This window comes from Desmodus rotundus, chromosome 7, assembly GCF_022682495.2.
Source record: "Desmodus rotundus isolate HL8 chromosome 7, HLdesRot8A.1, whole genome shotgun sequence".
Taxonomy (NCBI): Eukaryota; Metazoa; Chordata; class Mammalia; order Chiroptera; family Phyllostomidae; genus Desmodus; species Desmodus rotundus.
The window spans coordinates 134,773,889-134,845,426 of NC_071393.1; the positions used below are offsets into that span (position 1 = coordinate 134,773,889).

Genomic DNA, 71,538 nt, shown 5'->3' on the forward strand with positions numbered 1-71,538 from the left:
GATCAAATTATTCTGTGAGTAAGTAAGTGAGAGAAACACAAGGGAGTCGAACAGGTGTTAATCAGGGTAAATCTTGGCCTAATCCTTCAGGGCACACTCAGCGGCTTGTGAATACAGGCCTTTGGAGAAGATGAACGAGGCTGTGAACTCTGGGGTTGGAGTAAGTACACGAAGGGCACTAGTGCTAGCTGTGCTGCTTATCACTCTCGTGTGAGGTGGCACATCCGACAGTGTTACCACATTCACCATGTTAATGAAAAATTACACGGGAAGTACGTCAGCACGGAAAAAGCAGAGTCATTCTTGAGTCGATAATGAGATCGTGATAGGAGCAGCACCGACAGTTTGTCTAGAACCTCATGACTCCGGTTCACGGGGAAAAAGTTACGTCCGTGCTGTTTCATTCTTTGTGAAGCGTGCATTTTACTTTACAGAATGCAAGCACTGTGGCTGATTTAATCATTCGGGGCTGGTGGGCAGTGTGCACGCGGGTCCATCATGTGGTCCCAGGCAGGAGGTGCGGTGCAGCTGCCATGTCTGAAAGCTTGAGCAGGGGGGGGGGTCCGCCGCCCGGCCAGTGGGTGGGAGGCCCCGGCTTCACGGCCTCCTCTCAGGGCCAGGTGCCCGAGTGCAGCCACCAGCTACCCACAGCAGGACGGGAGGAGGGTGATAATTGATGGGTGTGATGCTGAGATCCACTGCGGAAAAGATGTAGTTTCTTAATTTTAAGGAAAACAAGCCTATAGGTGCAGCTTAGAAATATTCCAGGTTTTTGCTTTTAGGTTTTCTGATTCATGTATATTGACTTTGTTATTACCAGTGGCATAAGGAGGGAATCAACAAACACGGGTATGAACGAATAAAGACAATGTGCCGCGTTCAGAAAAGGATGAACATTCTGGGGTGTCTGAATCAATAATTTTGATTAAATCCTATAACTCTGAGGTCAGAGACCTAGTGAAGACTATGGCAAACAAGCTTGTAGCAGAAGTGAGTAATATGTAGGATTTCATTCTTTGGCTATTAGGGTTTTATAGGTTCAGACTGTATTACCCTTAAGTGAACTGATAAATGATTAAATAAATACGTAAATAAAGAGGATATCCATAGGTGGCCTAATGACGAGAGTGTGTAATGTATTAATTATTATGAGTACATTTCTTGAGCACTCAGTTCCATCACGAGTTGATTACCTCTGATACCCCTCGGCTAAGGAGCGTACAGAAGGCAGCCCGGAACCTCAATGCCTGCGTCGCCCATCGTTTGGGAGGGGCTGACGCTTCCGGGAGAGACGAACTTGGGCTCTGGCCGGTTAGCTCTGAGAGTAATGACCACATTAACAGCTGTTACTACCATTCAGATTTCTGATTCACTTCGTTGTATGTTGGCCGATGTCGATGCGATTTTGAGTGAATGTATAAATACATTAATCTCTCCAGCAATGATTTTGAAAAGGGTAAGGCAGGGTTTCTCAGCCTCACACTGTTGGCATTTGAGGTTGGAGAATTCATGGGGATGGGCGGCTGCCCTGTGCCTTGTGGGCTGCTGAGTGACCAGATGCAGTTCCAGACCGCCCCTCTCGCAGTGCTAACAATCAAAGAATGTCTCCAGCCGGCCTATGGGGCAGCATGGTCCCTGCTGAGAGCCACTGTGGTTAAAGCAGGGACCCCTGAGGAGCGGGTATTAGAAACAGTGTGAATTATCTGTCCTTTTGTACCTTACTGATACTCAGTTAAAGAAAAAAACAAACTTGTCTCTTCCCACTTGGGGTCAGATTCACTTAAATTGTTTTAAAAGTATAATTGGCATTACACTTTTTAAAGTATGGTTGGTATACAGTATTATATTAATTTCAGGTGGACAAGATAGTGATTTGACATTTTTATACCTTACAAGGCAATCACCTCATTAATTCCACTAATCATCTGTCAAAGTTATGTTTTTAATTTTTTACTGTTTTCCATAGTGGCTGTACCAATTTGCATTCCCACCAACACTGCACAAGGGTCCCCTTTTCTCCACATCCTCACCAGCACTTGTTGATTTATTGATGGTAGCCATTCTTACAGGTGCGAGTGAGGTGATGTCTCAGTGTGGTTTTAATTTGAATCTCTGGTGATTAGTGACATTGAGCATCTTTTCATATGTCCATGGGCCATCTGTGTGTCCTATTTGAAGAAGTGTCTACTCGGATCCTCTGTCCATTTTTAATTGCATTATTTGGGGGTTTTTTGATGGTGAGTTCTATGAGTTTTTTAAAATAAGTTTCGGATATTAACCAAAATTTGTCATTGGATGTATCATTGGTGAATATTTCTCCCATTCACTAGGTTGTCACTCATTTTGTTGCTGGTTTCCTTTGCTGTGCAAAAGCTTTTTAATTTGATGCAGTCCCATTTCGTGTTTTTTAATTTGTTTTATTTTTCCTTGTGTGAGGAGATGTATCAGAAAAAAATATTACCGAGAGAAATATCACAGAGTTTACTGCCTGTGCTTTCTTCTCGGAGTTTCAACATTCTGGGCCTTACATTTAGGCCTTGAATCAATTCTGAGTTTAGTTTTACATGGCGTGAGAAGGTGGCCGGGTGTCGTGTTTTTGCACGTGTCTGTCCCATCCTCCCAACACCACTTATTGAGAAGGCGGTCTTTACTCCACTGCATGTTCTGCCTCCCTTGTCAAATACTAATTGACCGTATAGTGTCAGTTTATTTCTGGGCTGTCTATTCTGTCCCCTTGTTCTACGTGTCTGTTTTTATGCCGGTGCCATGCTGTTTTGATTACTGTAGCCTTGCAGTATAGTTTGATGCCAGGTAGTGTGCTACCTCCTGCTTTGTTCTTCTTTCTCAAGACTGCTATGGCTTGCAGTTTGGGTTGTTGATGGGTTGATCACGTGCTTTCTCAGAAAAAGTAAACGGATGTTTAAATTATTCACGAGTACAACAATAAATGAATAAATAAAACAATGAATGAACAAACACATACGTGTAGTAGGATCCAGCATGGACTGTTGGTGAAATTGTGCCATGAAAAAAGAATTTAAATTTATCCAGTCCTGCCTAAGTGACTTCCACTATTAGGGAAAATGTTCTATATTCTTACTAGGTAGGCGGAGAGCACCAAGGACCCTTGTGATAGTGATTTCATCTTGTTGTGCTGGGTGTCAGATACGTCAGCAAACGATATGCCCAGCCAGCGATTAACATGTGGTAGGAGTCAAGGTCATACAGGCTTACTGGTAGTCTTCGAAAAATTGAAGTGTAGACCCTTATACTCGTTTTAAATCTGCTCATATGCCACACAGTGGCTACATCATGCCTGACGTAATTATTCTCCATTGGTGAAAATCTTGGCCGTCGTTTCTGTGTGTTAAAAACTGTTGAGACAGATTTAAGTAATAGTGGAAGTTCAAAGTTCACGTTCTTGAGGTAGGGGGTGTTTATGGGTTTTAATACTTTCATAGAAAAATAAGTGGGTACATACTTAAAGAAAACAGGAAGCAACATTCAGTAACTGATTCGAGGACTGTATTATGAACAAAAACTAAGATTATTCCAATTCAACGGAAGCGAGCCTGCTAAGGAAAACGACATGGAGGGCATTTCCATCACTTTCCTAAGATTCCTGTTCCCTGTTGTTTGTGACCACATCGCTGCAGGGACCGAGGCTGTTGACACCGGGAGGGGCGCACATAAGAAGGTTGACAGTGTCAGGGGTCTTGTTCTGGCATAAGATGGCGGTTCATCGTCATTGTTGTACCACATGTAAAGGGGAAAAATTAAACCAGGATCGAGCATTGATCAGCAATGAGTACAGGATTTCTAAGAAGCAAGGACGTCAAGTATGTGTTGTGTGCCATGGTCTCCTATGGATCCTAGCGATTTCAAGGTTCTCACTGGGATATGAGGGATATCTATGTGTTATTGCTAGGGAATCAATTGTAGTGGTTATTCAGGGTCTTTTGGTTCCATACAGATTTTTGGATCATTTGTTCTAGGTCTGTAAAATACATCTTTGGTATTTTGATAAGAATTGCATTGCATCTATAGATTGCTTTGGGTAGCATGAACATTTTAACAATGTTGATTTTTTCTGTCCATGAGCATGGTGTATGCTTTTATTTATTTGTATCTTCTTCAGTTCCTTCTTCAGTGTCTTATAATCTTTCAAGTACAGGTCTTTTAACACCTCCTTGGTTAAATTTATTTCTAGGTATTTTTTGATGCAATTGTTAATGGGATTGTTTTCTTAGTTTCCCTTTCTGATAGTTCATTATTGGTAAATAAAAATAAAACCAATTTCTAGATATTTACTTTGTATCCTGGTACTTTGCTGAATTTATTGATTAATTCTGGTAGTCTCTTTATGAAATCTTTGGGGTTCTCTATATTCAGTATCATGTCACCTGGAAATAATGTTAGCTTCATTTATTCCTTTCTAATTTGGATGTCTTTTCTTTCTTCTTGTCTGATTGCTGTGGCTAGGACTTCCATACCATGTGGAATAAGAACGATGAAAGTAGACAACCCTACCTTGTTCTTGACCTTCAGGGAAATGCTTTCAGTTTTCCCCATGTTAGCTGTGGGTTTGTCTTATATGGTCTTTGTTATTTTGAGATACATTCCCTCTTTGCTGAGAGTTCTGTTACATGGGTGCTGGATTGTGTCAAAAGCTGTTTCTACCCCTAGACATGTGACCATATGATTTTTAGCTTTCATTTGGTCTATGTGGTGTATCAGAGTAATTGCTTTGTGCATACTGTACCAACCTTGCTTTCCAGGGATAGATTCCACTTGATCATGATGAGTGATCTATTAACATATTGCTGGATTCAGTTTGCTAATATTTTGTTGATGATTTTTGGATCTGTGTTCATCACAGATAATTGGCTTATAATTTTCTTGCTTTGTAGTATCTTTATGTGGTTTTGGGATTAGGATAATGCTGGCCTCATAAAATGAGCTTGGGAGTCCTCCCTCCTCTTGAATTTTTTGGAATAGTTTGAGAAGGAAAGGTCTTACTTCTTCTTTGAATGTTGAGTAACATTCACCCATGAAGCCATTCAGTCCAGGACTTTTGTTTGATGAAAGGTTTTTGACTTCTGCTTCAATTTTATTAGTTGTGATCAGTTCGGATTTTCTGTTTCTTCTTGATTCTTTTTGGGAGATCATGTGTTTCAAATAACTTATCTGTTTCTTCCAGATTGTCCAAATTTCTTGGCATGTGGTTGTATTAATATTTTCTTACAGTCCTTTGTGTTTCTGTGGTGTCAGTTGTTACCTCTCCTCTTTTATTTCTGATTTTATTTATTTGGGTCCTCTCTTTTTTTTCTTAGTGAGTCTGGGTAAAGGTCGATCAATCTTGTTTATCTTTTCAAAGAACCCACTCTTGGTTTCATTGATCTTTTGTATTTTTTTTGGACTCTATTTTTTAAAATTTCTGTTCTGATCTTAATTTCCCTTCTTCTACTCACTTTGGGCTTAAATGTAGATTGTTTATTTGCAATTTTTCCTCTTTCTTGAGGTAGGCCTGTAATGCTATGAATTTCCCTCTTAGGACTGCTTTTGCTTTGCCCCATAGATTTTGGGGTGTTGCATTCTCATTTTCATTTGATTCAAGGTATCATTTGATTTCTTTGTTGTTTCACTGTTAACCCATTCATTGTTTAGTAACACATTATTTAGTCTCCGTGTGTTTGTGTGTTTTTAATTTTTTTACTATAGATTGATTTTTAGTTTCATATAATTATGGTTAGAGAAGATTCTGATATAGTTTTTATTATTTCTTTGATTATGCTTACTTGAGATACAATTTGTTCTCTTTCTAGTTCAGTAAAGTAGAGACTTAGATTACTGATTTTTAACTAAAAAATTCGATATATTTAAGGCATACATACAGTGTTTTGACACATATACACAAGTGCATAATTACTGTAATCACGCTAATTCACGTTTCTGTCTCCTCATATGGCTTCTTTTTCTTCTTTCTTGTTGTTGTGATGGGAGCACCAGTAACCTACTCTCTTCGCCAATTGCCCATCTACAGTGTGATGTTATAACCGTGGTCATCGTGCTGCACGTTCCTGGAGCTCCAGGATGTGTTCATTCCGTGCAGCAGCGACATCATACCCTGCCACACATCCCATTCCCTCCCTCTGCTCGCTCACGATGGCCGTTCTGCTGTCTGCTACAGCGGAGTCTCGAGTTTCCAGTTCCACGTGTAAGTGAGATCGTGCAGCATTTTACTTTCTGTGTCTGGTTTTATCTCACTTAGCATAATGTCCGCCAGGTTCCTCTGTGTTGTTCCAAGTGACAGGATCTCTTTTTAGTGGCTGAGTAATATTCCACTATGTGTGTATGGCACACTTTCTTCATCCATTCATCTGTCAACTGACCCTTAGTTCCTCTTTTCTAATGTATGCACTTAATGCTATAACTCCCCCTCCAAGCACTGCTGGCACTGCATCCACTTTGTAAACAAAAGAAACAGGAAACATTCACAGCAACGGGTATGTGATTGAGTGTATATCTCGATGAATGAGAAGCAGTGATGGACACGTGTTGACGACGTGACATACAGGAAGTGTTGGGGTGGGCCGGATTATGTTCACTACCCACCACTGCCCCCCAAAATCGACTCACTTGTCTCTGTGATGAACAAGTTCCTGTTCGGGATTCATTTCTAGAGCGTTCGCCTTCACAGATATTGAAGTATTGCTATAATGAATGAATGAAGTCCTGTCAATTCTTTAAAATAAGGGAAAGCACAGACTAATAAGTACCACATCTTTATGAAACAATGATGATTATTAACTTGGATTTTCACTATTGATGTTTATAGAAACAAAAATTCCTGGCCTGCTCTCATTTTGAAAAGGGGCATGTAAATCGTTGCATTTAATAGTATTTCCGTCCTGGGTTACTGTCTGGTTTACCAATGTGATGTTTTCTATATGATGAGCATATGGCTAAATCATTTCGTAAGTAGTTAACTAAATGGATAAGTGAACAAATAAATGAAAATATAAAATAGAATAAAAAATGAGTCATCGAGAATGTGAAATAAGGATTTAAATATAACCAATTCTGCAAAAGTAAGGTCCATTAAAATGATCTTCTATTCTGTTAAAATTGTTAAACTATAAAGATTTTTTGATAGATATTGTTCTTATTCTAATGTAGATTCAACAGTGGCTATTATATTCCTTAAAAGTAAAAGTAAAGTACTGGACTAAGTAGAAAGAACTAAAGTTCATTATTACTTAGTTCCGTGTAACTAATCTACAATAACATATGAGTTAATTCTGCTTTGTCCTCCACAGCGTGACCACATTCTCACTACACCCGGACAGCAGACTCACTCTTTTTCTAAGAAACGCGATGTTGGCAGTTAGCTCTGTGGATAAAGACCCTAGTGAGTAAAACTCCAAGTTCCCATCCTTGGTTGGAATATTTTGTTCACAAGTGTTCAGTGGATTTTCAAAAGAATTGATGTGTATAAAAGACATAAAAAGTCCCCACATATGGGCCAGTGACAGGAATATGTTCTGAATCAAAAATTAGATTTAATCTAATTTGGGACAACCGAGGGAATTAAAAAAAGTAGTGATCACTTCATTTGTTTTTCAGAACAACTTAATACTACATTCATTTCCTCCACTAATGGCTTAAACACTGGTGTGTTTGTAGAGCACTGGCTGATGCCCGTGCGCGTGGCGGCCCAGAGCCGAGGGGACATTGTGTCTGAGAAGGGATCAGCGGCGGTGGTTTCCCCACCTCTCACTGAAGCATCTTTCAAACATGGGCTAATTAAACCACAGAAAGCCGCCGAAGCACCGATGGCGAACGTGGGCTCGGTCCGGAGCGTGGGTTTGATTGATCATACAAGCTCTCTGGGGTCCGCCAGACAATCAGATCTAGTCTCTTTATTTATGGGGAAAGAATCAGTAATGAGAACATCTTGTTCCTGGCATTTTGTGATTTCATTGTGATTCATGGATCAATGAATAAATAAATAAATAAGGGAAAGCATAAAGAAAGAAAAACACGCCTGGACCAGTGATGAGTACCATGGGGTATCTGAAACAGGAGTTTTGATTAAACCCACACGCAACTCTGAGGTCCACATCATCCTCCCCTGTGTGGGAGATGAGCCCACGCTCTGTTGTTCTGGGCTTTTGTGATTCTTTGGAATGCATTTAATTTTTATTATCATACTGACCTCAAATTAAGTAAAATGTGTTCATAAATGAAAAAAAAAGAGGACAGGTCATTCACCTATTAATAAGGAATTTAATGGAACATGGATTATTACTAAAAGTTGGCCGAGGCTCGACTTCCACAAAATTAATAGCACAGGCCCTTCCTGCCGGGAAGAGGAGCCGGCCGTGTGTGCAGCAGCAGCCTGCGTCCTGCTCTCTGCCGGCGGCGGGCCGCTGCGTGTGTTGTTACGGCAATGGAGACGCGTGCACTCATCTGAGTAGCTGGTGAATTCACCATGGACGTGAACGTGAACGCCAAGCAGAGACCAGTGATGAGAAATGTTCTACACGACAGCCCTCACGCTGTCTTTCCTGCTGATTTTAATGAAAACGCTGAGCCAGGAGCAAGTCTGTTCCTCCACACGGCCATGTACCGTGTTTTTGTCTGGGAAATGAGGTCACAGGCCACAGAGACTGATGTCTCTGTTGAAGAGAGAGGAAGTATAATTTTATATCTCAGTCTACTGTGAAACACTCGGCAAACCACTGACCACTTAGGAACAGGCATTTTGATGGCAGGATGCTGGTTCATCTTGTTCCCCGGTAACACATATTCTAGGGAAAATGCTGGGCCCTTCTGTGCTTTGAAAGGTGCACCTGGGCCTTTCCAAGTTGTCATAATTTGATTCTGGGTTGGTGTTTAACCATTTTGGGTCTTCTTTAGGAAAATGAGGACATGGTATTTTTATTCCCTGATTAAGAAAATAAATCAGTGAATGAGCCAATAAATACGTAGACTGGAGGGTGGATGAGATTGTATTGTGAAACAAATTAAATGTGTTCAATTCTGTACAAATAAATCCAACTGAAATGTGATCTTGCTCCCTATGTACAGATTTCGTACTGAGCAATGGTGCTCATAGCACTTCATAGTAAAACTTAAGTGTGAATAAATAAAAGGATTCTTACGGCCATTCTTGGGAACATGATGAGCATGTTGAACGGGCAGGGTTTATGATGAATCTAGTCTTTCTGACAAATTTCAATTTAAAAAGTCTCTGTCATGAGTTTTAAATAGAGGCTACTTTTTCCTTTGTAGAATGAGCATCCGCCCCCACCCGATGTAATCGTTCTTGCGTCGTGAGGACCCTGCCTGCACTTCCGGGACAGAGGAGCACAGAGACCGCTGTGAGTCAATATCACTTCTACGCTTGGATGGGGGTTACGCATGGCTGCCCACAAAATTATTTCAGTAAAATAAACAGCTCAACAATATAGGGAATTAAGGAATAGCAATCATGAGCCCATGGTTCATTGTGTTATGACTAAAATTTAGAATTATTTTGATTCAGCGCAACTAAGGAGCCTCGGGGGAGTGCTGGGGGGTGCCACACGTTTCCAAAGCAGCTTAACTTCCCACTCAGTGTTCCTGTCCCCTTTGCCCAATGTATTCCTTCCCCGACACTGGTCTCAGCTGTTAACTCTGAGGCTACTGTCCCTTTGAAGATGGCAGATGCCAGTTTTGTCACTTGTGGGCTACGAGGACAGGTCTGTGGTTCCTGAGCACAGCGACTTTACTGTGCAGACAGACGTGGTGAGGGGAGAGAGGGGCAGTGTCCTGAGTAAGGGACCAGCAGGAAGGACGGTGCTGATTAACCCCAGTGCGTGAAGCCTGTTCGCTGTGCACAGTAACTGAGACTCTGTGAACAAGAGCCAGGAATGGGTCTGGGTTGCAGTTCAGGCTCTTGTCCTCAGTTTTTGGTGTGTCATTAGAGTTTTATTGATTACATAATTACTATCCATGAGTCCGTGAATGAATTGATCTGTTCCAAAAGGCATAAACGAGGGAAGCCATAGAAAGCCACGCCTGGATCGATGATGAGTATTGGTGGCGGTATCTGAACCCACACACGCCTCTGATTAAGCCCTCTGTGTGAGTCTTGAGGTCCATCACGGAGGGAGAGCTAGTCAATCTGCCCGCAGAAATCAGTGAAGAGGAGGAGTTAGGAAAATTCAATAAACTTGTTTCTGGGCTTTTGTGGCTCATGGGTATAGACTGTATTATTTCAGGTGAATCGATGCATGAGTGAATACAGAAATGTATACATGAAAGGCCACGAGGCTTGTTCTTGGAACAATTAGGAGAGGCCAATCAAACAACTATGAATGTGAATATAATTCTGAAGTAAAACGAACAGGTTTAGTCTGTAACCCTCCTTCATAGAGAGCGTATTAGCATCTGTAATTAAGAGGCAGTGTTTTGAGATTTTGGAGCTTGCTCGATAATTTTTTTATGTTAAGAAAAGAGAAAGTGTTTGTGTCAGTAATCCATTAAATACTGAAACCAACTTTTTAATAGATGTTCGTATAGGTGGAGATTTGTAGTCATTATAGATCTTTACCTTGGGCTAGTGGTGGGCTTTTTTATATTTTTAAAAGCTAAAAATCAATACTGGATGAATAAAAAAATTTCATTTGACCCAAAGTTTATTGTTATCTAGATTTGCCTGACAGCCTTTAAAAAAGTGTAAATCTAGTCTAAACCTGCTTTTCCCACCGCAGAGGGAACCGAGGACAGCTGAATCGTCATTGTGAGCAGGGAGCGTAAAGACTAATAATATAAGTCCCTTAGTTTACATTCTTTGTTTGGAGTGTTTGTTCGTGGATGTTATCCTCAGAATTCTAAAGTAATCATTCTGTGCTCCATACATTAAACACTCCAAGTGTGGGCCAGTGATGGGAATGTGTTCTAAACCAAAAATTATGTTTAATCTAAATCAGCACAGCTGACGCGATTTTAGAAGATGACAGAAGTCATTGAATTCATCGTCAGGGCAGTTCAATACAGCCGCAGCTGACGGAAGTGCTCTCCGCTGCCCGGAGTTGGCAGGAAACTCTTCGGGGGCGGTGACTGCAAAGGACAGTTCTATTATTTTTCACTGAAATGTCTTTGACATATGGACACACACTAAATAAAAGGAGGCCACACAGGAAGAACACGCAACGCAAGGGAGTGGCTGCGTCCACGCGTGCAGCTTGGGTGCCATCATGCAGTTTATTAGCGTGTGGGGCAGGAGCCTAAAATTCAAGCATCCTGTTTGGGAATTTTGCAATTGTATTATTATTTGTGAATCAGAAAATTAGTCAATCCAGTTAAAAAAATTCCCAGCATGGACCCCTGAGCAATGTCATGGGGTTTCTGAAGCAAGAATTTTGATTAAATGAACTTGAACTCTGGGGTCCATCCCAGTGAAACACCTCATGGTCCTCTAACGAGCCTACAGGACCTTACTCTTGGGCTCTGTGGCTTGGGGTATGAATTGCATCATTATAGTGAAATTATTCTGCAAATAAAGACATATGTCAATGAATGAAAAGTAAGAGAGATATGTGCACTTCTAAGGCTTTTAATGAAAATGGAAAATTATTAAGACAATGTTGAGAGTCTCAAACCCAATGAATTACTGGTCAAGGCTCTTATCACCTGAGGGAGGAGCATGCGGTCATGGGTTCAGGGTCAGTGTTTCGGTTCCGTGTTGGGGCAGCTTGCCAGCTGGTCATGTTGTGAAGGAGGGGGAAATACATTTACATAAATAGTTGGTTGCGTAAACTGTGTAAGTGAGTGGGAGAACATGGAGCGGTGATGAGACTGTTCTATACAAACACAGTCGTGATTAATGCCGTCGTTTAATGCGGTTTTGTGTAAGCAAACATACGTTAAGGGAACCAGTTTGCTGTTCTTTGGGCTGATGACATCAGGACCTATGTAAATATTATTCAAGGTACTTAGCCCGTGTGGGTGGGCTCGCATACATTGAGGTATAATTCTACGGGAACAAATATATACATTTATACTTCAGGCAGCTAGCAATACCTCAATGGGAGCACGCAGTCGGGCGTAAACAGCACGATTCATCGTGTTCTACGCGACTGCTGTCCACAGGAAGACAAGGAGTGTTAGGCTTTTCCAACGGTGCAGATAGGCATTGGCAAATAATGGTGTTTCAGGTTTGTTTTGATGGTTGTTTATAGTTTTTGGAATTCTTCTAAAAAATGAAGGGATGGTCTTTTTGCCCCAGAGTAATTAAGTAAAGAAGTGAATGAATAAGCGTATTAAGCACAGTTTGGCTTGGACTGTCGGTGAGAGTGTGCCGTGAACTGAATCTCCCGTGTTTCCCCCACAAAGCGCAGCGGGAAACAGGACCTTAGCAGACGCACCCGTGGGGGCGGCAGGTGCAGGCACACATCCCTGATGATCATAGTTATTTTTGTTCATTTCTCGATTCACTGGTGCTCATCGTTGTTTAAAATACAAAATCACACGTGTTCATGAATGGGAGGTAGTGCTCTGTCGTTCCAAATGCTGAGAGCTGGATGTACGGCTTATGGTTGCTTGATGATTGATTATGTAAAATAGCTACGTGAAGACCCACTCTTTTTAAAATTTGTTTTGTACTCCTCAGAATGAACACACTGTCAGATTTGATTATTGTCTCAAGGCGATGATCTTGCTTTGTACCTCTTTGGGGGCGTGGCCGTCCACTGAGTGTTCCGGAGCGAGGAATGGTTACACGCACGAGCAGATCAGGGGTGGTCACGCCCTGACCACTGATTGGAATGTGCTGTGAATTCAGAATGATGATGAACCCACTTCAGCATCGCTGAATTCATTGGAACACCAGGATGAAAGGCATCTCAGTCACTTTCAGAATATCTTAATATTCCCCTTTACTTTGGTACCACAGCGGACTGAAACTCTTCTCTATCACCCTGTGGTAGATGATAAACCTGTTGGGGGTGCGACCATGAAAAAATGGAAAATTTTTTACGTTTGTGTAAAATGCTAGTTCATTGTACCAACTTGCAAACACGGGTGTTTTTGAAAGAGGCCCAAGCAGGGACCAGTTGACTGACACAGGATGGGGGGCGCGGTGCGCTGAGGGCTAGCGTTTGGGTCTGTGGGAAGTTAAGTTTCATAGACACGCTCATGCCTTCAAGGGTCTTGGTTCTATTTTCCTAATTCGTGGACATTGGTTATATTATTATTATTAATGACCCAATGAATAAGTTGAGAGCAGTATATGCAAGGAAAGCACAGAATACCACGTCTGGACCAATGGTGAGTGTGCGTGGGGCACCCAACACAGTCCTTTGATCAGACCCGGTCTGTGACTCTGAGACCCACTGCATCAACGGGAAGTGGGCGGACAGAGGGGCGAGGCAAATGCAAGGGCGTGTTCTTGATCTTCTGTTGTTCGAACATGGATTCTATTATTATAAGTAAATCAGTGTGTGAATAAAGTATAAATAAAGAGGAGGGCTACACCTCATCTAGGAGCTGATGAACTAAGGGTCAGTGTTAACACATTTCTGAAATTCTGGGTTCAAATGGAGTAGACTGGAGGCTGCTCCTCCGTAGGGAGCCTGCAGATGGATTCGAATACCAATGTTGCTCTTCTGTGTTGTGGTGAGTTTCCTGGTGCTTGTCTCTTCTGTAAAAGGGACAAAAGGTAACAGGATTTCCTAATAATCAATAATACTATAATAAAATATAATAAACTCAATAACAACATAACAAATCATGATAAACACATTAGTATAAAACTTTTAGTATATAATCATTTAATAGAGTCAATAATAAAAATGAAATACAAATGATTAGATAGATACTAAAATGTAAAAATGGTCTAGTTATGAACACTGAAAATGTAAGTATAATGAAGAGTAATTACCAATGCTCTTATGTTCACTGATTTTTACTTAAAAAGAAAAATGTAAATGCATTTTATTGAGTTCTGTGAGTAATAAACAGATGGATAGATTTAGCTCCACTCAGTGTCCTTAGGGCTCACAAATATTGGTGCTATTATTAACAGTGAGTTAAAGAATAATTTCACATCTGAATCCATTATTTCAGAAAGCGTAAGCCACGGGGCAGTGAGAAGCATGTGTGATGTGTGCAGGGGCGTGGGCGATCCTGTCCCAACCTCTTGAAGCCGCTTCCGTGGAAAAGACGCAGGCCTCACTCTCTAAATGCAGCTTGCCATTAACATTTAAATTCAAATTAATTAAAAGTGAAAAGTCAGTTTCCCGTGAACACGAGCCACAGTTTGAGCCACAGTTTAGCGGTGTGGCGTGAGTGGCCACCACAGCGGGCAGTGCGCCTAAGGAGCGTTCTCGTCCCTGCAGGAAGTTCCGTCAGTGCAGGCAGTGCTGAGGCGGGAAGCTTAATGTAACACTGCTTAGTTTGGGGTAGCAAATGGCTCTACCGTTCTGTGTGTTCTTTAGGGAAAAAGTTATTAAAGAAATGCATAAATAAGTTAACCAATAAACAGGTGAAATTAAGCCCAGTGTGGCCCCTTGGTCAGGTCGTTGGGTGACACAGTCTCATTTTGTGAACTTTTTCCCCATTAAAAAGTGATGTGTTTTTGCTGCTTGGTGGGGGTGTGTAGGCAGGTATTGGCTGTAGACTGAAAGGTCTTCATTATGTTGTTTCCCACTAAGTATTAAGTCAGAGGGGAAAAGGAAACAGCTGTGGGATTGACAATGAACAGGTGACACAACCTGATGTTTAGGATTAATCTAGGAATGGACGACTGACTTCTATTTAAAAATCTGAACTTACGCTCTCCATTCTTTTACAAACCCGCCTTTGGACACACCGCGAATGAACATGCCGCGTTGGATTCAGTCCTCGTCCAGTGATGGAGGTCTTGGGCAAGGAGCCACGTAAGTGACAAAGTTTCTGTCCCTGGTGTGGTTTGGTCACGTGTGGTCACTGGCAATGCCACAAAGGCGATAGAAATGAAGGCCAAGAATACCAAGTATGGAACAAAGATAGGAATGTGGTATGTGGGTCTAGAAGCAGAATTGCTTTTCAGCACAACTCAAATCCATTCTTTTCAAACGATGGAGGGCGTTTAATTCATGTCCGCAACTGTTCGCTGCTCCCCATTGCTTCTGGCCCACATCGCTGCAAGCACTTCCGCGCTGGTAGAAGCCCAGGCTGTTAACCGTCAGAGGAAGCCCTTAGAATGGGGAACACGTCTGGGTCCTACCTGTGTGCCACCACTGTGGTTTTGGGTGGCCTGTGACGCTGGGTTTTAAATTGGCCAAATCACATGGCCATGGCCTGAACCATGGGCCACTTTGAGTGGTGGTCGAGTACGGAGCAAGGTTTGCACTGAGACCGGTCTCCACGCTCTGTGACAAGGCAGTTCGCAGTCACAGCAAGGGTCTCCTTGTCCTTGGGACTTTGTGAGCCACAGGGAAGTGAAGGTGTGAATGGATAAGAAACACAGGGCCAAGCCCGGACCAATGATGAGATTGGAGGGTGTCTGAATCAAAAGTATTGATTAAAGTCATCTGGAAGTCTGAGGTCCGTTGACTATGAAGTAGCCTCCTTTTTTCCTTCATGGAAATGAGCTCACAGCAGGAGTTGGGAGTATCCGGGTGTGTTGATGGTGGGCGCCCGCACTTTATGGGTAAAGGCTGAATTTTTCCGTGATCAATGTGAGCCTTGAGTCCACTGTGTGACTCACGTAGAGCCGTACAACCACCGTCGCTGCGCCAGTGCGGATGGGAGCGTTCGTTACTTTGAACACTGGCTTTTGTCTGACTCCGCAGATGGAAGGCCGTGGTCGGCGCGACCAGTCTGCTGGCGGAGGCCTTGGCTGCTGGGGTAAGACAACCAAAGACTAAAGTAGACTGTAGTCAAAAGATCTCGTCAGTTGGGGTGTGATTTTCCGTGTTCATTGTGTTATTTAAATGAACCCATGCACAGACCGGTAATACGAATGTGTTAGGAAGCAAAGATGGTGGTTAATCCAATTCAGTACAGTTCTGGTTAAAACTGAGGTGCAGGACATGTTGTTCATTTTCAAAGCTGATTAATAATTCTTGTTAGTTTGGCACTGCATTTGATTTAAACAGTTTATTCAGTAATAAAGTGGGGGGCTGCGCTGTGCAATGTGGTTGCACCTAGCCACATGGGGTTTTTCAATTTAAAATAAATCAAGTCAAGTGAATGTTAAATTTAGCTCCTCAGGTGAGGAGCTGCACTTCGAAGTCCTTACCTATAGGACATGTGGTTATTGGAGGCCGTGTTGGGGAGCCTGGTTACAGCAAATTCATATTATCACACCAAGCTCTGCTGGCCTGCTCCTCGCTGAGGGAGGAGTCCAGCGGCGATGCAAGGCAGCGGGAATAGGACGCGTGTGAAGCAGGATGGGAACTGACCCGTCCATGGCCTCACTGATGGCTGCTGTAGAAAGAGCCTAGTCTATTGAGAAAAGAGACAGTTTATGGGGAAAGAGCCTATAAATGGACCTTGGTCATATTCAAGGATCGTGTTCTTGGCTTTCATAACAAAAATTATGAATATTGATTTTATTACTGTTAGTGGATCAATGAATAGATCAAGAAACCAAGGTATAAATGAAGAAGAAGGTTGCTGAGCCTGGATCAATGATGAGTACCCTGGGGTGTCTGAAATCGAGGATTTTGATTAAACCCTTAACTCTGAGGTCCACTGCCAACAAATCCCTCTTTGTGAGCTATATGGCACGTACGCTTCTACCAGGAATTATGAATACGCAGGAGTTTGTTTTGTGTTTACACTAAATCAGTGAGTGAATAAATAAACATATGAATGAATAAAGACAACATGGGCTATTCCTGGTTCAAATATGGCGTATGTAATATAAAAATCACTGTTAGTACATTTCTGAAGCACTGAGTGCCGGTTAAAGAAATAAGTTGATTAAAGCTGACTCTTTTGAGTAAAGAGCATTTAGATAAATGCATGGAAGAGCCCATGTTATTTTTCTGGGTTGGGTTGTTGGGTTTTTTTTTTTTCAGAGAAGAGCAAAAATCAACTTAAATTAATTATTGATTAAATAAATGCACAATTGAGATAGGACTTACACTTGGACCTATGTTGAATGGGTCACATGATCAGTTGTGATTAATGGAATGATCTTCACTATTTTTTAATTTAAATAGAACAAGAAAAGATTATCTGATCATTTTTTCTGTGCCTAATGCACATATGGACGGGCATTAATATTGTCCTGTTTCTGTGGAGTCATAAATGTTAATATTATTAACGTATAAAAGAATAAGTTAATATTTTAATCAATTATTTGGAAGAAGACAAAGCATGGGCCTCCGAGGAGCATAAGCTCTGAAGCAGGGAGAGTGATTAATACGGCTGTACACAGTTGCTCTCCAGGCGAATACAGCAGACCTAAGCTCTCAGTTTTGCAGTGGTGGGTAGAGTTAGAGAGAATCTCTTTTTTTGACTTGTTGGGGTGATTTCTTTAAAGATGGAAGGTAAAGGCACACACACACACACAGAGGTCGCACTAGCATAGACCACCGCAGAGAAGATGCTCAAATCTAGAACTCAGATCAACCTCATTCGTTCCGGGCGAGATTCACTTAGAAAGAAGACAATAGTGCTTACCTTCCTGGGCAGAGGACGTAGAAATAGACACGTCTAATGCTCATGGTTCTTATTTTGTGGGTTGTTGTTTTCCAAGGTGTTCATTGTATCAGTTAAGTTTAATAGTTGAATCAATCAATAAGTCACTCAGAGGTTTAATATATAACAAGCACTGAGGTTTATTCGTAATCAGTTACTGTTGACTTAGGTCAGTTTTAAAAATCTGAATCTAGGCTGATCTCTCTAACATATTTTATATTTGCTTTGTCCTTTACAGAACGGACAGAATGATTCAGTGCAAGGACCATAGAAACTTAAGTAAGTAACAGCCAGAGGAATTGCTTCATGCGTGTTAACTCTTATCGAAAGGGCATAAATAGCTGCATCTACAAATAAAATGAGTGGAGGTCATGCGTGGGCCAGTTCAGCACATCTGTGGTCAGTTAAGGAGAAAAAAGCAAGACCATTCATTCATTTGTACAGTTTATTAGTCCATTAATTAATGTAAAATGTAAACGGATTCTATTATTATAAATGGGAAGAATAATACAAATATATAAATAAATAGGGTGAAACATTGTCTAATTATGAAAATATATGATGTGGCCTGAAATACTATTAATATATATTAAAAACACCAAAGTCCATTAAGAAATAAATGTCTTAAAGATATTCCCTCTTTAACTGAGGAATGGTGCACGCACTACAAATAATAGTCCGTATTCTTGTTGGTCAGCGCCGTCTTCAACGTTGTTATCTCAAGAAAAACATGCACAATTTAGTACACACTTAAATGGCTAACGAAGTGATAGGAGGAGTTCAGGATAAATGGAGAGGATATGCCAGTCTTTTCATTTGTCCTTTGTTCTGTCGTATTGTCTCTGAAGGAGCGCTCCCGGTGGACTGAAGCATCCTCTGTGGTCACGAGCTCTGTGTTATGCTCCGTGCGTGAGGGGCACGGAGACCAGGTGAGTGTGGTCGGTCTTTGCCTTGGCTCAGGTAGTTGTTAAAGGATATTCACTGTATTGTTAAAAGAATCCAAGAAGGCTACCCATGGCCCAGTGATTAATATGACATTGTCATTATGTCATATTAACATATGACATATGAACATTGTGTTGATTAGTCCATATTGTCAGAAATAGGAATGATTAATAAAAGATACAATCAAGGCAACAGATGATCACATAGCTAGCTATTGAGGCTACTTCAAGATCTTGCTTTTAAGTTTTTGAGATTCAGTCATTTAGTTATTAGTGAATTGATGAATTGATCAGTAAATTAATGGAGAAGAAGAGAGCCAGTCCTGGACCAATGATGACAACTGGTGGCGTAGGAGTCATGGATGATGAATGCTATGTGTCGGGAACGCTGAGGTCCAACACCGGAGAAATTTAGTCCGTACCCTCTGTTGGAAAGGGCCATAGTGACAGATGCTAGTAACGGGAGCAGGTTATGCTCTTGGTTGATGTGGTCCCGGATCAGGATTCGATTAGCGTAGATAGATCAGCGAGAGCTATAAACACACCTAAGTAAATAAGTACCAGTGAGTGTGAGCCATTGTAAATGAGGTAAATGCATGAACATTTAAGTGAGGAAATTGAACGCGTAAAGCGAAGTGAGTGCAGAGTCTGAGTTTTTTTTCTCCCGTGTTTTGAACTTCTCAGAAAGGAGGCACTGGAGCTGAGAAAAGGGGTTCTCCATGTTCACGAGATGTCTGCTTGTCTCCGTTCGGTGCATAGAAACAAATGTGAGTTTTACGGGTGTGTACTCTGCATTTGCAAAGTGTGACCAAAGAAAGCCGACTGTGGTCCACTGGCAAATGTGGACTCGACATGTAACGTTGTATTTATTAATCCCTATATGAAGCTTGGAGAGTGATTAATGACAGAGCTATTTTGGTGAAGGAAATGATTCTATAGGGAGATGTAGGACTATCTAAGGCTCATGGTCTAGCTTTTGTTGAGCTTTGTAGTTAATTTTATTATAATCAGATAAATTGATGAATTAATAAAGAAACATAAATGGGAGTGGATAAAAAAAATGCCGAGCTTGGACCAATGATGACTACTGGTGGCGTATGAGTCATTGATGATGAATACTCTGGAACTCTGAGGTCCAACCTACAAAGGATTCTAATTTATTATCCAAGTTAGCAGTAATTTTATAGATAGGTTTAGAATGTTATAAGGATCTAGTTTATGGATTGTTATTCTATGATAATAAATGAATAAAAATCAATTATAAATAAAGATGAAGAAGGTGAAGCATCATCCAATTATGATAAAAATGTAAGACAAGAGATAATAAATATTGAAAGACTAAGTCACTACAGAAATACATGGATCAAAGGCATCACCTTTAACTAAGGATGTTATCGATAATATAAAAGATGACTAATATTCTTGTTTGGTGTTAATGGAAAGTTTAATGTTTGTTAAGAGTAAATCAAATCTGTATTACCGCACATTACTATCTAACTTAATCACCAAATAATGAAATGTAGAGCAAGGACCACAACAGAGAATGTCTCAATCACGTTGTCATCTACTCTGCTTCCCACGTTTTAGAGCGGACACGCCCAAGCTGAGTTCCGCACTGCGCCTGGGTCAGCGGTCTCTGTGCCGACCTGCAGGAGCGTGGCATCCAGCGTAGCATCCAGTGTGAGTCATCGTCAGAGTCCTCACCTTTCCTGGTTTGTTTAGGGGATTAGATACATATTTAAAAAAAAATACTCAGCATAGGCAAAAACAACCACCATGTCCCAATGATGAAGTTTGAAATGCATGAAATATTGTGTAGACTAATCTATATATCTTTGGAATAAGGAGGACGATTAATAAACTTCAGTTAACCAACTGTTCTAAAGAACAATGGTAAAGATTCTAAGGCCCTGGTCCGTGAGCTTCTGTGACTCGCAGATAAGTGGTTAAGTGTCAGTAGGGGGTAGATGGTTAGTGTGTGAACTAGCGCAGCGGAGGACAAGGAAGAAGAGGCCCGAACCTGGACCAGTGATGATGACAGATGGCGCACGAGTCCTATACGGTGACTGCTCTGTGTCTGGAAGTCTGAGGTCCATGTGGAAGGAATCTAGTCTGTTTTCCCTAGTGCAAGTGATCCTGTTGTTCCTGTAATTTCGGATTTATGAATTTTTATATTATTAGTGTACATGAATCACTAATAGAACCATAAACAAACATATAACGAAATACACAAGGACGCAGCCTTATCACCTGTGAATATATGGGGTGAGGCATGAAATGCTATTACTATAAACTGCAGAAACGGATGTTTGGAAATAAATGGACCAAGGGCATCACCTCCTTCTCTAAGGAATCATATCATTATATTTATATTTATACTTATGCATATGTATAAGTTATGAAATACAGTAGTACCTTTATGGCTGAGTAAATGAAATAAGGGGAGGGGAAGGAGCAGTTGAGAGAAAGTCTCACTCTTGTTATCGCCCGGTCTGTTCTGCCTCCTCAGAACGCAGGTGCCGGAGCGGGCTGGCTCGTCGCCCGTGGTCGCGCACTCTGTGGGTGCCTCTTTGGGCGGTGAGCGTAGAGACCGATGTGAGTAAAACATTGAAAAAATTTCATGTCTTTTTTTCTCAAATATTCACTGCATCATTAAGAGTATGAAATAAAATATAATCCAAGATGCCAACTATCATGAATGATACGTATGGGATTGGTCTAAACTATTACCTGTATAAATTCATATATGAAACATTGATGATAATTAATTAAAGAGATATATCAATGTGGCAGATGATTTTATATGCAGATGTAGAATATTCATTGCTCTTATTCTTGTTTTTTATGAATCATACAGTTTTAAAAATTAATACTGGTGAACAAACGAATTAATTGAACTTATGCAGATGTGAATGATGGAAAAGATGAACATATATTGACAAATACCGGTTTATTAAGTTGTCTTAGATTGGGTCATTTGTTTAAACGTATTCATCAAATTATTAAAAAATATTAAACATAAAAAAGTTAACTGTGACCCAGTGATAAGTGACATGAAACACTATGTTGATTAGTCAGTAACATGAGGGAGAATCAGTTCGCACGGGAAATGATTCTATAGACCAACATGAGAGATGGTCAAGGATCTTGTCCTTGGTTTTTGTGAATCATGTGTTTGTTTCATTGGCATTTATGAATTAATGATTTATTTGACACAAATGTAGAAATGAATGATGAAAAGGAGACCCAAACCTGAACCAGTGGCAACACCTGGTGGCGTATGAGTGGCGGGCGTGTGTGTGGAAGAGCGTGTGTCTGGAATTCTGGGGTCCTACACAGAACAGAGGTAGCCAGATCCCTCCTTTGTAAACGGTGCTGTGGACAGGTGGTGGAAATATACAAAGACCACTTTCTTACCCTGAATTTATCAGTTTATATTTATTATTAGTAGATCAATGATAGAACATTTAAAGAAATACAGTAAACCTCCCAGCTTAGTCACAGTTTCTCCCCCCTTATCCATGGGTTTTCTTTTTGTGGTTTTGGTACCCACGGTTAACTATAGTCTACAAATACTACATTTCCTCAGTCATCAACGTCGTCTGCTCCTGACACCCAAACTCAGATATTGTCACAGCGCGATGACCCAGAATCCTCGGAGGCAGACGGTTCTCCTTCTGCCTGCTTCTCAGCAGGCCGGTAGTCGCCCAGCACTCTGTCACAGTGCCCGCACCGTTCCCCTCCCTGCACCTCACCTCGCAGGCACGTCCCCCTCCCCCCCAGCACTCCCGGAAGAGTGAGGACGGCACAGAAGGACATTTAGAGAGAGAGAGACGCCAGGTTCACATGACTCTCACGCCCAACGCAAAAAGTAGCACAGTCTGGTGCCTCTGCTTGAAATGACTCTATAGACTGATGTGTGGGACTCTGAAGGGTCCATCATCTCAGTGTTCATGGATTTTGGTCCTTTTATTACCAATGGGTCGATTTCAGACTCAGTGTAGAGTTAGGGACACGCAGATGAAGAGCACATAGCCTTCGTCTGTGCTGAGACCGTGAACACAGCCCAGAGGTATCGAAAGTACTGAATTCCCTGACGGAAAGCAAACGGCCTTGGCTCTGGGAGAGGCTCTCATTCCGGGTCCCAGGCGAGTCAGACCGTAGGTGCTACCCCTTGTCATTGCGTTCTAAGTGATCAACTCTGGCAGGGCGGAGGCGGCGTCTCAGTGCTGTTACCGTCTCTTTCACTTTGTGCTTCTCAGACGGAAGCGCCTGAAGGGATGGGAACCTCTGCTGGCCGCAGCAGCTCCACGCCGGAGCCCGGATCCCAAAACGCCAGTGTGAGTGATCATCCACGTTCTCATCTTGGTAGGGTGGCCCGTGCAGGGTGGCCGTAGTAACTCACAAAGCAGTAGGTAGAGGAAAAAAGACAACCCTGGTCCAGCGATTAAGTTGGAAATGCCTGAACCATCAGGTTGACTTGCCCTCCTTGGAGCGAGGAGGGTGGTCACTGAAAGAGGTGTCAACAGTGAAGCACGGGTCCCAAAGGAGTGTGACCATGCTCCCGAAGGCTCTTATCCTGTCACACGCCCGTGCTGATTGTCAGGGGTAGATGGGTGGATCAGCGTGTAAGCAAACCTGGGTGAGGACGAGGAAGAAGAGGCCTGAACCTGGACCGGTGATGACCACTGGTGGCGTACGAGTCCCATACGATGACTGCTCTGTGTCTGGAAGTCTGAGGTCCATGTGGAAGGAATCTGGTCTGTTTCCTCGTGCAAATGACCCTGGGGATCCATCTGAGGAATATGCAGGGAGACGGTTCTTGTAGTTTTGGGTTCACGGATTTAATAGAAATGAATTGATGATAGAACCCATAAACCAATGTGTAACTAAATAAGAAAAGGACAGAGCCTTATAAACTCTGCATATATGCAGTGAGGCAAGAAACACTATTGCTATTTCTATTACTATTACTAAACTGAAGAAACTGATGCTAAGAAATAAATGGACCAAGGGCGTTGCCTCTTTTTCTAATAAGTAACATTCAGTTTTATAAGCCTGTGTCAGTATTAAGCTGAGGATGTTAATTTTTTAATATAAATATATTATGAAAATTAAATAAGTGAATAAGTGAAAAATGAAATGAGAGGAAAATGGCTAATGGAGGAAAGGTTTCAGTTGTTAATCATCCACTCTGTCTTGTACTCCTCAGAATCAACACACTCAAGCTGATTTAAGGGTTTTCCATGGTAACGAGATTTGTGCTGTGCTCTGGGAAAGCTGGGACGCATGTGAGTAAAGGTTAAGTTCCTGTATTTGTTTGAGAAATTTTCTAAAAGGGTATTCACTCTATTGCTAAAAGTGTAAAATATAATCCAAAACACCAACCATGGAAAATGATAAACATGGGCCATTATGAAGCATTGTATTTACCAGTGCATAGTGCAATATTGGTGAGAGAGAGAGAGAGAGAGGTACCAATGTGGCAGATCATCCTATAGCAGATGGGGAATGTTCGTGGCTCTTCTTCCTTAGTTTTTGTGGAAGATAGGGTTTTAAAAATCAATAAATGAAGGACTTCATGACTGAGTCAATGCATAGGACAGTGAAGAAAGGGAGGCCCAAGGTGGACCCGGGATGACAGTCGGGTGCAGGATGAGTCACACAGAGATGGTGAGCACAGCGTGCCCGAAACCCTGAGGTCCGATCCAGAGAAGCAGAGTCGTTGCCTCTGTTTGAAGTGATCCTACGAACAGATGTTAGGGAAGGAGAAAGGACCATTTTCTTGGTTCATTTTCAGGAATTTTGATTTTATTACAAGAAATGGCTCAAAAAGGAATCAATTTACAGATATAAATTATTTAAGATGAAGAGGATGGACATTAAAAGTTATTAGCATTTATTGAAAATAACTGCAGTCCATTAAAACATGCAAATGGTTGAAGTGTCCCGCCTCTTCGGCTAAGGATGATGCGGGCAATCAATAGCTGTCAGAGTTCCTCTTCTTGGTCTGGGTCAAGTTTGCTATTGCCAGGAGAAAGTGAATGAATGCCCACTGTGTCCCTGAGGGACTGAGGGAATGAGAGGGGAAGTGCGTGCATCAGTATATCGTCCCTGAGCCCCACTAGCATCTGCTCTGCTTTGCACTCCTCAGGTGGACACGCTGGTGCTGCTTCAGACTTGGGCCACCAGCAGGGGCTCCACGGGTTGTCCCTGTGGGCAGGTACATGTGAGTAATAGTCAAATTCTTCTCTCAGTCTGGGTTGGTTTTTAGAGTATTTACTATAATGTTAAAAAATAGTATTAAATACAGTCAAAGAAAGCTAGTCGTGCCCCCAGCATAAATACGGAATTGACATGAAACCTTATGTCAACCAACAGGTATTTGAATCAATGAAACTGTTCAAGAAAAGAGGCTTATTCGTTGAGGCAAATGTTTCTATAGCGAGATGTTAGAGATATTAAGGATCTTGTCCCTGAGTATTTGTGATTCCCAGGTATTTATTTTATTACTATTATTATTCATGAATTGGTGAATTGCTCAGTAAACAGAAAGGATGAGGATGAAGAAGCCGAGGCCCAGCCTGTACCGAGGATGACACCTGGTGGCCTGCGAGTCGTGTGGGGTGAATATAGGTGTGTCAGGTACTCTGAGGTCCAGCAAAGAAATCTTGTTCCTTCTCTCTGTTGGAAGAGGTTGTACAGACAGATATCAGGAACATTCAGGAATATAGAAAGCTCTTGTTCTGGGTTTTGTGTTCATAAATTTTATAAAATATTACTATAGAAGTAAATGATAAAGTAAATGCAGAAGATGAAGAGGGTGAAGTATTGTTTATTGTTGAAATGTAAAGAAAAACAATACTAATGTATATTGGAGTCAATATTAAATGGATCAAGTGTATTACATCTTTGACTAAAAGTGATACTTAAAATGATAAGTAATAGTTACTACTCTGAGTAGTTACAACTCTGATGTGTAATTTACTAAGAGGAAAACAAATATTATCATTACTCAACAGATACCTAAAGGATGAAGTAATTGAAATATTGGAGGTCAAAGATCAGTGGAGATTAGTTTTCAATTTTATTACCATCTGCTGTGCTCCGTCCTCTCAGAATGGATGCACGTGAGCTGCATCCCAGCGTCTTCCACGGTCCCGAGCTCTGTGGTTGCCTCTATGTTGTAGGGGCGTGGAGACCATGGGAGTGATAATTGAAGTTCTTGTCTTATTTCCAGTGTTTAGTTTTAAATGGTACTCACTGTATCATTAAAGAGTCTGAAATATTATCCAGTAGGGCCAACTCTAGCCCACTGACAAATACGGGCTTTATTTTATGGATTGATAAAAATCGATTAGATTGATTCATGGATATAAGAAAAATAAGATGAGAGAGAGATTTATGTGAGAATGATTCCAGACACAGTTTAGGGATATAAAGGCTTTTTTGAGTTTTTGTGAATAATAGACTCTTAAAACTCTATTAATGAATGAATGAATGACTCAGTAGGCGATGTGGAAAAGCAGGAAGAACAGGAGCAACAAATATGGATCAACAATGACTCCTGGTGGCGCCTGAGTCATGTACAACATGTACAACGAACATGTGTCTGCCTGTGAGGCCCAGCATGAAGGAGTCTCTGGGCCGTGGCCTGTTTGAAGGGACCCTCTGGACAGGTGTCGGGAGTGCGCACGGGTCCTGTGTGTGATGTATATCCATGCATTTTCTCTCTGTTCCCGTCGGATCAATGAAACAGTCACCACCAACATATGAGTAAGTGATGATCACGAAGCATTGCCCAAATACAAAAATATCCAGAGAGACATTGGTTTACTTTGGAGGATTTACTTTATTTTTTATTTTTAAAGATTTTATTTATTTATTTTTAGGCAGAGGGGGAGGGAAAGAGAAAGAGAGAGAGAGAAACATCAGTGTGTAGTTGCCTCTTGGATGCCCCGCACTGGGGACCTGGCCTGCAACCCAGGCACGTGCCCTGACTGGGACTCAAACCAGAGACACTTTGGTTCACAGGCCGGCCCTCAATCCACTGAGCTATACCAGCCGGGGCTCTTTGGAGAATTTAAACATTTTCTCCAAATTGCTAGTTTCCTAAACGACTAATTAAAAGGTAACTGCAAGATCAATAGATAGTAGATCTCAACCTTTTTAAACCGTCTACTGTGCTCTGTCTCCTCAGAATGGACGCACTCGAGCAGATTTCAGGGCCCCTCCACGCTCTCGGGCTCTGCAGTGGTGCCCGGGCGCCCGACCACGTGAGTGATGTCAGTGTGCCGGCTCCGTTTGGGTGGTTTATTTAAGGGTAATCACTGTGTTACTAAAAAGTGTGAAATGTAATCAGTAAATGTCAACCAGGGCCCCAAAATGCAATTAATGTGAAGCATTATGTTGATTAATTCTTATTTGAAACATTGAAGTCGTTTAATGAAAGGGATGTGTTGCCGAGGGAAATAATTCTATAGACAGATGGGAGAGATTAGCCCGTGCCAGTCATGGATTAATGAGAAAGAGCCTCAAACGAAGCAAGTATTTTCACTACTACACATATTCAGCACTGAGAGTGATTAGCAAAACGGATCGGGACTATCTGCTCTTTGAAAAGAGATTTTATATCAGAAGTTCAGGGATATTAAAGTTTTTTTTAAAAAATCATGGGTATATGTTATTAGTGAATTAATGCTTTATGTCTTCACAGAATTATAAAGACCCAAGAACCAGAGGACTGGGACAGATGAGTCACGGGTGACTATGCCCACCAAGAACTCTGAGGTCTCACGCAGAACAGACTTTGTTGCTTATTACAAGTTAATAGAATAATAACTACACAAATGTATGAGTAAATGAAGGAAAACGATGGCCAGATGTGGAAGAACAATGGCATATAAAATGAAACAAACATTCCCAATCCACGGCCAAAGAACTGAACTCCATTAACAATGGGGAGAAGCTTTTGTATCTCAGCTTAAGGGGCCCGGGAGCGATGCGCGTAATTGTTGATGTCCATTTTTTGTGTTGTGTCTGGGGAGCAGGTGTGTTCTTTTAAATTAATAAGCAGGGAAAAATCATATAATTTAATCACCTAATTACATTAAAGAGAGCCCAGTATGAACCAGTGACAAAATTGAAGACTTACAAGTATATTTGTCAGTTATTCCTCAGTAACATTGGCACAGAGTGAGTAGTCCCTGATACAACAGTGAGCAAGTGGACGTAGTCAGTGCTAAACAGTGTCGTTGTCTGAGATTGTTCAGATAGGCTCTTCACCGTAGATTCATGATGGGTTAATAGTTTAATAAGCTCACAGGGGACAGGGCACGTGACAGTGATGCGTGTGTGTGTGTGTGTGTTGAGACATCATGTGTTGGGTGTACTCCTGGTGTGTCCCTCTCGAGAAAAATGTATTTTCTCATATCCGTTCGAGTAAGGCAAATTAGCTGGAGGCACGCAATAGCATTTCTCTCCTGGGTTTCTGGGAAGTTAAACAGCTTTCACTTTCTTAAAAGAAAATATCAGTAGTTTGTCCACGTTCTCATTAACTACAGAATGAATGAAGTTAAAGCTGTTCATGCCTAGCTATGTACCTGTATGAAACATGGGCCTTCGATGAAGACATGCTATGTGTCAGGTTTAGTACAGCTTTTCAGAAGTTTGAGGATTTCACATTCACTTTCAAAATGACTTACTATTCCCTGTTCGGGTTGTACCACAGTTTGTAAACGGTCCTCCGAGGGAGCGATCTGAGCTGGTAATTCAGTGAAGCGATTCCCAGGAAGACGCAGATATCGAAGGTGTTCGGACGGCAAGTGGACGGTGCGGTCACGGTGGTTCTTATCTCATCAAAGACCGTGTGAGTTGGAGGGGGAGAGCCATGCGCGGGCCCATGATGTGAGTGCAGTGCATTCTGGACATGTCTCCTGATGCATTCGTTTCTGCATTGCTGAAGCTCATCCCTCAGAAAGAGCGGGCCCATTACACTTGTGGGAGTAAGCTCCCAGCTGGATTTTAGTCATTTTTGAGAGTCTAACCATGGGGTTTCAGGGGGGACCCTGGGGGTTGATCGCATTATTCTAAGGGAATAAGTGGAAGAATTGGTAGCTGTGTTAGCTAGATAGATAGGTGATAGGCAGTTGGAAAAGGCGAAGATAGCTCAGTTAAGGAAGAACATGGTGAGGCAGAAGTTACTTTTCGTAAGATTGTGAAACAGGGCGGTGTGGTAAGAAACCCACAGTTCAAGGGTGTTACCTCTTTGGGTTAGGGTACCATAGGTCAGCGCTCCTCAACCCTGACTCTGAGGATCCCCCGGAGGGTGGGTTGAAATACAGCCTGTGGACATTTCCGATTCGGTGGGGTTGGCATGGGATCTGGGAATCTGTGTTTCCTAACATGTTCTCAAGCGCTGCGGAGGCTGCCTGGCGGGGGGCAGCATTTGGAGAGTCAGACAGACGCAATGATGAGTGATGCCCTTCCTCTGGGTCAGAGAGAGCTCCGCTTGGTGTGTTTTATCAGGAAAAACAGGGTGCTATCTAAAATTCTAAGTAAATGGAAGGGGTAAAGCGTAGTTCGGTGGAGAAAATGTCTCATTATTTTCACCTCTTTACACATCCCCATTGGGAGCCCTGGAGCCGACGGTGCGTTCTGAAGCACTGAGATCTCCAGGCGGCCTCTGCTCTAGGGGGAGAGACTGACAATGAGTAAGGGCTGCAAACGTGAATGCGGCCAAAGGACAGGCTTGTCCGGGTACAGTCTGGGGTTCATTTGATGTAGTGTTGTTCAGGATGGTTCTAACAGTAGTCGGGGCCGTGTCACTCATTTTAATAGCTCTTTGAATTTCTGTTGTAGGTTTTCCCTCAAGTCCCGTCGTTGATGGAGATGTGCCCTGTTTGCCTCGTGAGGGAAGAGCGCACAGCAGCTGTGAGTGCTGGTCCGTGTTCAGTGCTGACGCTGGGCTCGTTCTCTGTAGAGGACGGCCATACACATTGTGTGGACAAGGCCAGCCGTGGGCCAGTGATGTGAGTGGAATGCATTCTGAACTATACTTCATGATCAAAACATCTATGACCTTCTGAGGTCCATTACAAAGAGGGATTTAAGTGTTTAAATCAGTGGGAACAAGACTGTGATGGATAGATTCCAGGACTTCTTAAGGGTAATATCTCAGCCATCGGTGCTTCATGGATTTGATTTTATTATAAGTGAATAAACAAAAGAGTAAACACATCAGAGTAGACAGATGAAAAGGGTGGGACAGAGAAGCTATGAAATACATGGTCAGGCGAATATTATTACTGATATGACTCAGAACCACGGGAGCTCATGTAGCGTAAATGGGCCAAGCCGTTACGTTTTGGGGGTAAGAATGATAAAGCTGAGGACATATAGTATTCCGTATTCTTGTTTGGATTGGCAGTAAATGTGAGTGGGTCATCTAGAGAAAAAGAAATAATCACCCTACAAAGCTAAGTGCCGAAATGACTAAAAAGTGAAATGAGAAAAGCATGTTTTCATGGCAAGGGCGCCTCGGCGTTTTATCTCCGTGCTTACCCTCAGAGTGACCGCACCGCGCCGAGTTACCACTTCTGCCGTGGCCAAGAACCCTGTGTGAGGAGTGTGGGGACCAGTGGGAGTCCACGAGCTCGTGTCCCGGTGTGGGTGACTGGTTTAAGAACATGCTCTGTCCTGTTAAAGCATGGCCCACGGTGGGCTTCATGTGGACCACGTGACCCTTGGTGAGTCTGTGCCAACTACCGTTGTTAGTGGTGAGGGAGATGTCAGACGTGTTAGGGGGACCCAAGAGCCTTGTTCTTGGGTTATTGTGATGATGTAAGTTAATTTTGTTATTATTAGTCAATTGAAAAGTTAATAAATCAAGAAACAGACAGGACTGAGGGAAAAGAGGGCAAATCCTGACCAGCGATGGGCAGCTGGTGGCGCGTGGGTCGTGGGCAACGACGTGCTGGGACGCTGAGGGATGACACGGAAGAGATCCGATCTGTCGTCTCTGTTGGGAGCGATCCTCTAGGAGGATTAGGAATACACAGCGATCTTCCCATTGGGCTTCTGTGCTTCATTAATTTTTGTTGAATTGTTGTGAAAAAGCCAATAACTAGTCTGTCCAGTCACATAAATGAGTAAAGATGAAGACTGTGAAGCATCGTCCAATGATGAAAAGATAAGAGGACACAGAAATGCCATTATCATAACTGGGAAGTACTACTGTCCCTTAGGGAGTAGACAGCTCGAGCATGGGTGGCCTCTTTGGCCAGCTGTCACGTACAGAGAGAGCGGCAGTGGGATTGCTGGGGAGCAGGGGTGAGTCCCCCGTTGTTCTTCTTTTTCGGAGAAGAGACATGATTTTTCGCATCGATGAGTAAACATTTCTATGACTTAAGAAAACGAGAGGTGGAAAGTGGCGACCCACAGAGAGACGGTCTCCGCCTTTTACTGTCTGCTCTGCTTCACACTCCTCAGGGCGGGTGGGTGCTCGATGCCCTGCAAGGCCCTGCCGCGGTCCCCAAGTCGTACGGTGGCCTCTGCGTGGGGACCGCTGTGAGTCACAGTGCCATTTCTTGTTGAGCTCTGGGTGGCTGGCCCAAGGGCACTCACTGTTTAAAGACCTGTGAGATACAATCCCCAAAACCAACCGTAGCCTCGTGATGCAGCTGGTGTCGATAGAGAGCGTGACGGTGGCTGATGGGTATGTTAAACTTCAAGGACACGTGCAGGAAGACATGTAGTCTCTGTAGGAAATAATTCTATAGACAGATGTTTGGGAGTTTCAGGAAACTTCTTGGGTTTTTGTGATTAGTGAATTTATTTTGTGATTATTGGTAAATTATTGAATTAGCCTAAAAAGATGAGGAATAAGAAGGCAAAACCTGGACAAATGATCGTGACCGGTGGGTGACACATACAGTGAATATTATGTGTCTGGACCTTTGGGGTCCAAATATTATTACAAAAAAATCAATGGCAGAATACACGAACAAATAAATGAATAAAGATGAAAGGGTGAAGCGTTGTTTATTGCTAAACTATGTAATAAATAAAATTGATATTAATTGGTCAGCATGAATACTAAATGAACCAGGTGTATTACGTCTTGACTAAGCATGATATAGTCTATAGACAGTGATAAGTAATAGTTACAATTTTGACATTCGGTTGAAGAAAAAAATAAATACATATCACTAGTACTCATTGAAATACCCGAAGGACTATGTACATGAATGGTGGCAACAGTGGGTCAACGGAGAGTCGGTCTCAGTGTTCTTATCACCTTCTCTGCTTGTACTTCTCAGGGCAGATGCTGAGCTGGTGTCCGCCTCTGCCATCACCAAGGCGGTCACGCGGCCTCTGTGTCAAGACAGAGACTCAACGTGAGTAATGAATGGCCAAAGATCTTGGCTTCATTCAGGTCGCCCAGTTAGCGGTACGCACAGTATTTCTCAAACTATTAAATTAATCAGAAGTTAACTCTTGTCCAATCATAATTATGACACGAAACATGGTCATTATTTGGTAATGTCGCTCTGAGCTTGATGACAGAGGAGGTGGTTGTACAGACAGGTGGCAGAGACAATGAAGGACCTTCCTCTTGTTTTATTTTTTGTGAGTCCTGTACTTATTTTGTTGTCGTCAAGTAATTAATGATTTAGTGGATACAAATGTAGACTTGAAGGAACAGAAAAGCGACCCAGTCATGGGCCAGGGAGGAAGACGGCGGAGGGTGAGTCACAGATAACAAAGAAGTGACTGAAACTGAGACCCAACACAACACATCCCGTAATGAGTCCAGTCCCCCTCTGGGAACGACGCTGTAGACAGACATCAGAAACGTCCAAAGGTCATGTTCTTATCTGGGGTTTGTAGAGTTAGGTGTATTATCATTGATGAATCAACGTGGGAATCATTGAAGAGAGATGAATAAATAGACGGAGGAGAAACTCGGCTGTGACGGGCCTCCACCGACGGCAGGATGTATAGAGCCCTTCGTTGCCTTTGTTTTCACTCATTTGTATTCTGTTAACATAATCGAAGCAGTGAACATACCTATGAACACGCTACAAGTGAAGAGGATGGGGTGAAGCATCGTCCATTGATAAAACTGTGTGGTCCAGTAAGAAATACATTATGATACTGTGACCCCTTATGATGACCCCTTCACCCATTATGATGAGTGAAAACGGAGAGCATGACATGCCACCCTCTTGGGTGAATATGATGTAGGCAGTCACGAGGAGCCACATTCGTGTCACGTGAGTGGCGGCAATGATAGTGTTCAGTCACCTAAGAGGAAGTAAAATGGATGTGATCACAGGTTACTACCTACCCGCATGGCTGCCTCAGTAACGGCGGCATCAGGGCCCCTGGAGGTGACGTCCGATCTCTTCCGTGCCTCTGGTGTGCTGTGTACTCTGTAGGGTTGGAGGGTGGATGCACCTGGCTGCCGCACGGTATCCGTGGTTGGGGCTCTGTGATTGCGGTGGCATTGGGGGCACAGGGACCCCCGTGAGAAATAGCCAATATTTCTCTCTGTTTAAGTGTTTTTCTTCAAAAAGGGTTTTCACTGTATTATTCAAAAGTGTTGACATAATCAAAGAGGATGAGACACGTCCATGTTAAATATCAGAGTAACACGAAACGTTATGTTGATTAATCCACAGACGAATCCATACATGAGCTCAGTTTGTGAAAGGGATCGGGTCTTACTGGATGTGGTTGTATAGATGGATGCCAGAGGTCGTCAAGAGTCTGACTCTTGGCTTTTTGTGACTTACGTGTATTTCTTTATTAATGAATTAGACAAGAACAAATGTGTATGGTAGTAGACAGTGAAGGCCAGGCTTGGACCAACGACGCCTCCTGGGCCACATGACGCGTACAGGCTGAGCAGGTGTCGGGACTGGGGACGTCTCAAGGGGGCATGCAGTGCGCGTGCCCGTTAGGACGGGGGCCCGTGGACAGATGTCAGGGACACGGAAGGCTCTTGCTCTTGTCTTCAAGTTCATGAATTTTAAAAATATTATTATTAAAGATTTCAAGGCAGAATAAATAGGCAAATGTACAAACGAATAAAGATGACGAGAGCGGCGATTTATTCATCAATAAAAGATGTAATAATGAAAATGAATATCAATAGGAAGGGGAAAAGGTGAAGAAACGGCCACATGGATTAAGTGGGTGACGAAGGTCGGCGCCCACACTGACAGGTAATGATGATTGTCCTATGCCAGGAATTAGTTTGAAGTTCAGTTTATTAAATGAACAATAAATAAATATCACCAGAAGCTAATAAATGCCCATATGAGTCTGTAAATGAAGAGTGGAAAATATGGCACAACGGAGAAAATGTCTCTGCAGTTGAATTTTAAAAATACAGTCTGATTACTCGTGACATCTGGATAATCTGTTGTTGCACCTTTCTGTGATGGCCAAGATGTTGGCACGTATTTACGCATTTCCAGCGGTGTCTTCTCTGTGTTTCTCTCTTTCCCTCCCTTCCCAAATTACTTTTGATTAGTTATGTTTGTTCGTTTATTAATTTAACTATTTTCTCTACTACTTTGCTATATGTTCATTCTAATTATATTCCTGTGGGGATACTTTTAAATTTTAACGAGTATATCTACATTAAATTATAAAAGTAATCAGCGTCTTTTTTGCATTATCTCCTTGCACTTTTTAGGACGAGCGCGCTGAGCTGACTTCTGCCTCTGGGAGGGATTGACACCTCATCACCCGCGTGTCAGAAAAGAGACCAACGTGAATACTTGTCAACGAGCTTACCTGGCCTGGATGATTTCTCAAAAGAGCAGTCATGGTGTTACTATAAAGTAGCAAATGTAATAAAAAGGTAACTGTGGGTTGGTGACAAATACGAAGTACTATGCTGATGTGCACCATTGGGGCCAAGGAATGAAGCAGATACAAGCTGTGTGGTACACAAGTGAGGCTTATTCAGGGGTCTTTGTCTCGTGATCTCATGAGTCCTGTGTTGATTTTTATTGTGTTTACTGGGTTATTATTGAGTTAGTGGCTTAATCATCACAGACGTAGAAACAAAGGGAGATGAAGAGACCCAACCATGGACCAATGACGATGACTGGCCGTGCAGGAGCTGTGCTCGGTGGCCACTGGATGTCTGTCACTCTTGAGTCCGCAAACGACAGAGTCTGCTTTCCTTTCCGTTGTCGATATCGGGAGTATACAACGATCAAATTCTTATTTTGAATTTATAGATGTGGACTTATTGTTACCAATGAATCAGTAATCAAAACTATTAGGAATGTAATCAACAGCTAATGAGAAGAGAGCGAATCATTGTCCAGCTGGGAACATACGAAGTGAGGCAAGACTGTTCTCAGTAAAATTAGAATCACACTTATTAAAACAGTGAGAGGAAGAGGCATTTACTCTTTGGCCTGAGAACCATGTAGACACCACGAGTAAGACTCAAAACCATTGCCTGGGCCAGTGTCGAGTTCAAGGTTTTCTTTTGTTAAAAGAAAATACACTGCATTATAAAAAATTAATGAATGTCTAAATAAAGAAATAAAATGCAGAAAACAAGGATCAGTGGAGAGAAAGTTCTAATTTTTTATAGGATTATGCAATTTTTTTATTGTTGCTCAGTTACAGTTGTCCCACCTTTTTCGCTGTTGCTCTCCCCTGCCCTGCCCACCCCCCACAGTCAGTCCCCACCCCCTTGTCTATGACCGTGAGTCCTCCGTTCGTGTTCCTTGTTTTTCATCAGGAGCTCTGCTCTGCACTCTGGAGAATGAACGCTCTTGGGCTGATTAGGCATCTTCCATGGTCACGGGCTCTCGGGTTGCGTGCAGAGCTCAGAGCGTGGGGACCATGTGAGTAATAGTCAGAGTTCAGTTCCACTACCTGAAGGGTTTACTGCGTTGTTGAAAACTGTAATCAATGAAATCCAAATAGCCCACTGAGAAATAGGGGATTAATATGAAGCATTATACTGATTAATGAACATAGTACAAATTGAATAAGTAATGAGAGATATTGATATGAACATGATTCTAAATCTATATGAGGGATATCTAGATTCTTCATGGATTCCTGTGCATAATCATTTTTTACAAATTGTAGTCACTGAATTAACTGATTGATAAATAATTATAATGACTGGATTAACCGGTCAATAAGTGAATACTAATTACACCGAATGAAGGAGGGAGGCCCAGTGAGGATCAGTGATGGCTCCTGGTGGCGTACACGGTGACTATGCGTCTGGGACTCTGCCGTCCAGCTCAGCGGAATGTGGTCCGTTGTCCTGCCAGGAGAGATCCTGTAGGCAGAGGCCAGGGACACAAGGACGTGGGTATAGGTGCTTATGTGTGTACGTTTCTGATTTCATAATCGGATCAGTGAAATGATCAGTACAAACGTGTGTAAATCAGTAAAAATGAAGACAATGAAGTCTTGTCCAATTGTGAAGATTTGTGATTAGGCAAACTTCCTATAATAGAGTGAATGTTAACGTGGATTGGAAAGACCAAGGTTCATTAGGAAGGCGATGCTGTAAGGGGGAACCTTTTGGCTCAGGATGTTAGACAGCGTTCGGTAAGACTCAGTGTTCACGTTCTGTGTCGGGGCAAGATCCCGCATTGTTTACTTCGTAGAAGATAAAATAAGTGAACTTCCCATCAAGATGGGGGCGTAGGTCAACACACTTTGCCTCCTGGCACAGCCACAGGAAGAATTACAGCTAGACCTCAAAACAAAACACCCAGAGAGGAAGGTGGTGGGGGGACCGGGTGAAAGAGGTGGCAGATTACGACGTACGAATTGGATATTACAGAATAGTCACTGCGTGTCAAGTGCGGCCCAGGCGGTACAGTCACCAGCATGGCGAGAAGTGTGCGGGATGCCGCTTGTAGTAGGAATATTGAGGGGAACACGGTGTAAAGTACGCGATTGTCTAACCATTCAGCTATGACCTGAAACCAGTATAAAAATAAAATTGAAAGTAAAAACCCAGTAAGTAAACTATATGTCCACAAGCCCACATGAATGGGTTTCAGTCACTAGGCTGAGCGAGCTAAGAAGGAAGCAGAAGGAGGCCCGCAGTGTTATTCTACTTGTGCAAGATCTGAACACTGCAAAACTCAACCATCATAGTGTTTAGAAATGCATTCACAGATGGGGAAATATTTAAAACAGGGCAGAGACTGTATGACTTGAAAACAAACAAAAAAGGGGTAACATTGATAGGAATTTAAGAGTCTACTTCGGCATGATTCTATAGAAGGTAGTTACAGATACTCAAATGTGTTGTCCTTTGGTTTTTGTTAATCATGTGTTATTTTACAATTATGCTGAAGCAATGATTCAATTGATCCAAATGTATAAGTGGATGAACTGAAAGTGAGCCTTTAACGAGCCGCAGATAACGACTGGTGGCCATTGAGTCTCGGGTGCTGAATGATAATATATGTCCGGAGTCCTGAGGCCCGACACAAATCAGGCTCGATTTTCTCTGTTTATTTGATCCAATTTATAGATGTTAAGAATGCATAAAAATCATGTCCTTATTTTGGATTATTAGGTTTAGATTTAGTTTTATCAATGGATCAATGATACCATTATTAAAAATATATAAATAATAGTTGCAGAAGAAAAAGTGCATTATCTAACTTTAAACACATGTGATGAGACAAGAACTATTAATAAAAATTGTGAACACTGATACCCATTAAGAAATAAATGGATCAAGGACCTCACCTCTTCGGGAAAGAGCCATAAGGCATGAATAATTAAGAGTTAATTTTGTTGTTCTGGATCAGTCTCAAGTTTGAGGTTGTTCTTTTTGTTAAAAGAAAAAATAGTCTCCATTATGAAAAATTTATAAATATTCTAAATGACTGAATAAGCACAATTGTGGAAATTAAGACCCTGTGGGAATAAAAATTTTATTTATTGACTTTCTGTGACTGACTGTGCTTTGCACTTTCAGAATGGACAAGTAAGCGTGTTCCATGGCGGAGGCTCTGACTGCGCATCCCCGAGGGGCACACGGACCAAGGTGAGTGATGGTCGAAGTTCTTGTCTTGATCTCAGTGACTTTTCTCTCAGAGTCTTTAGTCCGTTATTCAGAAGTTTCATATAGAATCGTAGAAGGCCAATGGCAGCTCAGAACAAATATTGAATTTTATGATACACTATATTGATTAATGTATAAATGAATAGCAGCATGATTTAAAAAAGACATTGATGTGAGAATGATTCTCTTTACAGAGTAAGGGTATCGTGGCTCTTCCTGTGTTTGTGAAAAGCAGGGTTTTAACATTGTTAGTGAGTTAATGAACTAGTCAATAAGCAATGTAGAAATGAATGAAAGCATAGGGGCAATATTGGATCAATGATGACCACTGGTGGCGTCTGAGTCATACACAATGACTACGTGTCCAACTCTGAGGTCCAACAAGTGCCATGTGGCCACTGTCCTGTTTGAGGTGGTTCTGTAGACAGACAGTCGGAATATACAAAGATTTTGTTTTTCTTCTTTATGTTCATGCATTTTCTTTCTATTTTTATAATTGGATCAATCAAATCAATATATAAGTAAAGATGACGGAAGTGAAGTATTGTCCAATTATAAAAATATGTGGTTAGGCGAGGAGTAGGATTCACGCATATTTAAAATGCAAGGGTGTCACTTTTTGATGAAGGATGACACAATTATTGATAAACAATAGTGAATGTTTATGTTCTGTCTCAGTGGCTACATCGATATTGTTCATTTACTTAGAGAAAATAAAATACACGTTATTTCAATTCACTGCTTGATAATGATCGGCTTGAGGGCTGGGATTCAGGGATTTATGAACATAATCTCATTCTTTTTTTATCACCTGTGTTCTCTACTTCTCAGAACGGTTCCTTCAAGCTGAATTAAGTGTATTCCCCGTGGGCACAATCCCCGTGGCAGCCTCTGTACAGTGAATGCACGGAGATTAATGTGAGTGACGGGGAAAGTTATTTTCTTGGGTTAAGTGTTTTTTTTAAAGTAACTCACTGAATTATTAAAAAGTACAAGATACAATTAAAGGAGGCAATGTCTCCCAGTGATAAACATGGGACAGGTAAGTCGTTATAGTGACTAATCCACATGTGGAAACCTGAGGATAATTAAGAAAGAGAGACACTGATGTGAGAATAACCTCTGGGCAGATTAGGGACGTACAAGCCCTTCTTGTTTTTGTGAATGGTAGCATTGAAAATTATGTGTGAATTAGTGAATTAGCAAATAAACAATTAGAGATGGATTTAGGAAACGATATTGGGTCAGATATCGCTGGTGTCTGCAACTGGATAAATGTGAGAATGAAGGAATGAATGAATATGTAAAGGAGTGTGGCAGTGTCCAACTATAAAAATATGCGGTTTTGCAAGAAATACTGTTACTATATTATGAGTACCCTGGAGTTCGATTAGAAGTCAGTGGCACGTGACTGTGAGCTCTATAAGGATGACATAAGTCACAGACAATGCTCAGATGCTGGGTCGGTTTGCAAGATCAACACTGCTCTTTCTGATAAGGGGACAATTATTGCATGATTGCCCTGTGGCTGAATAAATGAGAGCTAAGAAGCAAATGTCAATGGAGAGAATGTCTCAACTATTTTTATCATCTTCTCTGCTTTATGCTCCCCAGAGTGGAAAAATTCCACCCGCTTTCAGGATTCTTTCTTGACCAAGAGCCCTGGGGTTACATTTCAGTTCTGGGATCTGGGAGACGAGTGTGAGTAACAGTCAAGTTCTTACCTTGTTCCGGGGTTGTGCCTGTGGAAAACCACTGTTTTAATAAAAAGTAGGAAATGGCATCAAGGAAGTTGAACTGGGTCCCAGTGACCAATACGGGTTTAATGGAAAGAGTCGCATTGATTAAATTACTGATGAAAAGCAAAATACTTAATGATAGCTGTATTGGTGCGAGAATGATTCTATGTACATATTAAGGATCTCAGTCCCTTCCTTGGCCTTTTGTGAGTCACGTAGCTTTAAAATTACAGTTAGTGAGTTACTGGATTAACAGCGGTCACTGTTGGCACACGAGTCGCATATGATGGTGACTGTGTCTCTGGAACTCTGAGGGCGGCACGAAAGTAATCTGGCCCACGTCGGTGTGTCATGGGGAACCCCTGCACGGAGCTGGGAAACTGAAAGGGTTTTGCTCTTAGTCTTTGTGTTCATGAATTTTAGTGATTAATTTATAGAAGTATTAGAGGTAGAGTAAATGACCAAGCGTATAAATGAAAAAGGATGAGGAGGTTGAAGTGTTTTTCTTTGGCACGTGTGCAATGAGGGGACGCGCATCCACGGCCCCTCAAGGGGTGTGAGAGGACACAGTGTTTCGCGTCGTTGACGGTGGTCGATGACAGAGACAATGGAATGTCGTAGTCGGCGATCGCCTGACTCAGATGCGAGGTTTAAGTTTATTTTTAAGATAAAAATACATAAATATTTTCACGAGTGAATAAATGCCTGAATGGCTGTGTAGTGATGGCGGAATGTATATATGGATCAGCCTCAACCCCTCCCTCCCCTCCTCTGTTTGGCACTCTGCAGAACAGGTGCTCGGCCGATGGCGTTCTGTTGCGGTCAAGGCTGAAGTCACGTTCTCTTTCTTTTAGGAAACCAGGGTGAGTCAGGTCAAATTTTGTTCTGGTTTGGGCCACTTGTTTCAGCGTATTCATGGTATCATTAAAAAGTAACAAATGATAAAAAAAGTCAACTACAGCCCAGCGATAACTATGATATAAAAACATTCTGTCGGTTAACTTAATATGTGACATTGAGGTTGATTGATGGAAGACATCTAACGTAGGCTGGCAAAGCGTCTGCAGCAGGATTTAGGGACGTTCAAACGCCTTATTCCTTAGTGTTTTGGAACCATATGTTTATTTTAGTATTTTTAATGAACAATTTTGTCGATAACAACTGGAGAAACGAGTGAAGACCATTGGGCCTTTAATGCACCACGGACGGCGACTGGTGGCGGGTAAGTCACAGACGGGGAAGAACACGTGTCTGGGTATCCGAGGCCCTTGGGGACAGCAGCCTCCCCCTGTTGTGTTTGACCCTGCAGACAGCTGTTAGAAAGATGCAAAGATCGTGTCCTTGTTCTGAGCTTGTGGATTTAGATTCATTATAATGGGTCAGTTGTAGAATCAATAAAGACAGGTAAAAATCAATCAATAATAGGGAAAGCGGAAAGGGTGCAGCACTGTATTATCCACCTATGAACACTCGTGGTGAGGCTAGAAATATTAATGAAGTTGGAAATGCTGATGCCCATGAGGGAATCAGGGACCCAGGTGGGGCCCCGGGCTGGTGTTGACGTGGATGGGGAACAGCCGTTCACTTTCGCAGGGCCCCGCCCGACTTCGACGTCGTCCCGCTGAGAGGAAAATGCGTGGGCATCGTGAATGATCCGGAAATGCTGGACGAGTCGGCGAAAGGTGGAAAGCGAGGGTCAGTGGCCGGTCTCAGTTCATCACCCTCTGCGCCGCGTGCTTCTGCGCAGGGACCTCCGGAGCTGAGGGGCATTCCCCACGCTGGCGGCGCTCTGGCCTGACCCCACCTCAGCGTTGCTGGCACCGAGACCCATGTGAGTAGTAGTCCAGATGCTTGTTTTGGTTTCAACCTTGTTTTTTAAGGCTACTTATATTTTTAAAAAGTGCCGTATGGAGTCAAGATTTGTGAACTATAGCCCAGTTAGAACTATTGAATTAATGAGACATTATACTAATTATTACATACATGAAATTTAAGATAATAAAAATTACTGATGTGAGAATGAACCTATATACAGATGAAGAACACCACAACTCATCTTGGGCATCGTGAATAATAGCATTTAACATTACCGTTAGTAAATTAATGAATTAGCCGATAAATAGTGTAGAGATGATGGAAGGAAAAGACAATATTGGATCAATGATGACTAAGGGTGGCGTATGAGTCATATACTATGACTACGTGTCTGGAACTCTGAGGTCCAATATAAAAGAAATCTAGTCTATTTTTATCATTGGATCAATGAAGTAATCATTGAACAAACATGAAATAAAGATGAAGGCGGTGAAATATTGTCCAATTATAAAAATAGGTGGCTAGGCAAGGAGCAGCGTCCATGTGTGTATAAACCCTGACACTGAAAAGGAATGATGTGGCACAAGGTCACGGCTCTTGGACCACAGCGGACAGAGGCGTCGATGCGTAGCAGCCAGTGGTCATGTCTGCCAGTGGTCGCATCAGCGCGGTTCATTCACTCAGGAGAAACTAAAATACACACAGTCCTAGTCCACTGGTTACGCAAATGACTAAGTGACGGGACAGGTGGGTGCAACGACCAGTGGCATAACGTCTAAACCTTCTTTATTATCCGTTTTGTCCTGTACTTCTCAGATCGGCCGCATTTGGGTGATTTCAGCCTCCTCCACGGTCAGGAGCTGTATGGCTGCCTCCGTATGAGAAGACACAGGTTAATGTGAGTAATAGGAAAAATTACTTTCTTGATTTCCATGATTTTTAAAAAGATAACTTACTGAATTATTAGCAAGTCTGAAATATAATTAAAGATGGCAACTGCCTCTCAGTGATAAGTATGGGATATATGAAACGTTATATTGATTTAATCCAATGGAAAAGTGATAATTAATGAAAGACATACATTGATATGAGAATAATCTATGTACAGAATAGAGATATAAAGACTCTGCTAGGGATTTTTTTTATCAGTGTTCAGAAATCATTATTAGTAAATTAATGATTTAATCAATAGACCTATAGAAGTGACTGAAGGAAAAGAGACGATACTGGATCGATGATGAGGACTGGTGGCGTAAGACACACGCACAGTGAATGCGTATCTAACTCTGAGGTTCGGCATGTAAGAATGGGGTTCATCCCCACTGGGTGGAGGGTTCCCCTGGACAGATGGCAGGAACACACGAGAATTTGGTTTCGGTTATAGTCCTCACCGCATTTTCATTCTATTGTAATTGGATAAATGTGAGAATCTATAAAGAATAAAGATGAGCGCAGGGAAGCATTGTCCAATGATACAAAATTATGTGATTATGCAAGAAATACTATGGATGGTTATGGAAATCCTGAAGTTCCATTAGAAGTAAATGGCCCATGGCTGTCCCCTGTGCAAGGATGATAAACAGTGTAAGTCACAGACAGTGTTCAGGTTCTGGGCCAGTTTGCAAGATCGATGTCGCTCTTTTCCTTAGGGGAGGAAACAGCCACGCCCAGTTAATGATGCTCAAACTCTCGGCTAAACGAAGTGTGAAAAGCAAGGGGCAATGGTGAAACGTCCCGACTATCTCTTATCATTTGCTTTATGCTTCTCAGGACAGACACACGGGACCTCCCTGAAGGCCTCTTCCCTGGTCAAGAGCCTTGGAGTCGGCCAGTGTGAGTAATGGTGCAAGTTCTTCCCTGGGCCCCGGTGTCTCGCCTCAGGGTGGTGTTCACTGTAGTAATAAGAGATGTGAAGTAGAATCAAAGACAGGAAACCGTATCCTGGTAACAACTATGGGATTAGTAAGAAGCGTTCTACTGATTGGAACACATTAAAAAACTGAGGATAATGATGGAGATACTGATGTAGGAATGTTTCTTGATACACAGTAGGGATATTAAGGTCTTGTTGAGCTACTGGGGGGTCATAGAGTTTTAAAGTTTTCATGAGTGAATTAATGAACTGATTACTAAGCCATTGAGAAATGAATGAAGACGAAGTGGTCTTCTGGGCTGGTGATGAGGACAGCTAGTGTACGGGGCACAGATGGTGACCGCTGCCTGTCTGGGGTTCGGCACAAACCGTGAGGTCTTCTGTGTGCGTTTTCATTCCTGCGTAGATTTGGGTCAATGATGATCAGTGAAGAAATGTAAATCTACAAAAATAAAGCTGAATGGCCGTTGCCTTGTCCAATTCAAAATGTGTGGGGCAGCAGTAAATCCTACTAACATACTGGAAAATGTGACGTCCAAAGGGACATAAGTGGCACATGACTCTTTGGCGAAAGGTGCTGTGTAGCCAGGGTCAATTATAAACAGTGTTTATGTTGTGGGTCAGCGGGAAGTTCAAGGTACTTTGTTTTCGCAAAAGACAATGAGGTAAGTAGACCTCAGTGACAAATGCCTGCCTGCCTCCGTGGAAGATGTAAAATAAGGGTCAGTGGAAGGAAGTCTCTGTTTTTACCATCTGCTCGGCCCTCTTCTCCTCGGAATGGATGCTGTCCAGCTGAACGTGACATTTCTCCACGGTCCCGTGCTCTCGGTTTCCGTCTGCGTGACAGGAGTGTGGAAATCATGTGAGTAATAGTCAAAGTTATTGTCTTAGTTTGAGTGGTTTGTTTACGGGTATGCCCTGTGTTTCCCAAAGACAATTCAATAGGACCAGGGAAGGTGGAAATAGCCCAGTGTAAAATATCAAATTTATTAGAAGCATTTTATTGCTAATTTGTAAATAGAATGTGGAAATCAGCGTATCCTGTGTGGAGATGATTTTAATGATTATTTCTTTGTTAATTAATAAATGTTTATGAGACTGAAAAGACAGAGGGACAGTCGGGGATCCATGGTGACGACTGGTTGTGTGCCTGGAACTCGGCCACACTAAATGTCACTAGTTCACTCCCCAGGCGTCCAGGGACCCTACAGACCGGAGTCAGGCACACACATCTGGGTTGGTCTTTGGAGTCACAATTTTAATAATACTTACAAAGTGTATAAAATAAATGTATAAATGAAGAAAGATGGAGAGGGTGAAGCATTATTCTTTGATAAATATGTAGCAAGGTAAAAGAATATTAATAAGCATTAGAAAGAATACTAAGTGGACCAAGGGTGTTATGTCTTTGTCTAAAGTTCATAAAAATAATGAAATGTAATTGTCAATTATTGCCTAAGTCAGTTGCAGGTTTGAGGTTATTTTATGAAGTTAAAAGTAAATAAATACTATCATACATTAATGTCTAAGTGACCATACAGACGAACGGGAACAACTCTGAATAAATGGAGCGAGTCTCAATGTTTTTATCGGCTTCTCTGCTCGGTACTTTCCAGGAGAGGTAGTCAAGTCCCTTTTGCCCGCTTCCACGATCGAAACTGCCGTGTTGCCTTCGTACTAGGAAAGAGACTGACGTGAGTAAAAGTCAAAGGTCTAGTTTTGGTTTGCGTCCTTGTTTCAGGATATTTCCAGTAGTATTAAAAATAATAAATATTATCAAAAAGGTACCTATTGGCCAGTAATAAATATGATACAAAACGCTACCGTGGTTAGTAGATGTAACATTGAGATTATATGCGACACACAACCTTTGTTGGCAACGTTTCCACAGATCGAACTTCAGGATATTCAGGTGTCTTGTTCTTAAGTTTTTGTGAATCTGTATATATTATATTATTATCACTGAATTAATGAGGTAATCCATACAAACAAGCGAATGGAGAAACTTCTAAGGGCCCGATGATGGTGGTGTAGCAATTTGAACAATATGTGCTGAGCTCTAAGGTCCACCACGATACCTTTGATGTTGTAGACGGACATTAAGAATATACAATGATTGTGCTTTTGTTTTGGCTTCGTAGATTCACATGTATTGTTATTAGTGGGTATTTAGAACCATTACAGAAATATGAACAATAGATAAAGGAAAAGAGGGTAAACCATTGTGCATAACTTGATCATACACGATAAGTAAGGAAATAATATAAAAAATGGGAGACACTGAGTTTATTCAGAAAACACGGATCAATGGTGCTCTCTGTGGGGCCAGGAACCACAGACTTGCCTTGCGAATACCTTGCTACGCAAAGTAAGTCAGGAAAAGTCAGGAATCATGGTTTCACTCATGTGGGGTATGAAACTGGAAGTAACAAGTGAGGAAACTGGGAAAACAAACAAACACTCAGAGACACGGACAGCAGTATGGCGGCTAGCAGAGGGAAGGGGGTGGGTGGGTAGTCAAGGGAAAGGGGGTCAAACACATGGTGACGGAAGACGATTTGACTTTGGGTGGTGGGCACACAGCGCAATGCACAGATGACATGGCACAGAATCGGGCACTTGAAACCTGTATAATCTTAGTAACCGATCTCATCCCATTTAATGAAAAAACAATTAAGAGAAAATGTGTCGTTTTGGGTCAGTCTCAAGTTTGAGGTTAAGAGAAAACTCTACACATGAATTTTAAATACCTGCATTAGTCAGTGAAATGTGGAAGTGGAGGTGCAGTGAGTGAGAGATTTTAGTGTTGGCTCTGGTTCCACCGTGTCGTGTGCTTCTCGGGACGGACTCCTGGAGCTCAGGGAGCGTCCCTCCAGGCGTCACTTCTCTCACGCCACGGCCACGTCCGCGGCACAGAGACCAAGGTGAGCGACAGTGGCAATTCCTCTCTGGTTTCAGTGAATTTTTTTCCAGAGTATTTAGCGTGTTTCTGAAAAGCACCATATAGAATCAAAGAAGGCCAGTGGTAGTCCATGGATTAATATGGAATTAATATGAAACGGTATATTGGTTATTGCTCCAAAAAACCTGAAAATATTAATGAAAGAGGTATATTGATGTAAGAATGATTTTAGTTACATAATGGGGATATCAGTGTCTTCTTGGGGTTTGGGGCATCATCCAGGCTTAAAATTACAAGTAGTGATTAGTCAATAAGCAACGTAAACATAAATGAAGAAGAAGGACGGTATTGGGTCAGTGGAGGCTGCGGACGTTGCGTGAGTCATATCTGGAGAACAATGGGACCTGGTCCCTTTTTCCTGTTGCAAGTGGTACTTACTATCTTGGGAAAAACTGAGATAATTGAATCACCGGTTTTTACTTTTGGTACATGGGGATCACAAGTGTTTAAAGAAAACAATAAAAAGTAAATTAAGACAAAAAAGTCATGCCATCGTCAGGGGTCAGGGGGCATTGGTATAAGGGTCTTGTTTTTGGTTTTAGTGTTCATGCCTTTTTTCTGTTCTATAATTGGATTATTAAAATCATCAGTAAACAAATATACAAAGAAGTCAATGTGAATTTTATAATCTAGGCAAGCAATTTTACAGACTTTATAGACAGATTGTTTCTGTGGACAGATGTCAGGATGAAAACAAATCGATACAAAGGTCATATTTTTGTGCCGATTTCATAGACGTGGATACGTTATTAGTAATGGAATTGGTGAAGTATTAGACCAATATTTAAAAATTTAGAGAATAGGGTGAGGCAGTGCATAACCCTGAATGTATGTGGTAAAGGCCAGGGCAGTGTTGAAAAACAGAAGAGACGTGTTTATGGAGAGTTACGTGTAGCGTGGGTCTCCTGGTTGGTTAAGATCGTAATGACATGGGTTAGTACGAATCTGTTGTTGTGTCGCTCTGGTCAGTCTCAGACTGAGTTCTTCCCCATGTTCGGATAACTGCGCGTACGGTAGGATAGAAGAAGTGTCTAAACCCCGAGTGTGTGAAGTGTGGTCAGTAAGGGTCAGTGTCCAGTAGCCCTTCACTGTGTGTGTCACTGCTCTGCTCCGTGCCTCTCAGACACGCGTGAGCTGCTTCAGCGTTGTCCACCATCACGGGCCCTCCGGTCGCTGCTATCTAATGGGGAGACGGAGATTGATGTGAGTAATAGTCCAAGTTTCATTTTCTTGGTTAAGTGTTTTTTTAAAGTAATTCACTGCATTATTAAAAATTATAAAAGGTAATTAAATAAGTCCCAGTGATAAATATGGGACATATGAACCATTATATTGATTAACCCACGTATGAAAAGCAGGATAATCGATCAAAGAGATACACCAATGTAAAAACAATATATACAGATTAGTGATTTAATAACTCTTCTTGGGTTGGGTGAATCACAATGTTTACATGTTATTATTAGTGAATTAATGATCTAATCAACAAACTATTAGGAAGAGAACGAGGGGCGGTGGGATCGCCGACGACTCCTGGCGGCATCTGCGTCACGGGCGATGACCATGAGTCTGAACTCTGAGATCGACACAGGGACACCGAGTCCACGGCCACTGTGTAAAGGGCTGCCGTGGACACGTGTCGGGAGCACTAGAGCGTCTTCTTTTTGGTGTCGGTGTTCCGGCGTTTCCAGTCTGTTATTATAATGGGGCGGATACGAAAGTCTACACAGGAATATGTAAATACAGATGAATGCAGTGAAGTATTGTCCAATGATAAAAATACGTGATTATCCAAGAAATCCTGCTGAGATATTATGGAAACCCGGAAGTTTAATTAGCAGCACATGGCACATGACCGCTACCGGTATGGCTAGGGATGGCACAGTCGGGGTGAGTCACAGAAGGATACTCATTGTAGTAACAAAAAGTGTGAAATAGACTCAGAGAAGGTGAGCGGTTCCCTAGTCCCAGGTATGGCATGAATATGAATTGTTATTTTGCTCAATACACGTAGGAAAACTGAGAATAATCAGAGGTGGAGATAGGTTGTTGTGAGAATGATTCCAGTCCTACTAAAAATAGCACGGCCTTGTTGGGCTTTTCCACACTTGGGTTCTGAAGTTACCATCAGTGAGTCGTGAATTAATGAGTCGGTAACGTGGAAATGAAGGGGGACACAGTGGTCTTCCCAGTCAGCAGGGCCCCTGCGGGGGTGGGGGGGTGTGGCTGACCAAGGGCCCGTGCCTAGAACTCTGAGGTCCCTCATGGGAGAAGCGGGATCTCTCTCTGCAGGCAGAGCGGGTCTCTTTCCGTCATTATCTGCCGTGCTCCTTGCTCCTCAGAACGAGCCATGTGAGCTGCTGTCGGCATCTTCCACGGTCCCCTGGCTGCCTCTTTGTGGTCGGAGCCTGGAGACCCTCGGCGGTCACATCAATATTTTGGCTTGAGTGGCTTGCCTAAGGGTATTCACTGTATCATTCCAAATATTAAATATAATTAAAGAAGGCCAAATACAGTAATGTAAATTATTAGATTGATATGAACCATTACATTGATTAATGCATAAATGTAACCTTGAGGCCAGTTTTTGAAACAGAGTTGGTCACACAGTTCACATTGAAACTGTTCACAGAGTTTCATCATTGTAATTATTTCAAAGAAACAAACAAATACATAAGTAGATACAAATCTGAAGGTGGTGAAACTTTGTCCAATTATAAAAATATGGGGTTAGGTAAAAAACTATTACTATATATTGAAAACGAATTTCTATGAGGAGCTATACATACACAAGTGTTGTTATTTAACCAAAGATGACATAGTCATTGATAAGTAATAGTCAATATTTCTATTCTCTGTCAGTGGCATATTGTTCATTTCCTTAAGAGAAAATAAAATATAAATGATCTCAATTCACCACTTACTGACTAAATGGCTGACTAAAAGAAAGGGGGAATTCAGAGATCAATGATACAATGTGTCAATCTTTTAATTAGCAGCTCTGTCTTGTCTTCCTTGGAGGCATTGCCCTGGGCAGATTTAAGCGCATTGCCTCTATGCTTTGAAAGCTGGAGAGCAGAATGAGCAACAAAGTTCTTCTCTTGGTTTTGTAGTCTTTTAATAAAGGTTTCACCGCATTATCAAGAAGTGTGAAATACGGCCCTGGCTGGTGTAGCTCTGTGGTTGGAGCATCGTGCAGTAATCAAAAGGTCTCAGCTTCAGTTCCCGTTCAGGGCACATGCCTGGGTTCAGGTTCACCCCCAGTCCTGGCACAGAATCTCCATCTGGGCACACACAAGGTAACTTGTCTCGTGTGGTATCGATGTTTCTTTCTCTCCCTTCCTCTCTCCCTTCTCTCTCTCTAAATCAGCAAACGAAAATATTCTCAGATGAGGATAAAAAGAAAATTAAATAAAAAAGTTAAAAAAGAAGTTTGAAATATTATCAATGACCAACAAACGTGCAAAAACAATAATGGTGCTAATATGAGGTATTATGTTCATTAACCTTCGTAGGAAATTTTGAGGTCATTAATAAAAGATATGCATTGTTTGTGGAAAGTAATTTTGTAGACACATGAGAGATATTCAAGAATCTTGTTTCTTATGTGACCCCTAGGTATTTATTTTATTATTCTTAGTGGATTGATGAATTCATCATTAAAAACGTGCAGACATGAATGAAGACAATGGGGCCACGCCTGGGTAAAGGATGCCGGCTGGTGGTGCGCACGAGTCTCAGGGGATGAATTCTACAGAAAAAGTAACAACTATGTAAATACTGAGGTGGCACAGGGCGGAAAGCAAGGGTCAGTGACAGGGCCAGTCGGTTTTATCCTCTGCTCTGCCCTGCAGACTGCAGACACTTGGACCCGAGCTCTGCATTTGCCCGTATAGCAGGAAGACAGGGATTAATGCGAGAGTTCAAGTTATTTTCTTGGATTCAGTGTTGTTTTTTAAGGTTATTCATTAAAAAGTGCACAATCTATTTCAGAATGGGATTCTAACTCAGTGATGAATATGGGCTATGGTCTACATTATGTTTATCAATGGACGTAAGAAAAGCAGGATAATTAATGAGCAGAGAGAGCATTGTGAAAAGAATTCTATCTATAGGTTAGGGACATACGGGCTCTTCCTGGGGTTTTGTGAATTACAACATTTAAAAATTAGTAGTAGTAAAATAATAAACCCATAGAAGTGAGTGAGGAAAGCGAGGGGCAATATTGGGTTGGGATGACCCCTGACGGCACGGGAGCCACATACGATGAGAATGTGTCCAGAGTTCGTGTCCGGGACTCTGAGGTCCAGCGTGAAAGAGAGAGAGCCAGTTCCCTGCCAGAGCCGACCCTTAAGCGATGTCAGAAACAGGTAAGGCCGCATGTCGGGACTGGAATTTGGAACGGACAGTAACTACATGGGCCGTGCGCGTTTTGTCAGGTTCGACAGTAGTGGGGAGTAGTCAGTGATTATCCTGAGTCCGTTGCAAGTTTGAACTTGATTTTTATACAGAGAAAAAGAAATGTTTTACCACAAGTTAATAAATATCTAAATAATTACAGAAATGTTAGATTAATGGAGATAATGCCTCCATCTTGTTTTCATCTGCTCTGATTTTACTAAGAGAAACAGAGAGAAAGAATTCTCTCAATCAGTCAGTCAACACCCCTGTAGATCAAGGGGTAACATGAGGCAGTGGAAACCATTTCATCTCTCTTTCCTTTTTCGGCAATAGATGGTCTCACATATTTTATTAAAATTTTTTTACGTTATTAAGAATGGTTTCCATGTTTTCCTTTTTTCCCTCTGTTTTCTACTCCACAGAATGGACCGCTCAGACCCACGACCATTCTGTAGTGCCCGAGACCCTGCAGGTTCAATGAGTCAGGGTCCGAGCCCTGTCCGTGCCGGGTGGGCTGTCAGGGCACTCGGTGTGTGACGGAAGCCCGTGGCGCAGCCTCACGAGCCACCGAAGGGCCAGCGGTGAGACTGTGTCCTCAGGGCAAGTTCGTGATGAGGCCCATTCAGTGCAGCCCCTTCCTTCTGCGGGTGAGGGGGCCCGAGTCATTGGTCTGCAACAGTCGTGGCTCTGGTGTTGGGTGGCTCACTGGAAGGCGTTTATTTTTTATTTATTTATTTATTTTTAGAGAGAGGGGAAGAGAAGGAGAAAGAGAGGGAGAGAAATATCAGTGTGTGGTTGCCTCTCGAGCGCCCCCTATGGTGGACCTGGCCTGCAACCCAGGCATGTGCCCTGACTGGGAATCGAACTGGCAACCCTTTGGTTCACAGCCCGCGCTCAATCTACTGAGCTAGACCAGTCAGGGCCTGTTTATTATATTTTTAAAGTGGTTAAGTGAATACTTTAATAAAGTGGAGGTCCATTCAAGAGCCAGAGATAAGGATATGACATAAACCATTGTTTATGATTAATTTCTTCCATGGTTGCCTGATGTTCAATGAATTAAATTCCAGTTTAGGCTTTTTCATTTGCCAGCATCTTCTTACGGTCCACAGGATGGGGCGCGCCACAGCTGATTGAGCGATTCTCCAGTTGGAAGGGTCTCTGTCTTACCCTCCGGGGAAGGAGCACATGGTGCTCTGTAAGTAATAACATTGTTGCATTGCGTGGTTAGTTCATGGATTTCCATTATATCATTAAAAAAAAAAAGAAATGTGATTAAATCTTTAAATGCCACATACAGATTCATGAGGAGAATATGTTATGAACCAAAGCATATGATTCATCCAATTCAGCACAAATGAAGTACACGAAAAAAATTAGCTTTTCCCATCCATTTCAAAACTTAAATGTCTCATCTTATGTTTTTGTCTCATTGATTTTTTAAAAATTTTTATTAAGTGCATTAGGGTGACATTGGTTAATACGATTATGTAGGTTTGAGGTGTACGATTCTCTAACACGTCATCTGTACACCACACTGTATGTTCACCACCCAGAGTTAAATCTCCATACGTCACCACGCCTCTGTCTCCTTTACCCTCTTGTACTTCCGCCCCGCCTCCTTCCCGCTGCTCGCCACCACCCTGTCGTCTAGGTCTATGAGTTTTTGTATGTAAACATCCCCCTTTTGATAAAGACCGAGGCTATTCTCATTTTGGGAGCCTGTTTTCCAGGTGCCGAGTAGGGTAATGGTCGATGGTTGTTCACTGCGGCATCCAAAATGGTTTCAATGAAATGCAGAAGAGCCACTCCTGGACCAATGATGTAAATGGAATGCATCTGAATGCAAATTATGATCAGTCTTTGTTGAACCACTGAGGTCCATTGCAGAAAGAGAACTAGTGTGTGACTTCTGGGGGAATAATCTTAGGAAAGTTTGAGTTTAGCTGAGAGGGTTCATGGCTATTGATTTTACATCATTAGTGCATAAATGAATGGCTGATAAAAATATATTCATAAGTAAAGAACAGAGCTCAACGCATGGATCAGTTTTGAGGATACTGGGACTTTGGCTCTGAAATACCTTAGTCCGCTGAGAAACAAAAATTAAAGTTGTTACTACCTTGCGTAAGGAGTGGCTAGGTAGTGGCAAAATTACACAAACGGTTAACTAGATGAATCGGCGCAAAGTACGGACCGATGCTGAGTACATTTCCTGTCCTTTTTTATATCTGTCCTGCATCCCAGGATGGCTGCGCCTCGGCTATCTCCGTCGTTATGTGGTGGTGAAGACGTTGACTGTAAAACCGTGGGGCCAGGAGAGCGCCGACTGGGGTAAGTAATCAGTTCAGGTTTTATTCTTGTTCGGCCATTTTGTTTATAGGTTATGGTTACATTATCTGAAAAGAGCAATTGGCCTCATGCCATCACGAAATCGTATCAAAGAACACTGTGTACGGACCGATAAGACTTTGTGGTGACAAGGGTCGTGGTTAATTCATTTGGGGAAACCAAGGCCCATTAGAAAAATCAGCTCAGACTGCTTCATCTCAGGTTAAGAAGATCAGAGACACCTTCCAGTCTCGGTCAGAGAGCTTGTTCTTGGGTTGCTTGTGTTTCCCTTTCCTTTATGAAAAGTAAATATCCTGGTAAAATTACAATGTCCACTCATGGTCAGTGCTGTATTATTTATGAAACAAGGGTTCGTTTAACTTGGCCTGACTACTTTACCGTTCGGTGTAAGGAGTACACGGAGAGAATTAAATAGTAGTCAAATTGTTTCCACTTGTCTGGTTGTAGAGTCTTTTCTGTGGACCTAACTTGAGAAAACAAGTTACTGACCAACATAATAATCAAGGAAAAATCCACAAATGAAGAAAATTTGAAATGACCAAGAGTATTCCAATGAGAAAATTTCACAAAACAAGAATTCCGATCACCCCAACTTCGCTTCTCTGAAATCCATTTAACCAAAAGGATGTAATCTGTTACCGCTGGGAATGAGGAGGATGGATGTAGATGTTAAAACATTCACTCTTTTCGCTCTGCTGGTTTGGCGGGCTCCCGGCCGCCGCCGCTGCTGCTGTTATTTAGTAAATCAGTCTATGAAAAAGTAAATTACACGGGCAAAATCATGGACCAGTGATGAAAATGTGTTTTGAAACAAGGACTGTGGTTATTATAGTTCTGCACCACTGACATTTTTGACATGACACGCTCATCTTTCTACACCTGTGTTCTAAGAGCACACAGTACGGAGCACTTCTGTGCGTGTCACCCTGGAATAACTGGGCACTTTCGCATGCTTCGTATGTGGATGTGTTTCCCCTGTCTCTGGAATAAGCCCCAGAGTGTTTATGCCAGATTAAGGTCTTAACAAATTAAGACCTGATTTATCTGGAGATGAAGTCAGGAGGCCCTATGCCCCCCATTTGAAGCCATTACGGCGCTTTGTCGTTGGAGAGGGTTAGCAACAACAACTGAGGCTAAGGCAGTCGTTTCAGGTCCTCGAGTTAGGCTCTGCGTCGTGCGGGGCCTTCAGATCTGAACCCCACCCGGTTCCAGCCATCACGGAGCCCTTTGGGATCAAAGGTGGAGAGCTACTTTTAAATGTTACAATTCCCTGTGAGAGGGCGGGTGGCACACGGGCTTCCCAGAGCACAGAAGGTGGGCCCTGGGCTCAATCTGAAGGACCAGATACTTGATGGAAGAGGTGACGCCGATTCAATGGCACGCACACGAGGCTCTGAGCTCTGTGACGTAGCAGCCATACTCGTCTCCCGCTGGGCCTGGCAGGCAGAGCTCGTTGGACACGTACATTGAATGAGTAGTTGAATGAATGATGAGTGAAATAAGGAATGAATGAAGCAGTGAGTCCACGACGGGACAAACAAAAAAGATGAATGGCCACGTGAAGGAGCACGCCAGTGAGTGAATGAATTGGCAGGGAGCGGGGGACAAGTCGGTCGATGAGGGTACCTGTGCAGCATCACGGCGTACTGAGTGGGTGAGTTGGTCCGCGAGTCCAAAGTTCACAAAGGGAGGGAGGGAGGGGGGGAGTGCGTGAAAGTAGGTCAATCATGTGTGCGCAGTAAGGGAAGAGTGAATACAGAAGTGAATCTCTGAGTCTACCAACTAAGGGATAGGTGAAAATTAATTAGTAATGAGGGAATAAATGAGCCCAGGAGTCAGTGAGTGAATGAATCAATGAGTCATTGAATAAGCAAATGAGTTAATTGATTAATAAGTCAAAGACTGAGTAGGGGAATGAATGAGTAAATCAATGAAAGAGGAAAGCATTGAGCGACTTAACTAATGAGTAAGTCAATGAATGAAACCAGTCAATGGGGAATGAATCAGCAAACGAAGGAATGAATACATTAGAGTGAAAGAACAAAAGATTGGATCGGTGAGTGAATGAGTCAGTGAGTGTGTAATCCAAGAATAGATCAACTGCTCTGTGAATGAATGAATGAGCGAGCGAGAGAGTGAATATGCAAATTAATCAACAAATGAGTGAGTGAGTGAGGCGATGAAGGAGTGGATGAGCCTGTGGTCCGTGTGTGAGGCGGCGGGTGAGTGACCTCACACTGGGACTCCTTCCTGGGTGCTTGTTCACATGTCCTCGCTACTCTGATGTGCTCCTAGAGCCAGGAACTGGGTCAGATTTTTCTCTCCAACCCCAGGGCCTGCTCAGCCCTGAGCCTAGGAGGCGCCGAATGAATGAATGAATGAATAACTAAAAATACATGTGCTTTGGTCGAACCGGCTGGCCCTTCCCAGAGGGATGGGGAGCTGTTCCGTGGGGAAGGGTGTTGCGTGTCAGACGGTTGGTGGTGGCCTCCCACACGAGTCCAGATTTTCCCTGGAGTCCAGCTCTCTGTGTCCAGTGCCAGACAGCGAGACAGAATACTGGCAGCCCTGGCGGCCCCGGGCAGCGGCCCATCCTTGGGCAATGTTGGCTTGGCATGGTGGATGGGAGCCCTGGGTCTTCCCGAAAGCTGCTCCGGTCTCTGCCAAGGCAGGAGATCGAAAACAGCCCAGCCTTCTTTTCATGCCTTCAGGGAGCGGGCCTGCTCCTTGCCTCCTCCTCTAGCTGTGGGACTTCAGGGTGGACGTGGTGCACCCCAGGACCCAGCCTCAGCGCACTGGTCAGGCAGGGGCAGTGATGCCTGCCTGTTGGATCGCTGTGCGAATTGAACTTGTCTATCAACAGCTCGTCGCGAGGCCCCTGTGGGGTCCGTGTCCTGTGCATACTGTGTTATCTTGGGGCGACTAGACACCCCGACACTTGGCCGAAGTAGCTATAACTAATGATTTCAACAGCATTTATTTAAAAGCCTCCTAAAGGATGAGATTCCCGAATGCCCTGTCCCAGAAGAATGGCGAGTTCAGCTACGTTCTACAGGCAGGCCACTTAGAGTGGGACAGGCCGCCCCTGACCAGGCACACTGAAGACAACACAACAGACAACAAGAAAGGTAAGTTTGCAACACCTTTGTGGGGCGCTTGCCCAAGACGCTCCCCCCTCCCTTCAGCGCCCACTCGGTGCCTCACACTGACCACTCCTCTTCCTCTCGTCTTGGCTGGCTGCTGACCCTGGGCCCCTGCCCCACTCCCAGTCTTGCATCCTTCCTTTGGGCCTGGAGATGGTGCTTGGCCATCTGCCTTGGACAGATGCCCAGATAGCCCGCTCCTCCACGAGGACTTGATTGCAGCGCAGCCCCATCCATGGCCTTCCTGCTTTGGGCTGAATCAGGTAGACCTCCCGTTGTAAAGGTCTGGGCATCTGGGACCCTAATTCTAGGTTGGCTGCCTGCATCCAGGCAAGCTCCAGCCCCTCCTGCAAGGAGTTCAGACTGTGGTGGCTCTCGGGCCCTCTGAATGCCGGGTGGATGGGCAGCTGGTCTACACCGGAGCCTTTGGGCTGGAATCCAAGATTTGACTGCCAGGTGTGGAGGTACGGGAGACAGGAATTAAGTTCTCACAGCCCCAGAATTCCTGGGTAAATGCAGCTTGCAACACCTTGGGATCACTTTTACCCACTGGCCTCTCAGTTTTGTGCGAAGCCATCACAGGTGTCACCTGCTTTTCCCCATCCATTGCCCTCTCCTTTGGCTTCCCACATCCCTCTGTCCAAACTACTCGTTCATGCCTCACCCACAGCCTGACGAGCCCCCACTACATCGCTAATTACAACCTGTTGATTACCGGTGCTCCCCGAGGACTCTCTCAACTTCTTGCAGATAGGTCTCCCTCTTTGTCGTTGGGGCCCACCAGAAGGTCTCGGCACCAAGGAATGTTTGCTGATTGGAGCACTGATTCTTCCATTTATTAAAAAAAAACTTAGGGCCCTTTCTGCAGTGCCCAGAGGCTGGGCGGGGGGAGGGGGAGCGGTGAATGGCAAGAAAAGAGAGGTGAGCAGACGGGAGGCTCTGGGCGGCTGTGAGGCAGTATCCCCTTGGGTGCCGAGCTGGCTAAGGGGGCTCTGTCGGTGTCCGGCTTGGTGGGGTGTGTCCACTTGCAAGTACGGCTCTTAGATGTGCCGCCCACTCACCCACTCCGGGTAGGATGGATGCATGTTGGCCGTTTCCCCACCCCTTCTCTCCACCCACCACGTGCACTCTGGGCCCCTTCAGAGGGACCCAGAGGGACCATCCTTTTGCCACCATGGCTGTTGCATCCACAGCACACCTGGCCACCGGTGCCTCCTCGCTCTTCCTCCGACCTCAGCCCCACCCCTTCAGCATCTCTCTGGGGTGGGGGGCAGTAGGGTGCAAGTTTCCTCCTGGGTGGTCTCCCTCTCCCAGTCTGTCCTCCGCAGTCCCATAGGTGTGGTCCTTCGAGGACTCATGAGGATGAGTCCCTTGTCTCCCAGTGCTCTCTCGTTCCGGAAGGTCCAATCTCCTTGGTTTCCTGCTCCAGGATCTTTGTGGCTTGGCTGCTAGCCCTACCTCCCACTACACGCTCCCTGGCCTTGTGCGCCACCCAGCAGCCGCCTCCCCAGATCTGCTTGCACCTGTGTCTCTGGGCCTTTGCACACGCTTATCAAGGTGGAGGATTGAATTATTCCACTCTCAGAACTGTTACATAGTCACGAACTTGACCTCTATTCAGAAACTTCTGTGGCTTGCACATGACCTGTGTAGGTATCTGCCTTCCCAGACAGCTTTGAGCTCCCCGACTGGGTGCTCAGTGTCGGGGGCCTCAGACTGCCCACTGTCCAGGCCAGAACCTGTGCCGAGTGGGTCCTAGACTGGAACAATGCTGGTTAAATGACAGAACGAATGAAGGCACAAAAAGTGATTGTAAGGCCATGCTGGGGACAAATTCTGTTCCTGGCACAGAGCAGGGTCCCTTGCACCCCCTCTCTACCGAGGCCAGCCCAACCCCCGCCCCCATCTAGTCAGCTCCACTTTGCCTCTGCCTGCGTCTCATTGAGAGATATGTAACCTTACTCCTTGCAATTGCCTGGGAGGAGTGTGTTTCCAGTCCATGCACAAGGGGGATTTCGTCCCTGTCTTAGCTGCATCTCGCCCCCCCCAGGGAGTGTGGTCAGGATGTGGGCAGCTGGGCCAGAGCCTGACACTGAACATTCTGTAGAAGGCCCGTATCCAAGTTTGAAAGCGGGTGGCTGCTGGCCAGAGTGGTGTCTGGTTTGTGGGGTCACTGGGGCCTCCCCTCCGGGAAGGAGGGGAGGTAGAACACGGGCGCCCAGCTGCCGCTGGGCAGTTGCAGGGTTTGTGGAAGAATTCCGTGGTTTGGGTTGCCGCTCTGAGGAAACCTGAATGAGCTCGGTCAGCCTCAGGAGCTCCTCTTTGCAGCTTTCGGCTGAGGCCTCGGACCCTCCCGAAGTCAGAAGAGGAGGTAGAGTTTGTCCTGAAGTCAGTGGGACAAGTGTGTGAGCCCCAGGTGGGATTGGGGCTTTGTCCCAGACGTTGAGGGTCCTGACGTTGAGGAGAAAGAGTAATAACATTACATTATACCTCTTGTCACCAAGTTTTGCTGTGTCATCTGGAGGTGGGTGTCATTGGTTCCTCATCGTGGAGACAAGGAAACGGAGGCCTCAGGAAGGCAGCGCTGTGCCCTGGTCCCATCGGGGCCCCAGCCTGGCCCGGATAGCCCCGGTTCATGCTTAAGCGCCCTTCCAGACTGCTCAGCCTGGGCACCTGTCCAGTGGAGCCGTGGTTGGCGCCATGGCCCCTGAGGGTTGAACTGGCCCCTTGCGGGGAGGTCCTGCTCTCTAGCATTCTCTTTTGACTTCTTTTTCTTTTCTCTGCCAGGAAAGGTAGCAGTTTGTGTCTTTGGAGAAGGTGCCAGAAACCTCCCAGTTCCAGGCCCCTCCTGTGTCAAAGGGAAGTGAATTTCATTCATTCATCTGCAGTGAGTACAGCCTCAGCATGCAGGTCCGTCATGGAGTGTGTGAGACCGGGCCCTCCTGTGGGATCTCTGTGGACCCCCATCCAGGGCTCAGACTCTTTAGGAGCTGTTTGTCCAACTCCCTCTGCCCCTGGGGTCTTCCTGCTGGGTCCTTGCAGCTCTGGTAGGTTCCTGTCCCTTCTTCATGTACAGGCACCCTCTACACTGTCCCCTTTCCTCCCCCCACACCCACGGCTCACACCCTTTGTTCATCTGCTCATGCAGCTGGAGGCTGCCCGTGTGACTGGGGGCAGCCACACTTGATGTGTGGGGGAGGGCCCCCGGCTCTCCCTCCTCAGAGGAGGCCTCTCTCCATGGAGCCATGCTCCGTGGTGTGATGGGGAAGAAAGGAAAGTGTTTTATGAGCCAGAAAGTGCTGCGCAGATGCCGGAGAAGTCAAGGAGATGAGACCCGCCTTGGGCCCCCAGCCCACTCCGCATGGCCCCTCAGGCAGCTGCCTCCCCCTTTCTTCGCCCCCTAGAACTGGCAGAGCCGGGGGGTGCTTTGCACTTGGCCCTCACCAAAGCCCCAGTGCTGCAAGGGTCCCATCGTTGGCCCCTTTCAGACAGGGAAACTGAGGCCCAGTTGGGCACAGTGAGCCACCCTGCCCCAAGTCCCGGGTGTGTCCCATGTCCCCGCAGTGATCCCCGCCCGCACACCCCTTCCCTGGCTGCCTGTGGCTTCCTTGGTGATGTGGAGCGGCGTCCTGGCGCACAAGGGGTTGGGGTCTAGTAGAGGCATGTAGTCGTGGTTTGCTCATCAGGATGAAGGAATGGCCCAAACTTGACCGGCCAAGCCCACCATCTGTGACCTTCCATCACAGCCCTGCAGGAAAGCCTCCAGGCATGCTCTTTCAGCTCCCGACAGTCACCCAGATGGCATGTTTCAAAGAGCACGCTTCTGGCTGGGCCACCAGGCCCATGGGTGCAGGACCACCCTTGGCCTGTCCAAGCTTGCCCCCAAACTTTGCCTCCATGACCTCGGGGAGAGCCTCAGGTGGGCGCTTGGCTGCTGTCCATCCTTCAGACCAGCCCATTTCTGCACCCTGGCCGAGCTTAGCCCCGGCTCTTGGCTTGCACTGCACTGATGGGAACTGGGAGCAAATGGCTGCAGCTCAGCTCCCTAATCCAGCGGCAGGGCTGTGGCCAGGGCGGGCCTCCTCCCTCGATGTCAGAGCAGGCAGGGCACCTCAGGGCCACCTGGCACAGGGGGTGCAAGCTACAGTTAGGGTTTTAGCTCTGGGTCCGAGCTGAGGTGGGTTTGTGTGTGGGCATTCAGTCTTTGAAAAGTTGAGTAAAGGTCAAAAATTGAAAGAGCTTTCAGGGACCTAGGACTATGCAGTCAGCTCGACGTGCCCCAGGGTGCAGACAGTGAGGGCAACAGAGCAGGAACTCTGTAGGGGGCCCTGATCTGCTCTGCCTGCCCCCTAGCCATGCCCTCCCCTGGGCTGTTTATCCCCTGGAACCCCAGATTCCACCCACAACCTTCCCCTCCTCCAGTGAATCCGCAGTTCACACCCCTAGCAGCTCTGTTGCTCTGGGAGCACCTGACACCCCTGCCCCTCTGCTCTGCCCTGTACAGAGCTCCTGCAGCCGTCCCCTTCGCACGAAGGCACCGTGTCCTCTCCTGGAGACTGGGCTCCTCTGTACCCAAAGCTCCCCGTCCAGCAGTGGTTACATGTTCCCTGTACCCTGTGGGTCACACACACACACTCACTCAAACAGTTGGTTTGGTTTGACTTTGTGACGAGACCCTCTTGCCTTGGAAGGTTGTCCACATGGAGCAAGGAGCCCTGGAGGTGTGGCTGCCTGAGCATAAGCCTTCCCGGAGGTGTCCTGGGACAACGGTGGAGCGCTCACCTGCTGGGTGAGTTTTGCGTCTCCTGGTGACTCCACACTGCATATGTGCCCGTGAGAAAGGAGGGCCAGGCTGGCCTGGGTCGCAGAAAGACTGTAGGCAATCAGAGATGGGCTGGGGCCTACGTGCAGGCCACCAAGGGGCCCAGGTATGTATGCTGCCCACCTGGAAGAGGCCCGGGGAGATGGGGCCCCTTCTGGCAGCTGCTTCTCTGAGCAGGCGACAGGCCGGCCAGAGAAGCTGCTCAGAGTTGCCCAAGGTCCCACTGAGGGAGAGGGTGAGCCAAGAGGGGAGGTCAGCAGGGGCTGGACCCCAGACCACTATCCCTCCTCGTCTCTGGTTCCACCCAGTGGTGGGACCATGTGCCCTTGGCAGCTGACCAGACGCCAGAGTCCTTGTTGGCTGCTTGAGTTGGGGCTCGGGGTTCCCTCCATACTCCTGCTCCAAGCAAGTCGTCTCACAGGGGGCCGGTCACCGTGTTTGGGGAACTAGTGACCATCACGGAGAGTGGCCCTGTGGGGCTCCCCACCAAGGGCTCTAAGCTAGTAACTGAAATTTGTTGAACATAATTCTAAGAAATAATATTTTTCTCATTAAAAAATACAAAAAAAAAAAAAGAAATACATCTCTACTGTAAAATGCTAGAAAAATAGTCTGGTCCCTCCCCTCAAAGCTGACCCCTGCCAGCATCGTGGTGACCGGCCTCTCGTCTTTCGTCTGCCCCTGTCAAATCCCTGAGAGACAATGTGTGTGTACACGGGTGTGTGTCTGTGCACATATGTGTGTGTGCGTATTTTCCAGTGGGCTCTTCATTGTCATCTTAACTTTTCCACGTCACTCTCGCTCCTCAGTGCTTTTTCATGCCATTAAGTAATTTCCTGTTTTGTGGTGTTTTTCTGTGTTACATAGTATCCTAGCAAATGACTAGGCCCCGATTGCTTTAATTGGTCCACACCTAGCAGTGTGCAGATCCTTGGAAACCTTGCTTGTGTGCGGGGTGACCCTCTTTCCGTTCATCCGCCCACACGCCTCTGCTGCCTGCAGCGCCTTTAAAACGAAAGTGACCACAGTCCAGGGGCGTGAGCATTTTATGGCCAAATGGACCTCCTTAAACTTCGTAGCAACTTACATTCTCAGAATTAGTTGAAGAAGTGCCTTGTTCCTCTAGGAATTATTGAGGTTTGTAACATGTGCTAATTTGCCAAAACACAATATTTCATTCTCATTTTTTGTGCTTTTATTACTTTGATAAGAGCATTTCCCCCATATCTTATTGGTTCTTTGTGTCTGAATTGCCGTTTATTTTGGTTGAAGCCACGCACATGCATCATTTTAAAGTTGAGTAGTTCTGCGAGGCTGTTTTCGGAGCGCAGCCCTCCCAGTTCCTTCGATGTCCTCCTGCACGGAAGCCACCGCTCTGGACTCTTTCACCCGACTCTCTTGACATTTGCATCTATATTTCTAAGTAATATTCTTATTTTTCTTCTTGATTTTTTTTTTTTTTGGCTTGGGCATTATCTTGACCTTTTGCCTATAGAAGATGTAAACTTAACTCCCACAGATGCCCTTGGCTTCACCACGGCCCCTTCCTCTAAAGATGTTTTCTTCCATTTTGGTCTGATCAATATTCAGTATTTACATCATCCTAACAGAGTACAGATTCGTGAGATTGCAACAACGTAATGTATGATTGTATTCCTCTTCTTCCTAACCTTTCGTTTTCTCTGGAGTTGGTAATGGCCTTGCTTTCCTTTTTTGTCTGTTTGTTCCTTTCTTTTCCTCACTGTTTTCTGTGATGTTTAATGAACTTACCACACATTTAGTCTAAGCTTCTCAATCCATTCAGACACGTTGGTGTTTTGATTTTTTTTTCATGCTTTATCTTTTGAGGAAACTTCCTCCTGGAACTTCTTGCCTCTTCTGTTCTGTCTTTGGGCGTCACGCCCTCCTCTTGGGGTCGCCCCTCATTCTCTTTCCAGGGGTTCCCTTGCTCCTTTCCCCTTGATTGGATCCCTAATGCTGGAAACCCTATGTTACCCTCTCTTTTGGTTTATTTCCCTGTTTTGTGAGAATGCATCCTTTAGTAAAGTGAGAAAGGGTTCTTGGGAGGTAAGTTTTTGGAAACCTTTCACATCTGAAAAGGAAAATGTCTAGTTCCCACAGACATTGATAGTTTGGCTGGGTATTAAATTCTAGTCGGTCATCTTTTCTCTTGGATTTTAGAAAGTACAAATGATTGTCTTCTGACTTCTAGTGTTGAGGAGACGTCTGAAGCCTTCATGAGTCCCCATCCCTTACATGTGATGCTGCCCCCTCCCTTTCTGGTACTTAGAGGATTTTCTCATTGTTTCCAATGTTTTAAATTGCTTGTGTATGTGTCTTGAAGTGGACCTATCTATGTTCACCCATTTTGCCAAGCTCTTTTTAATCTGAAACCCTTGTCCTTAACTTAAGGAAATTTTTCCTGAACAATTTCTTGGATAGTGACCTCCCATCTGTTTTCTTTTTCTAGAACTTACATTGTTAGAATATTGGATCTCTTTGACTGGTTCTATAATATTCCCATGTTTTTTCTCTGGTTGTCAACTCTTAATTTCTTTGTTCCCATCCCGAGAGATTTTCTGTCTTCATCTTTTGACCTGTTTTTGTTTCTGTGATCTCTAATTTTCAAGATTTTTTATTATCCTCTACATTGGATTTTGTAACGTCTTGTTGAATGGATGCAGTTGCTTCTTTGATGTTCCTGATACTGTTAGTAGGTTTTCAGAAATTTTCTTCTCCCTACAGAGTCTCTAAGCTGTTTTTTCCTTGCAGGTGCGTGACTTTCCAGCTTTCATGTTAGATGCGTTTTTTGTCACTCGCTGGTGATATAATTAGATATAAATATAGGTGATATAGACACGTCTCTTTTCTAGAAGATCTAGCCAATGCTATAAGACAAGAAAGAGAAATAAAAGAGATAAAATATTGAGAAAGGCAAAAGCCCTCCCTTTTCTCCACGTGACACAGTTCTAGTCTTCTCTCAGGGCTAAGGGCAACTTCACGGCGGGTGAAGACTTGGGAAGTGGCCTCCTTCTGAAATAGACTTCCCGCCACTTCATCTCATTCAGGCCCAGGATTTCCCACCACCGCGGGGCACCTGGCACTGTCAATCTCTGAGACTTCTGTGTGCTCCTGGAATGCAGTGGGCTCTAGTTCCGCTTTCCCGGGGGCCAGTGCAGGGCTCCCAGCTCTGAGGCAGTTATAACTTTGACCTTCTTGTCTGTCTTCCGGCGTCCTTCCGCTCAGAATGAACATGTCTTTGTGCTCAAGTGAGCAGTTTCAAGGGGCACCTTTATCCAATTCACCATAATGACCTTGAAGGTATTCATCCCTTTTTCTTGACTGGTGTATTCATCTTTTTTTTGTTGTAAGACTCTTAAAATTAGAATAGGAACTCTTATTCTATCATATACTACCAATGTCTTTTCCCCCACTTTTCATTTGTCATTCCATTTTGTTCATGAAATTCTTTATCAAAAGTTTTTCTTATAGTTTCTTCTTATTTAGAAAGACCTTTCCCAGCCTGAGTTCAGTCACTTTTATTTTTCCTAGTTTTTTCATGATTCGTCTTTTATATTTGAATCTCTAATCCATTAATTAAATTATTGTGAGCAACAACTGTGTGTCCCATTTTCACATTTACCACATGCTAGGTTTTCACAGTTTTTGTTTCTTGTTGTGGCTTTCTATTATTTCACTAATCTGCCCGTTCTTACACCGGCATTGCTTTGTTTTACTATGTGGTATTGCTATAATGTGCGTTGTTATTTGGTAGCAATAGTCTTCCTTCATTCTTATTTTTCAAGATTATCCTGATGCGTCTCACTTGTTGATACTTCCACATGAATTTTAGTCATACGGTGAAGTTCAAAAAATTTGTTATAGATTTTCTGTGGAATTTTATAAAATTATAAATTAAAGACAATTGATATTTTTGATACTTGGGCTTTGCATGATGTCTTGCAGTTTAATGTTTATAATTCACAGTTTGTCAAATTTGACAACTTCATCATTTGTCATTAACTTATTTCAAAGAATTAAGTATTGCTTCCATTGTGAATTTACTTCTTTTTCTTATATTTTCTAATTGGTTATCGCTGGTACGTAGGCAAGAGATTGTATGTTTATTGTTATTGGGCTGTTTCATTGAATTCTCTCCTGTGTTCTACAAGTTTTTAGTCGAACGTTTTGGAATTTCTAAGAACTATTCATACCTATATAATGCAAATTTTGCCTTTTTCAATATTTTATCTCTTATTTCTCTTTCTTGTCTTATAGCATTGGCTAAATCTTCTAAAACATTACATGGTTGATAATAGAAATCTTTGTCTCATTTCTGGTTCACTGTTAAATATGATAAGAAATAAATTTAGGCTATCTATTTTTATAATGTTAATGAAGTATTTCTTTCTAGTTAATATATGACTAAAATCAGAAATGAATTTAGAATTTTGTGAAATGCTTTTTGATATCTGTGGAGATACTTGTTATTTTTCTCTGATGATTTGTTGATGCAATGAGTTATAATGATGTTTCATAAGTTTGAAACCTGTTTGGATTAAATTCTACCTATTTGTGGTGTACTGTTCTTTTAATAGACTACTTGATTTGCTTTGCTGGTGTTTCATGGAGGCCTTTTCAAATTACCTTTTGTTGATTTTGGTGTCAAAGATATGCTGGCTTTGTAAAATGAATTGGAAAATATTCCATCTTTTTCTGTATTCTGTACCATATATACATCAGTTAAATGCTTTATTTCATGAAAACTTGAAAGAACTCACCCATATAACTTTCCTGAGAGATTTCTTCCTATTCTGTATATGTTGGATTCTTTATATTTTCTACATCTTTAGAATAATTTTGTTCTTTTTCTAATGTAGTTCAGTGTTTAAATGTTCAGGCATTGGAATCAGACAATTTGGGTTTAAATTCTTTCTTTGTCATTTTCCATGTGACCTCAGGAAAACTATGTCTTCTCCCTAATTCTTAGTTTCCTGATTTGTTAAATGGTTAAATGAGAGTCTGTAGCTAATAGGGCTACTGTGAGGATTAAAGAGATAAAGTAACTTGCACTGTGTCTGGCACAGTGGGTCTTCAATTACTTTCAATAACCTACTATTAATCTTAGAAAATAATGTGTTTTCCTGTGATTTAAAAATTCTTGCCATATTTATAAATATTATTTTTCAATAAAATTTTAATCTATATGATCGTATACTATTTTCATTCTTAATTTTACGTATGTGTACTTTATCTCTTTTTTATTAGATGAGCTAGAAGAATGTCTATTTTAGAATTTTTCAAAGAATCCATTCTTGGAATAACTTATCAATTCAACTGTTGGTGTGTGTGTGCTCAAATCCAATAATATCTGCTTTTATCTTTGTTGATTACTTCTTTCTGCTGCTCTGAAGCTTGTTTTATGGATCTATCCATGTATCTCTCATGTTATTCTTCTTTAACAATGAAAACATTTCATGGTATGAATTTGCCTCTGGTTGCAATTTTGGCCGCATGCCTTAAGTTTCAATATGTAGTCTTTTCAATATTTTAAAGTATTTGTAATTATGCTTTTCATTTCTTCTTTTTCTTAGAAGAAATGACTATTTGAATTAAATGTGCAAAATTAGAGCTTATTTTGAAATTAATTTCTAATATATTTGGGTTGTGTGTTGTTGCTTATACTTTTCATTCAATTGTGTTTATATTTCATTGTGGATTATGGATGTGGACATAAAAATTCTACTCTGGGGAATTTATTGATGTCTTTTTTGCCTTACGCAATCAATTCTGTAAATGTTTCATGGGCCTTTAAAATAAGGTGTACATGTTGTTTATAGGGTACAGACTTTGATGTGAAGACATTTAGTTTTACCAGGGTTTCAGTTGATTCTTTTGGGTTTTCTGAGTAAAGAATTAAGAACTCTATCAGTAATCATATTTCAGTCTTGTTCTATTAGTTTATAATATATATCTCTTGTTTTATTATACTGGTTAGAACTCTGTGGGCAGTGTAACCTAATATTGATGATGCAAGCACCTTTTATTTCTCATTTTCTGTTAAGTATGATGTGACTTGCCTCTAGGTTTGAGGTATGTTTGTCCTTCCCTTTTTGCCCATTTGATGTCCTTTGGGCTGAGATTGCTTTGGAAACTCTTTGGATCTGTTTCCCCCATTTTTGGATGCTGTTTTATTCCTAATGTAAATGTCTGTGACTGTTATATCATGCGGTTGTATCTTCTGTTTCTGAGAGGTGGTTTTCATCAACCTGCTTAATGATTTTGCTCTTGGGTGTTTGAAATTGCAGTCTCGCCTCTGCTTTATTCTCATTCGTGTTCCTGCATTAGGCAACTTCACTTTCACACGTCACTGTTTCTGGAAGTCTGTTCTCAAGGCAAAGTGTTGTTTGAAAGTTGAAACAGACACTTGCATGCTCCAAAGAATTCTGCACATTTCCAGACATTTTCTTCTTTCCAAACACATAGTCGATTGCCTCAAATTCAATTATTGAGGCTAAAGATTGGCCACTTTGGATCCACCTAATGATTTCCATCTTTGTCTTAATTTCTTAAGTATATACGAGGTCTGTGCTCTTACCACACAGCTCTCAGTACTTTTATTTTTCCATTTTCCACTTATTTTTATAAAACAATATGAGCAAAATGTAATTAAATCCTAGGATTTGGATACAGCCAAGCCCTTTATTCAGACCAAATATTACCTGAAAGTCCAGTGAATAAAAGAGATCAAATCAAGGCTGCCCTGTGCAGAGCAGGCGGTGACCTGCAGCTTTGAGCCTCCTTCTGCCGGGGACATGCGGGGCCACGAGTCCCCTGTGAGAACCCCTGCCCTGAGACACGGGAACCGGAACCGTCGCTGTATATGCAGAACTGCCGGGTGCTGTCCGCGGGGGGCGGCTGCTGGCGCTGGGCTGCGGGTGGAATGCCGCGGGTGTTCGGGTGTCTGTGCATGGGTGTGAAGCTGCCTCGAAGCCCGCTGCATGAAAATTGAGGCCTGCCTCTTTATCTGTGTCCATCCCTTAGATCTGGGGGTGGTTTTTTGTTTTGGTTTGGTTTGTTTGTTTTTTTGGTGGTTAATTTATTGAAAGTGTGTCTCAAATAGACACATAGAGTTTGGATTTGAGGCTTTTGACTTGAATTGCAAAATTCCCTTTTAAAGGGTATATAACCTATTTACATATTTTTTCTTGATTCTCTAGTTTGGACTTTATTTAAAATTGCACTCAATGCTTATTTTTATTCTTTCTTTCCTGCCATCTTTTGTTATATAGACTACATTTTTCCTTTTAAAAATTTGACTTCGGTGATTCAGAAACTACATGACCAGCTTCTCAGTCATTTATTGCTTGCATTTGAGTTTTTTTCTTAAAATCATGCCTATATTTCTTCATAGTAAAACAAACGAACTAGTAGTGTCTTGACACAGCCCTATGTGTGATTATTCAGTTGAGTGTGTGCCTGCTTCTGCCCACTCCCTGTTTGCACCCTTCCAGATGACAGGGTGTGTGTGGGTTTTCTCCCTGCCCCCTCTCCTCACCTCCCTGCCCTGCCTCCTGTATTCAGCGGGGAGAATTGCCTCTCCATGCTTTGCCTGGTCTGGCCCATCTTCGGGAGCCAGGACTCCCTCCTGTTTCCAGACTCTGAAGATAGTAAGCCTGGGATCCTACCACTTTGTACACTTCCATGGTCTACCAACCTGTGGACTGAGGCTCTTTCTTTCTCCCACCCAGACTGTGTGCTCTGAGAGGCAGGAACACTGAGTTGGGGCCACTTTAATCAAACATGGCCATGGCTGCATGTCTGAGAGGCTGTGTAGGTGAGTCTGTGCAAGGACGCAGAGCCAAGGAGCAATGGAGCGTGCGAAGGAGTACACTTGGAAGGGAGAAGAGTGCGTGGACGAGGTGGTGAACCGGTGTGCTGTTGATAGAATGGCTGAGGGGGTGGGTGATGACCAGCCCTGAGGAAGCTGAGAAGGGCCACCAGCCACCGGCTGTCTGCAGTCAGGCTGGGCGACTGCATGTTGGGAGGCTGGGTGGGTGTGCCCACCTCTCTAGACCTCCAGGGAGTTATTGGCTAAGCACGGTGCTTTGTCCAGAAGGACGAGGACAATTTCAGAGTCCCTCTCTGCTGTTCAGAGCTGCGCTCTCCTTCATTCCTCCTTATTCTGCAGAATGCCTATCCTGGTGGCTGGAGACACCAAGCTGAGACCAGTGTGACCCCGCCCCCCGCCCAGGGGCATTCTGATACCAAGGGTGGGGGGACATGAGTGACTCCCTCTCAGTCGTGGACAGAGAAAATAGAAGTCATCAGAGTGACCTCCCGCACCCCCCACCAGTAGCCTTGTCCCGTGGTGTCCCTCTTTGATGGCCTGTGGAGGAAGCAGCCGGTCTGGCCCAAGTGGTCCGCCACCCCCTGACCTCGGGCTCCATCCACCAGCTCTCAGGAGTCTTCATCACTATTTTGGTGGCTCATCAAAGAGTCACCCCTCTCCCCCTCCCCGTCCTGGAGCCCCCGGAGGCTCTTACCACTGTTCAGTCCCTTTAATCTGAAAAATCTCAGGAACCCTCTCCTCCCCCTAGCGACCATCGTCTTGGTGGCTTCTTGGTATTTCTCCCTCTTGCTTGGCTGTCGGCCCCACTGCTGAAAGAGCTTTCACCAGGCCCCTGGGGCCTCAGCATCTCCTCCACAGGGCTTCCCGTGGCCCTTTGAACTCCCTGCACTCAACACTGAACTCCTCCCGCCTCAGTGCTTGTTGCTCAGTGTTGCTCAGCGCAGAGGGCGGTGCCACTCTCTCCTGGCTTCTATGCCAGACACCCAGACACCTACAAGGGTTCTGGGCATTTTCTTACTGCTCCCTGCTCCCCACCCCCATCTGGAACACAGCCATGGGTCCCATGCTCTTCTTCTGTTTTCGGACATGCCCACTTGCCCCATTACCCTGTCCTGGGTACCGTTCCCCCTGTTTTGGACTCCTGTGCTCTTTGTCCGCACCCTCACTCTGGCCCCCAGTAGCACTCCCCTTGTTGGCAGTAAGACATAGCTTATGAAGATATGAAACTCGTGTTCTGGATCTCAGATAGTAAGGACTTTCCCTTGGATTGAGGATAAAATCTGCGATCTTTATTTAGCCTTTGTTTCAAGGGTCTGAATGATCTACTCCCCACCTACCTCAGCCTCATTATTGGCATGTTTTTGGCTCTCCATTCACTGGGATGCTCTTTTGTTCACAATGCTCCATTCAGTCTGTGGTCCACTCACCTGGTCCATGCTCCATCTGTCTGGTCCATGCTCCATCTACATGGTCCATGCTCCATCTACATGGTCCATGCTCCATCATCTGTCTGGTCCATGCTCCATCATCTGTCTGGTCCATGCTCCATCTACATAGTCCATACTCCATCTACATGGTCCATGATCCATCTGGCTGGTCCATGATCCATCTGGCTGGTCCATGCTCCACCTAGTCCTCTGATTCCATACTTTATTGCCAACTCTTGTCCCCTCTTTTCCTGGGTCAGCATCCTCAATTTTTTTCTTTTTTTCATCTTTTATTCTTCATCTTTTATTCTAAACTTCTGAGAAGCTCACCCTTGTTTGATCGGATCTTCTTATTAAATGCTCCTTGCCCCTTCACAATACTTAGGCCTCTTAATTTTGAAAGCAGTGCTCTGCAATAAGTATTTCAGTGTGGATTCCCCTGCTAAGCTGGAGGCTGCAGCACGGCGGAGACTGTCTAGCTCCAGCCCCTCACAGGTGTTGAATGGATGTGAGCTTATTTCCGCGATGGTCCACAAGGACAGCGTGATTGGGCTGGAGGAGAGGTACAGGCAGGGTGCTAAGGAGGGGCAGGGGGTGCAAAGGCCTGACCTGGCCACAGTGGTGTCAGGGGCTCAAGGACAGGCAAGGGAATGTGGGAGGGGACAAAGCCTTGAATGTCACTCTGAGGAGCTCAGTCCTTGACACTGGGTTGCGAGCAGGAGGGTGACACAGGCTCTGGAGGGTCACCACGCCCTCCCACCATGCCGCTGAGGAGTCTAACCTTGCCCTTGCCCGGGAGACTAGCCCGTCTCTCGGCTGTGCGTCCTGTTCATAAGGGTTGGTGGTATGAGAGGGGGTGGGGAGACCCAGGAGAAGTCCTCCTGGAGGAGGTGCAGGTGTCGGGATGGAGCTGGGGGAGCCCACCACTCTGTGGTTTGAGTATACAGCCGTGGTGTGGCGTGTGGTGAGGACTGTCATAGCTCGGGCGAGCTTGGGCAGGTTGTTCCCCAAAACTCGAGGGGCCCTCTTTTGCATATGAGCTCTGCCCCTAGAGTGTCCCATTCCCTGCCACGTGGATAAACCACTGCCCTTCACTTGGGTTAACAGAGAGTTGACTATGTAATGGCCAAAGCGTGGGCCCCGTTGCATGCTCTGCTTCCTCTCCCTCTTTCCGAGCTGGCCTGGCCTTCCTAGGGGAGGGACTGCTTCTGGGGGTGGTGCCTCTGCCCTGCCAGCACCACTCCCCGCCCTTGAGCAGGGGGTGTTTACGTCCACACGGGCCGGCTTCCCAATGCCAAACCAGGCCTCGGAAAGCCTTCTGGAAGTGACGCCAACTTCAGGTTCTGGGGCCCGCACCACTGCACGGTTCCTGAAGAGATGGTAGACTATGGAACGTAGGCTGTATGATTTTTGACCTATGTAACATGGTCCACTAACTCTCA

The 71,538-nt window shown here is 43.8% G+C and overlaps 5 non-coding genes and 6 pseudogenes across 5 annotated transcripts; all 11 read left to right on the forward strand.

Annotated features, from left to right (window-relative positions):
* The first annotated feature begins 8,048 nt into the window (after nt 1–8,048).
* Nucleotides 8,049–8,123, forward strand: LOC112312080 (small nucleolar RNA SNORD113/SNORD114 family; annotated as a pseudogene).
* A 7,385-nt stretch (nt 8,124–15,508) lies between these two features.
* On the forward strand, nt 15,509–15,582 carry LOC112312077 (small nucleolar RNA SNORD113/SNORD114 family; annotated as a pseudogene).
* Nucleotides 15,583–16,657: 1,075 nt separating this feature from the next.
* Nucleotides 16,658–16,729, forward strand: LOC112312079 (small nucleolar RNA SNORD113/SNORD114 family). Its single transcript, XR_002975528.1, has one exon. It is a non-coding gene; the product is annotated as a small nucleolar RNA SNORD113/SNORD114 family (small nucleolar RNA).
* Nucleotides 16,730–18,950: 2,221 nt separating this feature from the next.
* Nucleotides 18,951–19,025, forward strand: LOC112312072 (small nucleolar RNA SNORD113/SNORD114 family; annotated as a pseudogene).
* Nucleotides 19,026–19,696: 671 nt separating this feature from the next.
* Nucleotides 19,697–19,765, forward strand: LOC112312070 (small nucleolar RNA SNORD113/SNORD114 family). Its single transcript, XR_002975524.1, has one exon. It is a non-coding gene; the product is annotated as a small nucleolar RNA SNORD113/SNORD114 family (small nucleolar RNA).
* Nucleotides 19,766–20,647: 882 nt separating this feature from the next.
* On the forward strand, nt 20,648–20,722 carry LOC112312076 (small nucleolar RNA SNORD113/SNORD114 family; annotated as a pseudogene).
* Nucleotides 20,723–23,297: 2,575 nt separating this feature from the next.
* LOC112312073 (small nucleolar RNA SNORD113/SNORD114 family) lies at nt 23,298–23,372 on the forward strand (annotated as a pseudogene).
* Nucleotides 23,373–25,211: 1,839 nt separating this feature from the next.
* On the forward strand, nt 25,212–25,287 carry LOC112312081 (small nucleolar RNA SNORD113/SNORD114 family; annotated as a pseudogene).
* Nucleotides 25,288–38,021: 12,734 nt separating this feature from the next.
* Nucleotides 38,022–38,091, forward strand: LOC112312075 (small nucleolar RNA SNORD113/SNORD114 family). The gene has a single exon (XR_002975526.1). It is a non-coding gene; the product is annotated as a small nucleolar RNA SNORD113/SNORD114 family (small nucleolar RNA).
* A 3,511-nt stretch (nt 38,092–41,602) lies between these two features.
* LOC112312071 (small nucleolar RNA SNORD113/SNORD114 family) lies at nt 41,603–41,674 on the forward strand. Its single transcript, XR_002975525.1, has one exon. It is a non-coding gene; the product is annotated as a small nucleolar RNA SNORD113/SNORD114 family (small nucleolar RNA).
* An 817-nt stretch (nt 41,675–42,491) lies between these two features.
* On the forward strand, nt 42,492–42,561 carry LOC112312078 (small nucleolar RNA SNORD113/SNORD114 family). Its single transcript, XR_002975527.2, has one exon. It is a non-coding gene; the product is annotated as a small nucleolar RNA SNORD113/SNORD114 family (small nucleolar RNA).
* Nucleotides 42,562–71,538: the final 28,977 nt, after the last annotated feature.